The sequence below is a fragment of the Melitaea cinxia genome, chromosome 16, assembly GCF_905220565.1.
Source record: "Melitaea cinxia chromosome 16, ilMelCinx1.1, whole genome shotgun sequence".
NCBI classification, from domain to species: Eukaryota; Metazoa; Arthropoda; class Insecta; order Lepidoptera; family Nymphalidae; genus Melitaea; species Melitaea cinxia.
Genome location: NC_059409.1, coordinates 4389407 through 4461495, shown reverse-complemented (window position 1 = coordinate 4461495; position 72089 = coordinate 4389407). Strand labels below are relative to the sequence as shown.

The 72089-nt window shown below is 31.9% G+C and overlaps 1 protein-coding gene across 1 annotated transcript; it reads right to left on the bottom strand.

The window, feature by feature from the left end:
• Positions 1-47072: 47072 nt before the first annotated feature.
• Positions 47073-53446, bottom strand: LOC123661209 (connectin-like). The gene is made up of 2 exons (XM_045596196.1): positions 52399-53446; positions 47073-47500 (listed from the first exon to the last, which is right to left on the bottom strand). The coding sequence occupies exons 1-2, from the start codon at positions 53444-53446 to the stop codon at positions 47073-47075; spliced, it is 1476 nt and encodes a 491-aa protein (XP_045452152.1).
• Between the last annotated feature and the right edge of the window lie 18643 nt (positions 53447-72089).

Sequence of the window (72089 nt, the reverse complement as noted above, 5' to 3'; positions counted from 1 at the left end):
ATTTGCGGAACGCTTGATGGCTTCATTAGTATAATTATCGACCATTATAATCGTAGTAAATATTTTGGATAAAAAAATGTAATATTTATAACAAATTTCTATGTCTAATAAAAGATGTAAGCTCAATTAACGAATTTAAAACTCGACTTTCGCAATATATTCTTAATAATAGTTTATCGTTAGAAAAAAACCATTTGAAATATTCGTTAACTGAGCACTAGGGTTTATAAGACGACGATATGTATGTTTTACTTTTATTTTAGTAAGTTGTTCTCATGTAAGTGACATTGTCTTTTTGAGAATAAAGATCTTTAGCCTTAACCTTAATATTTGATGAGAATATAAATAAAAAAAGGAAACAAACTTATATTGACAACTCTCATTGGCTAGCTAACGTTGCTAAATTCTTCTTCGTTGACTAGCTAACTTCACGGTGTTGATTTTTGCGTGCGCAGCGTAAAAATTTACGCTCATAACTTGTCCCTAACGCGACAAAAAAAGGTAACATCAAAAACAAAAAATTGGCATATTAATAAATTTTATGAATGTCGTAATAGTACGTTTGTAAAATCTCATGAAAAATATTGTAGGACTGAAAAGTTCTTATATTTACGTAAAGCTAAGTTTGTACTTATCGACTACATACTTTACAAGTTTATGATAGAATGTATATCATATTTTTATTCTTCATTTTATTTATTTACTAGCTCACTACACGGGACTAAGGAAACGCATGTTGTGTGATTAAGACCTGTTAATGTCATTCGGGCATCGGGGTTTTTCCTGTCAAAGTGAAAATCGGAGTGTAACTGCCACGCTGCTCAATTGCTGACTGAGTATTTGTCGTGTGATATGCAGGTTTCCTAACGATTCCGTAAGTGAAGAGAATGATCTAAGCTATTGAGTTGTTTAATATCCTTTATTATCTACACAATATACACACGGTCATCTGTTCCTAAAGTAAGCAACTTAATGCTTGCGTTATAGGTAACAGCCGACTGGTTTTTTTTTTCGATAAACTTGTTTATAAATAATACATATATAAAAACACAAACAAATATTTATATTACACACAAACTCGGAGTGGGAATCGAACCCGCAACCTTCGGACCAGAAAGCAGGGTCAAAACAAAAATTGACCGCTCCATGATTGATTTGATATGATATTCAAAAATTAAGCTATGGAACGATGTAGCGGAGCGGTCAATTTTTGATATGATATTCAAAAAATGTTTAGAATCCCTAATGTGTGGGTAAACACAAAAATAAAATCGTAGATATTCAAAAATGTTTAGAATCCCTAATGTGTGGGTAACACAAAAATAAAATCGTACATATAGGTTTTATTTCCAATACTGTAAACATAAACTCATTTTTTTTCTATTGTGTGTTTATAGTAATGACATATAAAAAGGCTTTACTGTTTTCAATCTATTCTAAACGATAACAAAAGCGAATCGCAATTCAAACAAATATTGGAATTACAAACTTGATTCAATTTATTGTCCTTTTCTTTGTAACATAAATTAAATTTTAATCAAACTCCAAAAACTTTCTTACATTTTTATATTTTTCGACAATAAAAGTCTTTTCTAGCACTTTTCAGACAAATATCGTTTTCTTTTAGAGTTTATTGAAAAACGTAGTAAAGCTTTGTTGTAAGAATTTAACGCTCGACAAAAGACGCTTAAGCAGAAAATGACGTGAAAAAACACAAAGCTGCCTGTTGTAATAAACATTTATATTAATTAAAACGGATTTGTTGCTAAGAACAAAATATTTGAAGAAATTTTTATTTCTTCTGTAATTTCGTATTAAATTAAGCCTCTTTGTATATCTAGCGACATTTCGGTTTAGTGCTAGTAATAGCCTATTTCTATGCTCGCGGATTATGTCTATGTGTGTATGATTATGTGTGTATGTAGAAGTCTTGTTATGTTTCCAGGGCCAGGATTTAGAGGTCTAGAGGCCTAGGGCCAACAAAGGAGTGGAGGCTACTTGGCCCTAATTATTTTCATTTGAGATTTTGATATTTATTATTGAACTTTTAAATAAACATTTTTCCTCTTCTACTTTACTCGATAATATTGAAAAACAACGAATGCTAAATTTTCTTTCTTCGCTTCCAACTTTTAATTTTTCACCGTTTACCTTCTCTTCTTTTACCGAATGTGATGTTAGAAGGAGCGTATTGTCCGTGACTTCGAATGCTGTTGGTACCGACTATATAAGCCGTAATATGATCATTCCTGTCCTAGATATTATTATTCCCGTTCTAGTTCACATTCTAAATTATTCTATCACCAGTGGTAAATTCCCTGACGCGTGGAAGGAGGCTCAAATTATCCCGCTTCCTAAAAAAGCTAATGCTGCCAAGCTTTGTGACTTCCGACCAATTTCCATTCTCCCTTTCCTTTCAAAAATTCTCGAAAAGCTACTTTTGCGACGTCCAATCTGGGGTACCTCAAGGCGGCGTTTTATCTCCTTTGCTTTTTTAAATTTTTATTAATTCAATTACTCACTATATTTCTTCTCACCACCACATGTATGCAGACGATATTCAGATTTATCGCCATTCCACGCCTGAGGATGTTGTGAGTGCAATCAACTTAATTAATATGGACCTTAAAAAAATTTCTGATTGGAGCAAGCGATATGGGCTTAGTATCAACCCTGGCAAGTCGGAAGTCATTGTTATAGGCAGTCCTGGCATGATCGCAAAAATAAATAATTTACCACCTATTACCTATAATGATACTAGCTTGCCTTACTGCTCCACTGTCAGAGATCTCGGCATTCACTTAGACAAGACGCTGTCATGGTCGGATCATTTAAAGATCATTACTAAGAAAACTTTTGCGACACTGAGTTCGTTACGTCGCCTTAAATCCGTCCTGCCAATCCCTACAAAAACTATGTTAGCAAACTCTCTTCTCTTATCCATTCTAGATTATGCAGATGCGAGCTACACTAATTTGACCGAGGACCAACTTAATAGGCTTGAACGACTTCAAAATCTTGCCATTCGGTTCATATTTTGCCTACGCAAATTTGACCATGTTTCGGAGTTTCGTTCCAAGCTCAAGTGGCTTCCTATACGCCTTCGCCGGAACCTACATATTCTTTCTCTGTTGTACTGTGTGCTATTTAATCCAAATTCTCCTTCTTATTTAAAAGATAAATTTATATATCTCGGCGAAGCTTCAGAATTAAGAACATCTCGAAGACTTATGCTGAAGCTACCCGTACATAAGTCCAAGTACTTTAGTCAGTCTTTTACTGTTCAGGCTATTAAATTATGGAATAGTCTGCCCTTAGCCATAAGGGAGGCCAAATCACTGTTGACTTTTAAAAAAAACGTTAAGGATTATTATCTTAAGATGGAGACGATTTAGTGTATATGTGGTGCAATTTCTTTTCTTTTTTTTTCTCTTCTCATTTTGTTTATAATATATGTATATTTGTATTTATATCATTTCACTTAATTGTTATCTTCAATTTACGTTCATTGCTTACATACTTTATTAGTCTATAATAGAATATATATATATATATAATATTTTTATTCTTCTTTTTATTTATTTATGTATTTTTTATGATAGTGCTAATGATAATAATAAATTCTTTATTTTATTATAAGTATTTGAATGTAGACATTTGTATGTAAGTTTATTATACATCTACACCACCTACCCAATTTAGATAATAAGTTTCCTTTCTATGTATGGGTTGTCTGGAAGAAATGGCTAATTAGCCATAAGTCCGCCCATTGTACTTCACTGTCTGTAACTATCTTTATGCTTTGTTTGTAATGTATTCGTGGTGTAAAATAAAGTATAAAATAAATAAAATTTCACTGATTGATGAGTGAATATATATAGATCGATGGTTTCTGTTAATATTTAATGTTATCCTGATTGTACAAAGTACTGTAGGGAAAAATATATGTTTACTACTCTGAAATCGATTTTTTTTCCAAAGTCTCTATAATAGAGGCCCCGGGGCTATAGCCCCATTTTTCCTCCCCTAAAATCGGCCCCGTATGTTTGTATAGGTCATACCGATGTTTGTCATGTTCAAACGTTTTGGCTGTTCTTTATGTTTTAAGCTTTTCGAACCTATAAAACATTTTAAAAATGACTCCTTTTTGAGAGACATTTATACGTTCTATCTTTAAATCTATCTTTTCCGTAGATAATTTTCTCTAGAATGGTGTTTTATAGACTATTTTCAATGCATACAATTTTTGAAATCTGACGAAAGATGAATAAATTGTGATTACGTATAATTGCTCATATATATTTATCAAAATTAGACGCATGTCTATATTTCATAGTACCAGCATACTTTCATTAGTTTTTATAAAATATTATTATAAATTCCGAACAGTCTACAAATAAATATACTAAAAACAAGAAGCAATAAAGTAAATTTTCGGTTTAGTTACGCTTACTATCATAGGATTTGAATAATCCTACAACCGGCAGAGTAAGCAAGGTTCAATATCTCGGCGTATCTTTACCTTTACACGTTACGTCCACTCGACTCCTCTGGCCGAGGGCCAGAATCCAATCTGGAACGATGTGAGCCTTGCAGCGCCACATGAAAAAATTTAGGAAATACTTATCAAACCTATATCCTAACATCGTAATAATTTTACGTGTAACGTTTGATGGCTTACTACTAAATGTTACGTTTAATGTAACTTTATGAGTTTGAGAATTTATATTTTTTTTTAAATTTAGTAGCTACGTATGTGTGGAATCTTTTATGAATTTAATTTAACAGTTACTTTTATTATTAGAAGAGTGCGTTTGTTAATTTATTTTCATTTTCAGTGTTGCGAACTGCTCTTGAATTAAATTTTAATTCTCTTCGATGTAGAGAATAGGATCTGTTACAGTTATTAATAATGATAATTAGTAAAACTTACAAAAAGTATTAAGAAATTTCTAAAATCTACATTGTTCTAAATTAGTTAAGTTCATTAGTTTTAAACTTCATAATAAGATCTGTAAAGTAGTGAAAGATATTTTGAATTAAAATGAACAGCTACAAGATCTGTGTAAGGAATTTTAAAGCAACAATTGTTTAATTTTCTTTCTGTACTATATATATTTTACGTCTTGGACACTTAAAAATTTTAAATTTAGAAAATGCTGCTCGCAATTTTAGTTACTTGATGAATTTAATATTTCTAATATTACCAGGGTAGGATGTGGAAGAAAATACTTATTTAGTGTTATTGAAGCCTTGTATCATTCTATACTATACTGATGGAAATCATAAAGCTTTGACTTTGCTAATTTACGAGAATCTACCTTCTGTCTTTGATTGAGAGTTTGTTGCATTTCTTATTACTTTAAATAATATAATAATATATATTTTTAATACAGCTAGGTCGGCAAGAAGCTAACGGCTCATCTGATCGTAAGCCCTAGCTTATAGACACCAGAAGCATCGCGATTGCGTTGCCGGTCCTCCCCCAATCCACGCCAGGAGCTCCGGTTACATAACTCACCACAGGAAAACAATACTGCTTGAAAGTAGTATTATTTAGCTGTGATCTTCTGTAAGGTCGAGGTCCCAGCCCAGTCGGGTTGCTACAGATTTTGAGCATGATTTATCTCAGCTGAATTAATCCATGTTTTTAATCATATTTAACAATAATAACAAAGAAATAAACTTATTTGAAATAAAGGAGAACAATAAAAATACCAACATATAAAATAAAACATATTATGTAATTACGAGGGCATATAAATCAGTAGACTCTGCTGTAATAATTTAATACATAGCTTCACATTCAGAAACCATTCCTTTTATTAGCCAATAAATATTACAATAGATTTATGGATCGTTATAAGAATTATCACAAACTTTCAGAATATTGGTGTGAGATATAAAAAATACATACTTAAAAGCTTACTTTATTTAAGTTATCTTAATACCTATTTTTGACCTTTGAGAATAAATAAAATGAAAAATAAAAGCATTTTTCTAGAAAATCATAAGACTGACTATGAAATTTTTTCGTCGTTTTTTATCTGGCATACGTTAGGTAGGATGTTTTTATTCACGTGTCTGGAATTAGTTTTATTCCATCCTTTGGTATACGAATCTAAAGATATTTCTTAGAAGCAGTCTTTATGAACCTTAAATCTGAAAATATTTTTCTAAGAAATCTTAATGTATATCGACAGCCGCTTAGTGAAACGAACTCAATCGACTCCAAGCATCAAGGTGAGATTTTTCACAATAGACTAGGCGCGTTTAAGCGCCTACACCAGATAAGTCGTCAGGTGAGTTATAAAAATGGGAAATATTGACAGAAATAAGTAGTTAAAAAATGTCAACATTCCTTCAAAGTCGATATGAGAACCGCCTCCTTTTTTTGAAGTCGGTTAAAGATAAACACAATGTTTATTCTCATACTAACTGTGCTCCCCGGTTTAACCCACGTCAATTTGAGAATAAAATGCAATTACATATTTTAAAACCTTTACTGTGCAACTGCGGCGACTGACGAACGACATGCGGCGCGTCGCGTTGATTTGATTTTACATTATCTCCTAAATTATGCGTCCAAATGAAATGTTATAAAAGACTTCATAAAATTGCCTCGTTGCCGAAGTATTTTTCATTCGCCAGGATTCATATTCCTGGCTAGTATAAATGCAATAAAATCACTGTTAGGTTTTGTCAATGATATATGCTGCCATGGGCTTTTTTTAGAACTCCACTATGTATAATTTTTGAGTAGCTTTAACCGTATAAACAGCGCACGCAACGGAAGAACTTAATGTTAGCTCCTATTGGTCGTAGCTTAAAGTTATATAGTTTATATTATAGCCTTCGTTAGTAAATAGACTATCCAAGACAAAAATAATATTTCAATTAGAACAAGTAATTCTTGAAATTAGCGCCTTTAAACAAACAAAAAAAAAACTCTTCAGCTTTACACTATTTGTATAAATGATGTTTAAGTCCTTATTAAAACCTTTTTCAAGATTGAATACAAAAGCTGTATACAAAGGTTTAAAGAGAGGTTATTTAATTTCAGCCTGAAAGTTCATCTGGCAATTACCCAGAAACCTTGGCTTTTGATCTTATAAATTGAGTAAAAGATACCATTGTTTTTCGGACGGTTCGCTTTAATGCCTAGTTTAGAAAAACCTAACGGAGGCTGACTGTAATCCCCAGATATTGCCTGATAAAAAATCCGTATCCATTGCTAATTCTCTCCTCGTGCCAAATTGGAGAGTGTCCAGACAAGGTGGTCCTCATTAATTTGTTAGCGTTGTTTGGTTTGTAATATTCGTTTTGGCTTTGATGGTCGACAAATAGTTTTTGTTTTAGTTTTGTTTTTTTTTCAATTAATTGAAAACCTGGATTTTTTTTTCAGAAATAATGATAGTAAAACTGAGGATTGTACATAGTATATCTGTGTTTTAGTGGTGTTCACTTTATTTATCAATTGCTCGAAAACTCTTACAGATATAATTGAAATCGATCGTAACCTTAGGAGGAGGAGGGTACATTAATTTCTTTTAATTAGTTCTTTTAAAAAGAGATCATAAAACCAAATATTATTATAATCGATTTTTTAAAGGATTTTCAAATCGAGTTTATAATCGATTTTCTATCCGATTTTTAAAATCGAATTTTATAATCGATTTTTGATTCGATGATTGACAGAAAATAACAGAACAGAACAGAGCAGAGAAGAGAAGAGAATTATCACAAGGTATATTTACAAATTATTAGTTGCATTGTACTTAAATAAATTATTTGATGAAACATTGTTTCTCAGTTGCTCCGAAAATCCTTACAAAATCGAAATAGCTGTTATATTTTGACATTAAAACCAAAAATTTTAATTTTATATTTTTATTGACGAAAGGCAAGGGCAAATTATTGAAAAACTCTAGTGATGATGTTGTCAAAAAACGGCATAAGCCTCAATTTCTTTAGGTGCTGTGAAGTTCGTTCGCTAAAATATATTTGGCAAAAGGCCAGACTATCTAAGATTTTAAGCTCAATAACAGTTCACTATTGGTTAGGACATATACCTATATGATACTAAAGTAAAGAGTCAACCACAAACATAAGAGGAAATGTAAAAACATTAAAACAAAAATATCAAGATATATGAAAAAGGGTGCCCGAAATAAGACCTGGACTAAATAATTTATCCAAGCTTTTTTCTTAATTTCCTTACTAAAATTGCAAAGTTTTGTATTGCTGATAATTTTGACATATATTTCAATTTTATTTACAAATTTTAGTTAGACTATAAACGAACATAGTTTCCCCAGAAAAAAGTAATCACTTAACCAAAGGTCTCTCAATCTAATAGGTAGCCGTGAAAGTCGTATAAGTAAACCAACTTTTATACTATACCTACATTGTTATTTCATAGGACGGTAAGGACAATAGTGTTGTTTATTAAGCAGTCGAGCTTTTTACACATGATAGTTTGAATTTTTTTACAAGTGTAGAGATTACACTTTACACTTGCAAAACAAAAGTTGATAAAAAGATTGAACAACCGCTCTGGTGTAGTGTTGCAAGTTGTCGCCTAAAAAGCTGACGGTTTGTGGGTTCTATTACCACTCGGGATGAATATTAGTATTTGTACAAATATTTCTTTCCAGTTTGGATGTATGTCCTTGTGGATCTCCCTACCGTGCCTCGGAAAGCACGTTAAGCCGTCGGTTCCGGTTGGTATCATAAATACCTGATAGCGATCGTTACTCATAGTATGGAACATATCCACCAACCTGCAGTGGAGCAGCGTGGTGGACTCCAATCCTTCTCCTACATAGAGAAAGAGGCCTATTCCCAACAGTGGAATATTATAGGTTGAATGCAAAAAGTAAAAAACGGACTTCTACAAATTGTTGCCTCTATTACATTAAAATTATATCAGTCTATAAAAGTTAGAACTTAATTCATTATGTATGACTGGCGTAAAATTAGACACGGCCGAAACCACAGGCAAATATAGCTTAAAATGTAGACTTTCATTATTTCCTTTAGGTAAGATCTAAAGGAATAGTTAATCATTCAGCAAAGGCAACACTATTCAGAGGCGGGCTCTCTAAACTTAGTCTAAAGCGTTGTGTCCCCGTCGCGCTCACCAGGTTTACCTATCCAGGTAACCAGAATGTGAAAACACAACCTCACGCCTCGTATTGCGTGTAATTAACCGCAACCCGCGTACCCGGTAATTAATTCGCAACATCACACGCTACTGCGCTTGTCACATAAATTCCTCAAGTTCATATTATGCCTACCGAGTGTAAGGGTGACCATGATATTTCCTTTTCGGTCACGAACTGTTAGGAGAATCACAATTGTATACTTTTTTTAATTTCATTTTATTGATTTACTAGATTTCTCAAGCAATACGCCTACTTAATTTATAATATTTATTTATCTGGCGCTTCTTTTTTTATTAAAAGAATAATATGATTTTATAAGAATATCTCTAATTAAATATTTGTATTTGTATGAATGTGTGTTTCCGATTATTAGACAAACAATTGAGGAAAGTTGTGATTGGAGAAGGAAAAGTTATCCAACATATTGCAACGGAGCAGTATTAATGTAGAAAAGACTTTTCATCAAAGTGACATTTATAAGTCGTTTTAGTTCAACATGGTAAACAACATGAACTAGATTTTAAGTGAGAGGCTTCATATGTAAAAGTTAAAGAGTGTCTCTAATGTCTAGAGTAAACAACAGGTATAAATGATGCAATTTTGTATTTGACTTTTATACGCAATAGAAACAAAAACTAATTGTATGATATAAAAAAAATACAAGTCATTGAAAGTCGTGATTAATTATAAACTCAAACAATATTTCAATTACCTTTTATGTAAGAAATGTAAATGATCCAGTAGATACAAGGCTCGTCAGCAAAGATTTCGAGATAGAACACGTGGAAGAACTCTAAAATAAATTAACTTTTTTATTTTATTATAAAAGTCTATGATAAGCAATATTTTTTAATAATTTACAACTGATAAATCTACGATACGCATTTCTGTTCAAATTAAATCCATTCTAAAAGAATTCAACACAAAATGTTCTTTAGTTAATCTTTCAACAGAAATTCTAGTTACAGATGGAAATCGTGTCGACTTTGAGTCGAGCTGTGCCTAATTGAGAAATAACAGTTTAAGTTTCACTGCAAACTATTTTTAATTGTTCATTCAATCTTTTAAAGTTCAACGTTTTATCCTTTATCTCCTCGTCAGGGATTCAGTTACTTTGAAAAGATATGCTAATCGCTGTTGCATTTGAGTATTTGTAAGATTTATTTAATACGCTTTTATTATTATTATTATTATTTATAATATAGTCCTATCTCTTATCTCATTCTAATGAAGTTATTAATGCCTTGGTAAAATCATTTCCATCTAGAGGGACTGGATAATAATATTTTGTTCTTTAGTTCTTTCGTGTGCTGTCTGTCTGGTAAAAGCTATCGACTACGTTCTCTTCAGACTGATTGAAAACATTAAATGAATTCAGTAACAATAAATGCAAGTTAAAAACCTTCTGTTTCAGTGGGATTCAATTATATAATTAATCGCACTTCAATGTATATATGTTTTTTTTATTGTTAAAAGTATAAAAATTTCAGTTTCCTAACAATTTTATTAGGAAACATAATTTATAAAAAATTGTACTTATTTACGATAGATATAAAAAATACTAATAAGTTGTGAAAATAGTACAAAGGAGATTTCTCTTTACATCTATTACAGTATAATTTCGTTGAAAGTTATACAACGATATAGTTAAGTTATTAACTATAAAATTTGAAACATTTTTGTATTATACGTACTATGTTCGGTTGCTAAATTCGTATTGTAAAAACCAAAACCAATGTAGGATAATGCGGAGTTGTGCGATGCGGTACGTTGCCGTATTTTGATGGGTGCTACGCAGTGTTGTAAGTGAACGTTGTGATTCTTATTAGATAAAAATCTTTACAAACGAAATGTTTCTCACAACAAATATTACAAATTTGATTTCCTTTATAAGATCTTGTTTTAACGTAAGCCTTTTTTGACAATGTTAAACGTAAAGACAAACACGAAATGTAAACAGTTGTGTTTTTTCTTGTAGTCTTTTGTGAAACGTGCCTTTTGTTGAGCGTTGAAAAGCGTTGTAACAAAACTTCACGGTATTTTAAAATTAGTAATAAAAAAGAAAGGTGTTTTATAATGGTAAAAGAGAAAAGGTAACTGAAAAGTGTGCGTAAAACACTATTTGCTACAAAAACTAATAATAATTTATAGTTGAAACGCTGAATTTTTCAACTAAAAATAATTTTGCTTTTAAAATTATGGATCTTTATTTCTCGTTTATTTTACTTTATCTAGTTTTGTTTCATTGAATACATTTTTATACCTTCTGATTTTATAAATAATATACTGCATGTAGGGAATAGTAAAACGAATATTAAAAAAACACATGCTTTTATTTGTTTTGAGTTGTGTGTGTAGTGTTTTCATAGTTGGTTTAAAGCGTATCTATATAATTCATAATTCAACTGAGACAGGGTTACGACCGCTCTGGTGTAAAAGTGCGTGTGCCGTGTGGGCAGCGCCTAAGCATCGACGGTTGCCGATTCGATTTCAGCTCGAAGAGGAAATTTGTGTTTATACAAATATTTATTTCCGGTCTGGTTGTTAGTTCTTGTGGGTCTCCCTACCGTGCCTCGGAGAGCACGTTAAGCTATCGCTCCCGGTTGTTATTATGTACTCTTCCCTAATAGCAATTGTTACTCATTGTAGGGAATATATCCGCCAAATCACATTGTGGCAGCATGGTGGATTAAACTCTGATCCTTCTCCTATACGGGAAAAAAGGCCTATGCCAAGCAGCGGGATATAACAGGCTGAAGCGTAAGCGTAGGGGACAGAAGGAAATATACTGCTCAAAATCTGGATCAGCCCGACTGGTGAAATACCTCTACCTTACAGAAGATCACAGCTAAATAATACTGCTTTCTAGCAGTGTCGTGTTCCTGTGGTGAAAAAGGTGACCAGAGCTCCTGGCGGAGGATTGGGGGTAGGGTCAACAACGCGCTTGGCTATGGTAATCGCTTACCATCAGGTGAGCCGTAGGCTTGTTTTCCGACCCAGTTGTATGAACATTTACAATAAAAGTTGCAGCTTATTTCGATTGCATAAATATGTTCGATATCATCAAAGCCTCTAACAGACATTTTTACATTATAATCTTTAAAAATAACATTGTCATCTGGATTAATTTGTCTCTTTTTTTAATTAAAAAAAGAAGAAAAAAAAAAAAAACAACAAATATAAACCCTGTTGGCAAATATCTATAAAGCTTAAATATATTGGACACACTACACAACATTACGAAGTCCAAATTACTTACGCAGACTCTAAAACTCTTCCGCGTGCGGCGTGACTCTTCAAGCGACACTGATAAAGATCAGTTTTGCTTGTACATAATAATAATAACCGTAAACCGTAACTTGTCATACTTCATTTGACATTCGCAGACATTAATGACAGACGTGTCAACGGTTACGGGAAATTAGGTCGTTCTGTTTTGAAGAATTGAATTTAATCATTAAAATTATGTTTGAAAAGAAAACTCGTATAAGAAGTAACGTTCCTCGACTCCTATATCTTTATAGACTCATATGTTAAAGAAAATACTGGTCTAATTGAAGTAAAAACTCTTAAAGCATTACCGTTTACCGTACCTCAAGCGAAACGCTTAGGAAATGTAAACTGATATCCTTATATTATAAAGAGTACATAATTCCTTTTAGTAGTTCTAGCTCTGAAACTGCTCAAAGCAATTTAATAATTTATTTTTATTTGCAAGAAAATGGTAGCCGTAACCAGTATTTATTTTCTACTTTTTATTTATTGTTTTTTATTCTACTTAAATATACAGCAAAATATTTAATATTTTATGAATATTGTTAAAATAAAATATACTAACGACCAACAAGAATCGACCGTGACGGTTGGCTAGATTGACTTTGAGAATCAAAAGTCAACGTCGTGTGAAATATATGGCGCAACTTTCGTTTCTACAGATTTTATAATGTCCCTACAATTTATATCATCCTTTTTCCATTAGCTTAGCAAACAAGGGTCAGTCTGATGAGAAGCGATAACTGCCTATAATACCTGCAATACTAGGAGCCTCGTAAGCGTGTTGCCGATCAACCCTTCCCCCCCCCCCCAAGAGTTCTGGCTATTATACACAGATACATAATGTATGTGTAGGTCTATGTGTGATTCCGTTGTAAGTATAGCGTTTTATTTTTTTTGGCAGCATGAATGTTACTAAGTAGGTATATCAATGTATTCGAAATTGAAGTAGCCATTCTGATGTTAAAGATCGCGTTCTAAATTTTTTTAGTTCTAAATCAAAAATTTCTAAAGTAAATTGAAATGAAATATCAGCATTATTTTAAATTATTGAAATATTAGAAGAATTTTTTTTTAAATAAATACTATTGCACACAAAAACCTGTGTAATTTTCTTTTAATTCTAACTCTGTAATTGTTTTGTTCAGACAAACTAAATTAACTGTTCGTATTATGCCTGCAACAAGAGTATAGCTTTATGTTAATTACCGGCGCTTGCAGGCAGAAACAATCTCGAATTATTTATTATTTCATATTATACAATAAAGAAGCGTCTTTACTTAATTAACGGTTTTCATATTTTCCACTTACTGCTAAAAGTATGTTGATACGAATTTTATTGTTATTTATAAATTTCTAACAGAACTTACAAGAAAAAAAACTTATTCTAATGGAGTTTTGGTATAATAGAGAAAACTGAACATTTTACAATCAAGTTCTTAAAAATTGATTTTCGGGCGCTTACATGGCTTAAACTGGCTAAACCCTGAAAAACCTTTGATTTATATCGAAATACTAGGGATTCGAAAGGCAAAAAAAAATTCGCGATGGTATTTGTAAATTAATATTAACTAATTTTATCTCAAAATTTTTCTACTAAAATAGATTATTTGTGGAGCAATTTTCTACGTTAATTTTTGATATTTACCCAAGGAAAAATGTCAGTAATCTTTGACATTTGAAGACTGATATTGAATCTATAAATAACTGTATAATATAATAAATTAATGTGTAGTTAGAATGGATAATTTAAGACTTATATATATATAATTTGAGTCTTTTTTGAATACCATTTAAAAAAATCAAAAACCTTTTTACCTTAACCTTTAAGTATGGACGTGGAGTCTCACAGGCTACTCGATGTTTTCGTTTTCCTAGTTTCACCTATTTGCCCTAACTACCAGCGGTTGAGCGGCTCAGTAGCTTTTGTTTTAGTTGTAAAACTACCAACGAGAGAGGGGGTTGCGTCTTCCAATGAATATCACCTAAGTAATGACCATCAAAATATTGACCGGAGCCTGTCAGGCTACACGTCCATTTTTGCCCTATGATATATTTTACAATAGCGTTTACGTTTGTATCAGATTTTGAAGTACAAAATGTCAAAAAACAATAAAGCCGGTAGCTTTAAATCAAAACGACAATCCACGAGTTCTGTTCAGGACCCCGTGAGAAAAAATTTTGTGCAGGAGATCCACTTTTGTGGTGAAGTGAGTTAGTTGTTATTAGCTTAGGATCAGTCTGACAATGACGAGAGTACTGAAGATTTTTTTTTAATATCTAAGATTTTATTTTTGTGTTACCCACATTAGGAATTCTAAACATTTTGAATATCATATCAAAAATTGACCGCTCCAGCGGGGTTCGAACCCGCGTCTCCGACGTACCGTGTCGGCGCTCTAGCCAATTAAGCTATGGAACGATGCACCCGCTCGAGCGAAATTTTCGATATGATACTTTTTAATTTCGGTTTAAGCGAACCGTGGCGCCGTCTATAGTGAGCTCTTTACAGAAACCCGTAACTATTCAAAGTTTCATATTACAATGAAAATCTTTGACAGGAGACGACACCGTGCTATTTTTAATATCTAAGATTTTATTTTTGTGTTACCCACATTAGGAATTCTAAACATTTTGAATATCATATCAAAAATTGACCGCTCCAGCGGGGTTCGAACCCGCGTCTCCGACGTACCGTGTCGGCGCTCTAGCCAATTAAGCTATGGAACGATGCACCCGCTCGAGCGAAATTTTCAATATGATACTTTTTAATTTTTTTTTTATATTGGAGTCCAAACTAATACAAAATCATGAAAGTGACAGTGATGATGACCAGGACCAAGACCAAGACATAGGAGAAGAACAAGATTCTTCGATTCGAACAAGATTAGTTATAGAGATAGCCTATGGTGTTGCTATATCGTGTCCTAGACTTGAGTACCATGAATGCGTACATCTTTTATAAGATGCACCAAACAAAAGCTGCGGAAAGAGATTTAAAAAATTAGTACATGTGCTTGTGGTGCCTTATGTGCAAAGACGTTTTATAAATACACGACTGCCAGGAGAGCTGAAGTTGACCATGACTCTAGTTTTAGGTATTTATATGGTTACAGAAGATGCCTAGGATCAAGAAACCAGTCAAGGAACCAGAAGAGCATATAAAATCTGTTCCACGAAAAAACATAAGATGATTATCCATGTTTGTATTGGGTGCAACAAACCTGTGTGTCTCCAATGTTCTAGACCTTTGTGCACTGACTGCCAATAAATTTACGTTATTTGACTGTTGTCAAAATTTTTTATATTTGTTATATGAAGTAGTTCTTTTGTGTTTTTGGTTTGTTATACATTATATTTTGAGAAAAAAAGACTTATTTTGTTATAGAAATAAGTTTGGCTGCTTTTATTACATAAAAATGTAACCTTAGTAGATTTCGATTGAAAAGAGCCATAATTTTGGATTTTTAATATTTCTATAATTTTTTAAATAAAATTTGATTATATAAGCACGTTATTTAATTGCTGAACTACATAACTTTTATAAATAATTAGTTTTAAAGCGATCTTATATCAAATTCTCCAAAAAAAAATTGTGTGTATATAGGAGCCTGTGAGACTACACGTCCACAGTAGTGTAAAGAAAAAATGACGTCCATACTTAAAGGTTAAAATGCTTAAACCGTTTTTATAAAAGAGTAGAATATACTCAGTAGATACTTTTCAAAGGTAGACAAGAAAAAATTATATCACAAGAAAATTATAAACAAAGTAGATCCTTAGAAAAAACTCTGAGCTTAAGAACATTAAAGTCGTATGAATAAATTGCTGAATTATGTTTATTTCTTGTTCACTTAAATCGTTGACTTATTACTATAAGCATTGCCTTTATAGTAATTTAGTAAAATATATTTATAATTATTTATATTTGAAGAAGAAATTTAGTAAAATCGCATCAATTCAACGACCATGATATACCTACATTACACACAAGCGTAATATTTTTACAAAATACATATATGCATTTTAAGAAGTTTTATTTTTATTCATTACATTATTTTTTTTAGTTTAGCCGATTAAAATTTATTGTAATAAAAAGCTCTATATTAATAAGCATTTGTAGTTATTGCTTTTGCAATAACGAACAATTTTTTACCATTTATTCTACGACTAAACAAGAAAAATTTATATATTTTTTCTAAAACTGATTCTGAATTCTAAGAAAACATGTTCTTCAAGATTTTTATCTCAACGAAACGGATACAACCGTCGATGTAAAAAAAATATCCGAATATCCGAATCATTGAATATTTCACCTTACAAAAAATTAAAGGCAATCGTATGTCAAAACCGAATAAACATCGATAAAGACGGTTGGAATCGAAAAACTCAAGGATCGAAAGTTGTTTTAGGACGCGTATTTCACATAAAAAGTTTTGATTGATTTCTCGACAGGCCCGACGTGTGTGTTTGATTTGTAAAAGCATGGAATCTATCAGGCCTTAAATAATTTAATAAAAGAAATAAATCGATTTCACGCGTCTGAAATGCTTCGATCAGGAATAAAAATTGTTTTGCTGAATTTTTTTTACTTTTTTACTTTCTCAGAACTGAATATTTTAACTTAATTTGTACGTGCATAAACATAACTAACCGCAGTTATGTGTTTAAATATTGTTATTTGTTGGCCTCTATATTAATAGCGTAAAGCGTAGCATAGGAATAGAAATAAAAGCGATACGTAGTAATAGTAGTAGTTAATAATGTCGTATAAGTTAGGTTTTCAACATCAAGTGTACCTTTTGCAAACCATCTTTCAAGACAACTTCGTTTTTGTGTAAAAAAAGTTGGCAAAGATCAGATATGATGTTAATTGGTTACACTGCGACCAATGCAACCATCCACGGACCTCTAAGAATATTAGAGGAATGTGGGTGCGTTGTCAGTTTAAAGGGATATGACGTGAGTGAGAGACTGAAATGATATGACGTGACGTATACGTCAGACACTAAAAGAAAATGTTTCAAAGGTAACTGTTATTCCATTCACAATTGCGTGCTTATGATCAATTTTATGTTTTGCTAAAATTTTTAATGCTAGTTGACTTCTAATGTTTTTTTTTTACAGCTGCAGACGTTTTTAATCGATGTACCCCCAGTTCTCGCAAGTAATAGTGAAGTTGATCCGAATAAATAATAAATAATTGATATAAATTTCTATTTATTTCCTATACAGCATTCGACAACCACTTTCACTCGCTGATTTGTTATTACATTCCAACAGATAGTAATTTCATCAAAGTCCAAACCCTATCAGTATTAACGTCAGAAGTTTTGCTTCTAAAATTATGAATGAGCCAGCCATCTCAAAACAAACATGTTATCTTTAAAGTAACATTTTTAAGATAAAAAAAATATGAAATATTCCTTCCTATTGCATTTAATAAAAACCAGGAGACATTGAAAGTATTGATAAGCTTATCATTTCCCACAATTCCCGGGGCCTTTTTACCGTTTTTGAGTTGTATATTACGAAACGTCAGGCTATTCTCTAGTTGTTTTTGAAGACGATTTTCTTTGTAATATATTATTTTGTTACCCATAAAAATATTCGGTATGGTACCTTTTATAAGCACATTAAAACAATACTTCTTTTTAAATATGAGTATTATATTTAAAATTGAAATGTATTTTCAACAATATTTGATTTCACACTTCTTTTAAAGACTCCAAACTTAATAACAATTTTATTCAAAAATGTTTAATCTGAATTAGAGCTAAGAAGCTATAATTTTCGTTGAGAAGGTCAGCTGCAATCCTATTATGTCTTGCAACCTATTATGGAGTAGTATAGAAATCTAAAACATAAAAATTTTCACACGACTCTTTTCCCGAACGACATAATAATTACAAAACCTCAACTGCCAATGCCCAGGTTTAAACGCAATCGTCAGTTTCAAAAGTTCAATACATTGAAAATTAGCTTAATTGCTGTTTAAGGTATTTTTGTTAACTCTCCTTTTTGTGTAATGTTACATAATAGTTACGTTGATATAAGGTAAGATCCTCTACTTATGTGCCTTGTAACGATAAGTAGAGATTATGGAGAAAATAAAAATATGTTCATTCACTGTACTTTACTAACAATGTATTTACAAAAAGGGCCTGGATTTTTTTTATTTCGCATAAGAAGCTTTTAATTTAATAGTAATTTTCTACGTAATAGTACTCGTATTTTGTTCTCAAGGCGTACTTTATTTAGTCATTAAATATAAATCTAAAATAAAATTTAAAACGTTCTTCATTTAAGTTTTTGCGTAGAAATGTAGCTTTTAATGTTTTTGCACAAGTAAAAAATTAATATGAAAATTTGAGCAATTGTATATTGTTTGTATTTGTACAAACTTTATTTCTTGTTTGGGTAATGTACATACGAACATTATTTTGAATATTCGAATATTAACCTCTTTAGTGGTTTCAAGTGACTGTACTCACAGCGGCCACGCTGAAACTATGTGCTGGTAAACCACATAGTTTCCTAAACCTAAAGAAGGGGGCTAAAATATACGAACAACTGTTAATAGGTGATCGGATGACTTGATAGTTAATAAGACTGTATCAATACGATACTTTTCTTCCTATTGATGCAGCAGCGTAATGCGGGAAACCGCGTAAGGGCATTTGTCAAACTCCATATAGCGACGTACGACCTTTCTTATGCAATAACGATCTCAATCTCTGTCCAGAAAGAAAGACTTCCCTCATTGCAAGGGAATTGGTAAGATATGGGTGTAACACCGCAGCGATAAGTGGGACCCATCTTAGTGGTCGTGGAGAACTGTGCGAGGGGCTTGAGGGATATACATACTTTTGGATGGGACATAGTAAGGATGTGAGGACTAGCAGTAATTTGCTTTTGGTAATGCCCTAGCGAGATGTCTGACTGGGCTACCTAAGGGTATTAATGATCGCTTAATGATATTACGTCTACAAGTTGCAAACAATAAATTTGTCAACATATTATTTACATTTTTTTGGATTTTATCTACATATTATTAACATTTTTTTTTGGATTTTATCGCGGTTTATTAGGTTCTTTACATGCAAGACGTTTGGTTATGGTCACGGGAAGACTGAATACTTACTTATTTAGTCTCTCAGTAATTTTAAGCAAAAACAAATAAATGCCCTGAAACTAGATGAGAATCGGCCGGGAGAGGTATCGCGTTACAAATATATAGAAAGCAATATCAGGATTGATAATACTTGCTTGTTTTGAGCGACTCTATGGTCATGTCCGGAGGCCTCATGACTACAAATTGATGACGAAAACTGGTGTTCATCAAGCGCTAATCATTAACATCCACCTATATGCAGCAGATAAACGGTGCTCGTACAAATCAGATGTAAAAAAGCTTGACACTTTTCATCTAAAGTGTCTAAAATCTGTTATGAACCAAGAACATGTGCCAAATACCGAAGTTCTGCGTCGTTACGGAATGAGTTGTGTAAAGGCTTTATTTATCCAATGACAGCTCAGAGAGCGTGGGTATGTCCTTCGTATAGATGATCGCCGTCTGCCTAAAACGGCACCTCTACCTACGTATACAGTTTTACTGCCGCACTTGCTCTAGGGCAGGGTTGAGCAACCTTTTAATCAAGGGGCCAATTTAAATTTTTTTTTGGCGTGTCGCACATAGATTAATTCTCATTAAAAATTTACGATACTTTATTTATAGTACACACACACACACACACACACACACATATATATATATATATATATATATATGTGTGTGTGTGTGTGTGTATATTCTTATATATAAAAATGAATCATAAAATGTGTTCGTAAGCGTAAAAATCAACAACGCCTGGCTCTATTTTACCAATTCTTTTTTTTCAAATGTGCGTTGAAGTCCAAGGATGGTTTTTACGGTGAGAAAAATTCGAATAATTTCCTGAAAACCCTAAAAACAGCCCTTTTCTTTTCCCCTTACAAATGTTTTTTTACTAAAATGTAGAGTGAATTTGAACTTTATTGCTATTCAATAAAGTTCATGTTAAATAATATATTAGGGAGCATTTTACGTAAGTTATTAATTATTAAATTCATCTTATTCGTAGACTGCATTTTAATTTAATTTACATACAGTAAAAATGGTATTAACTAGCTATTTCACATTACCTATTATATTGTTCCGGTGGCGTTAACAATGGAAAATTCCCGTTTTTAAACTATTGACTCCAAATTTTGTACGAATCTCCTCTCCTAACTCATGCCCAATAAGGATTACGGGGGTGGGCGTTAACAATGAAAATTTTAAATGTACTCGTATGTAACTCCGAAACTACTGAACCAATTTTTATCAATTTTTTTAAGCATTTGTAATTTGGTCCAACTTGGGAGATAGGGTAGTTTTTATCTTAATTGGATCCGATAAGTGGCGCTGCTATCAGTATGTAAGCTATCAAATTTTGTAGTTGTTATCCGGGCAGGACAACGTCTGTCGAGTCCGCTAGTATATAAATAAAATTGAATATTGCTAAGCGCATAACTCGAGAATGGCTCGACCGATTCGGCAATTTTTTTTGGTATGTTTCTTAAGGCCCACGGAAGGTTTTAATAGTAAAAAAAAAAAATAAAAAAAATTGAAAATAAATAAATAATTTTTACTATTAACTTTTGAAAGAACGAAGTCTGTCCGGGCAGCTAGTATATATATAAAATAAAAAAAAGTAAAGATTTGGTGGGCCGCATGAACATAATTAACGGGCCGCTTACGACCCGCGAGCCGCGTGTTGTTCATTCTTGCTCTAGGGAATTTAAAACTAAGTGTGGCTTAGCGAGCCAGTTTTTGTATTGATTCATTTTTCGATTAAGATTTAAGCCTTTGCCGAATAAAATGATGGCATTTGTCTAGAATATGAAATAAAGTTCTATTCTATAGAATTTTACCTCTCAGGTTGTACAATTTACACTTTATAATACTCGTTGTACGTCGATTTTAAACATCATTGATTCGTAGAAATAAGACTATGACTAGGTTTTCTCCTCTAATGAGCCGCAGTTTGATGTTACGTTGTTTGTAAGCCATGTTTACATTATAAAGAGAAAATTTAATACAAAATCATTTGAACAAATTCATTAATTTTAATTAGATGTATGATTATGGCTTCGTTATCGGGTTTTTCTGTATTTATTGTGCCAAACTTTGATAATCGTGACTAGATAATATTTTGAGCAGTTTTTTAATCTAATAATTTATTATTAAGAACAAATTTTCTGCTATCAAAACGCATCAATTGTTTTCGCCATTTTCAAAAATATAATGAATTTAAAATTTTAGAGTTTAGACATCTATTATATCCACTGAAATCGTGACTAAGTATAAAGAGGTTTCCCAAATTTCGAAAACTCATTCCACTTTATCTATATCTGAGGCCGCTGTCTTTGACATTATAAAGGGCCGAGGGCTCCATCAGATAATCTCGGCAGTCAAAAGAAGTGTAATTTTCAAGGCAATTCCATTGTCGCGGATCGTAAGCCGAGCTTCTCACGCTCCCACGAGCATCGAAAGTCGAAAATCCGTGAAATATTCAGATTGTTATGATTCTATCTGGCCCTTTGATACGTATTTATAAATGCAGACACGTGGAAACCTAATCGGATACTTCTTTGTTCGAAAACGCAATCAAGCGTAGACTCAACTCAAATTAGATTTTCTTTAGAATGAGTATCATGTGTGTATTATTATTCATGATAAGTCTAAAACATGTGTATGAGTGAAATTTTATTGTTGGATAGGTAAATCTTCGAACATACATTGCTAATATCTTTGTAGATATAGCCGAAAATACACAGCTACCATAGTATACTGTATTATAGCACGTTATGGCGAAGTATATTTGACAAAATTAATTGACGAATTCAGTAATGATAATTAATGGAAAAAATGTAAATATTTTTAATAAACCTTATGAAGGTAGAGCACAGAAAGAAATATCCTGTCCAAAACTACATTACAGAAGATCACAGCTAATTAACAATGATCTTAAGTTAGTGGTATGTTTCTGCGATGGTAAGGTGGCTCTGGCCACGAGTTCTGGCATGTTGGGAAGGTCGGGGTAGGGTTGGCAACGCACTTGCGATGCTTCTGGCATTGCACGCATCCATAGGCTACGGTAATTGCTTATCATCAGGACCGTAAGCTTGTTCCCCACCCCAGTTATATTATATATAAAAGGTGAAAAGTGCCTTAAAATGTAAAATATATAGAAATCTTTAAGTGTACGGCTAAACCTAATTAGGATTATCAAACCTTAAAGGCTTAAAGAAAGAGTTGGCAGGTGTGAACTTTCAAAACCAAATAAATATATTTTACACTTCTATCTTCCAAAATAAAAACAATTAAAATTATTATAGCAAATAATCCAAATCACAAAGATTATACGTATTCGACTTTTGCTTCAAAACTTTTAATTTAAGTAAGAGAAAGATTCAACTTGGAACCGAAACGCGTTCGAGAACATTATGATTTTAATACATAAATCAAAAACGAAATTATTTGAAGTTTCGCTCAATTAAATCATATTAATGAAATACGGCTGCTATAATTTTGTTTCTAAGACGGGAAATATTTTACAAGCACAGAATTCGTCGGCAAGAATTTGTATGTATTATATTGCTAATAGTCTCGCATTGTCTCAATTTGTATGAAGATTAATTTCCTGAGCCTGGAGAATCTGTTATGTGAACCAACGCAAATAATTGAATTCTAGATATGACATGAAAAAATTAAAAATTTCGACTTTTCAGAAAAAAAATGTATTCTAATCTATTTTAAATTTCTTTTCATTTTTATCTACTTTTCTTAAAATGTTTTAAGTAACTTTCTAGTGGAAGAATCATCAACTAACAGTAAACAGCCTTATTTTTTTTTAGTATTACTGTAAAAAAAATAACGGTTAGCCATTCAATTTAATTAAATGCATAGAGAAGTTATCTAAAATATACGACTAATGAATTAAAATGAGTAAAATATAGCTGTGTATAGAAAAAAAAACTATTGTTCTTCATAATTTACTTAAAAAATTAAAAAAAAAAAAGGTTAAATATATTTAAATTTGAGTGATTAAGGCGATTGTTTTAAAATTATTTAAAATAACCAATAAAAAAATACACATATAACCGTTTGATATTTAGAACACTTTTTTAAATATTTTTTTGTTATTAAAAGTGGTCACTCGACTGATGTATATTTTTTTTGGTTTTTCTTTATTTAAAAAGTGTTATTCTGATATTTTGTTTTCATGATAAACTAAAATAAAATATTTTTTTTTAATTGAGCGTTCGTATCAAGATTTTTCAAATTCCGAACTTTCAGATAAATAATTCTACTTTTAATTTTAAAGTAATTTCTGAATAGATAACTGTTTTACTATATTGAATATTCTGTATGCTATATATCCGCGTTTCGGGTCTATCAATCTTTTACGTCAGTTGCACGTCCCAACGGTTTTCAAACGATTATGCTTACTTAAGTGCATGTCGGGACCTGCCTCATCAAAAACACCGTCTAACTTGAAAGTCTAGCACTCTTTATGACAAGCTTATTTAAACTTAATTATATGTTAATTACGCTACACCTAATGTAACGTGTATTTTTTTTTTTTTGTCTGAGGTATTATAGAACTGTTGACTCGATAATACAGAAAATTAAACGAAAGATTGCACATATCTGATAAGGTAACAAGTTAAATAATATAAGGTAAATAAGGTAATTTTTATTAAGTTCTATGTTAAAAAATGAGTTTTTGATGATAAAAGAAGAATCGTAAGGAAACTTGCGGCTTCGTTTATGATCCAGACTTGCGAGTAAAATCAACTATCAAAATTATTTTTACTTATTCTCGTTAGTTCTTTGTTTTAATTAACCTCCTGATCCTGTATGCCAATTATGGACCCCTGATATTCCGTTAGAGATCGATAAACAGAAACCTTCATTACCTCTTTTTCGATGTTCAATACGCAGGAAATCTTGATGATTAGTTCTGGGTCTGAACCCTTCTTTAGTTTATATTTTTCACTTGTTAGCCAAATATGTCCCTAAAGTATTCGAATCAAACTGCTTCGGTGTTAATTAATTTAATATATTATCTCGTAAATATACCCTTTAAAAAAAATAGTGAGTAGTAATTCCATAAAGCGTAGTTTTATTTCATTTATATATTTATTTTTGCGTTAGAAATAAATATAATTTTAGAGATTGCTTGATATATACAAGATATATCGTACGTAAATCCAAAAAATGCTGTATCACATTCTTTAGTATGAATAGTATTTTTAAACCCGAAATGTACATAAAAAACAATGATGTTTCGTGTTGTTTTCTAATATTTACGCGAATTTCACTTATTATAATGAAACAACTTTTTCGCATTTACTTACAAACTTGGTCCTCCCGTGACAGTGGTTGCTGTAAAGTATCCGAAACGTCGGACATTTATGGTAAAAAAACTTAATAAACGGCGATAAAATCCGAATAATTTATTATAGTGAATGAAGTTTCGATTTGTCTTAACCTAATGTTTATAGCTAATTTTATAGGTATAATTGAAATGATAGTAATACCAAATGAAGTCGAGTGTAGAGCAAGTTTGTACCTAATATTATTATTCTATAGTATTATTATTATTATGTGCTTCATTGTGTTTCAAGACCATATCATTCTACGATGTGTTGTGTTATGAACTTCGGGTGTTTCTGTGCTAGAACTTTGTATCTGTGATACTGAGTGACATGCAATTTCTAGATTCTGATAAGCAGGCGTTTGTGTGTGATGCAACGGAATTAGCATTTCTAGTACACTGGTGTGTGTGTATGTGTGTGTGTGTGTGTGATTTATTCTTGTTAAATAGCAGATATATTTTGTTGTGATTATACCTTATTACCCGACTGCCAAGGAAGGGTTATGTTTTTCGCGCGTAACTTGTATGTATGTATATTTGTATGTATTCTTTACTACCTCATATTTCCAGAACCACTGAACGGATTTACATAATTGAGGTATCGTTAGGTTTGTCTTAGCTGTCCAAGTGTTCTTAGATAGGTGACATTAAAAAAAATCAAACATGGCGGCTGCGCGAAGCCATTGTAGTTAATAAAAAAAAATTTTTTTTCTCGAATACTATAATATGGGTATCAAATTGAAGGGCACAATACGAGAATTTTAAAAAGGTATATCATGATTATTATTACCGTAATACTAATAAAGAAATACAATATTAAAGTTTAAAAAATGTGGACTTTGCTCTTTCTCACGCCTATGCCATGCCAAACTCGCCTCCTAGGCGACGATCAACTTCGGGGTGTAGCCTTTCTAATAAAATACAATGGTTAAAAAAAACATACAATTAAAATTACAAATAAAAATTAATAAATGTCACACCAATTTACAATTATATTAATAAAATCAATAACAAATACATAATACCAAATACAAACTTATAATTTTAATAATTTTATTATATTAAAACTAATAGTTGTTGACTTAAGCAGTCACCTATTTGCTAAAGGTCAGGCTTACGTTGATTTGAGCAGAGTGAGATCTTTCTCCGGGCTTGCTATCAGTTCTCTTGACCCTAAAAAATTACTTAATAAACCACATGATGTAAACTGTTTTAATAAATTGAACCGATTACGCAATTTGTCTGACTAAAAAGACATAAATGACAATGACATGCACAAAGAGAGAATGATTTGACTTATCCTTCAATTTCATGCCTCCGACTGCATATTATCTACGACGTTGCATAAAGTTCCGAAGGACTACCGTATTAATATATTTTAAATGTACAGCACAAAATGTTTGATATTGTTTCTATTTATTTCGCTGACTTTGTGTGCATATTGAATTTTTATCTTGTTCCAGCTTTTTCAGTTGATTTTCTATTAGTTGTTCTTCACGCAGGCGGGTTTTTTGTTTTTTTTTAATTATCATTTTATTGTAGAATAATGATCATTTTTGTCGATATCTTATGTACATATAAAAAATAATACAATTTACTATGTGTAATGAAGATGTAGGTACTTTATGTGTTTGATTTAATTTCATTAGAGAAATGAGCTTAAAGTAATTATTTACTGACGAGTAGAAACTTTAAAATGTTTTTTTTATAATGAGTAGAAATCTTCACTTTACTTTATTAACTTCTAAAAAACTTTTCGCTTAAAGCTTAAATTTCTTTTGGGTATCTTTTATCACCGCTTGCAGGCAAAAGTAAACATTATTTTTATATGAAATTACAAAAATTTATTCTGCAATTTTCACATACCAATGTGTTAAAATTAGAACAGGTGTCTTTCTGAAAATTCTCTTGAATTGTACAGTATTCCCGTGGATGTCATCGGTGGCTTCAGGAATCCTTACCACGGATAGTATGTGGAAAGAAACACTTGAAAATCCACTTTTGTCTCAAGACAAAGAAAAGGAATTTTTAAGAATTCTCACATGTGTAGGAAACGATATTCTGTTAGAGTATAAAAACAAGAAAACGTATCCATTCTTATTTCTGTTTCATAAATAAATAAAAAAGGAACATAATCTAGAAGTAAAGATGTCATATAATTTTTAAATTTTCCAACGTTACAAATCGACGAACCCAACTCCGTTAACTTAAAAAGACATTTTAAAACGAATTGTCACTTCAGGATTATCAATCAAATATTTCTTACTTTATACTCAACTAACGCAAAAGTAAGATAATGTAATTTATAAAGTTTAATAGGACCGCAGTGTAAGGACGTTTTTGTTATTGGATCTAATAAAACCGGTGTTCTGAGTGATTAAGTATTATGTAAGATTTAGTTTTTAACAGTATTAAATACTAAGTATAAAGCTTTAGCCATTTTTAAAGCTGCTGTGTGGTTACGGCATTAAGAATATAGCCACCTCCTCTCTTGCCGTGGGTGTTGTAAGAGGCGAGTAAGGGATAACACAGTTCCACTACCACCTTGGAATTTAAAAAGCCAACCAACAGCGGAATAACCATCTAACGGCTGGGTTTAAATTACACAGGCCGAAGACGGACAGCAACGTCTTCTGTGCGACAAAGCCCGCCCTTCGGTCACGAACCCGCCAGCCCAGCGTGATGACTGACTATGGGCAAAACAAATGAGTTCACTCCATTTTTGGCGCGAACTTGTGGAAGCCTATGTCCAGCAGTGGACTGTATTAGGCTGAACTGAAGTGAATTTTCAAGACAAGAAGTTAGTTTTGGTAAGTGTTATGAAGTTACTTGATATGTTCTTGTCCAATGGCATCGTGTAACATTGCGTCGTTTCGCACCACGTTGCTGGGTTTATTGCTAGTTTATTGCCGTCATTAATATAATAATAAATAATCGCATTACCTTCAACTACTCCCAGTAGGATGTGGATCCTGTTTCGGGTGTCCAAAAACATATAATTTTCACGCAAAATCATCTAGACCGCTAAAAGCCATGTATGGTCGATACAAATATTTGTTATGTACTTCAAACGAATCCACAATCGGTGCATGTAGGGCAGTTACTGTGACCACTGGGCTAACCTTGTTGTTGGACAACGAGGTAAGCCCAGTTGCTATATTTGTTCACAAACTGTTACATTTCAAGCAAGAAAAATTTTGAATTTAACGATTATAAGCAATTAATTGTTTTCTAAATATAGGAATCAGGCTTAAGTCGGAAAATTCTGACCAAATGTAATACAAAAAAACCGGCCAAGTGCGAGTCGGGCTCGCACACCGAGGGTTCCGTACAAACAAAATGATTATAAATATTTTTATTATTTGATGTAAATAAAAATTTATGCTTTTTGCAATTTTTCCTTTATCTGTGCTATAAGACGTTGCTTCGTACCAAATTTGAAGATTCTGAGTTCACGGGAAGCATCCTGTAGGTTTAATTCCCTTGTCAATTTGAGTGTCAAAATTTGCAGCATAAACGGCTGTATCTTTTGATTGCGTTAGTTTAGAAGTTTGATTCTTGCACAGCTCTAAGGAACAGTAGAGTTGAGTATTTCATATGAATTTTAGCTTGATACCTTAACGTGTTCCTGAGAAAAAGGGTCTTGACAGACAGACGACAAAGTGATTCTATAAGGATACCGTGTTTTTCTTTTGGGGTAAGGAACCCTAAAAATTGTAATGAATCTAAAGTAACCAATACATATTTACGTCAAAATAAGACTGTTAAAATTCGAATTTTCTAACACACATACGATGCTATAATTCCTGGTTTCGAACAAGCAAGTTAATTAAATAAGAAATTATGCGGTGAGGCGCGAGTGAAACTAGTTCCATATTACTTAACGCCGTTGAACCACTGAATGAACTTTATAATAAGGCCTGGGCAAAGTGATTTTGAAATAGATTTTCCGTGTAACGTAACGGCTGAATATCGTTACTTTCAAGTAGACATCTCTGTATATTTATCCGTAATTGTAACCATATCACAACCGATCCGATGTGTTGGTGCGAGTAGTCGCCTAAAACACCGATGTTTAACGAGTTGCATTCCCACTCGGGATAGATATTTGTCGGTATTTGTCCAAATATTTCTTTCCGGTCTGAATGTCTGTCCTTGTAGGTCTCCCCACCGTGCCTCGGAGAACACGTATATATATATATATATATATATATATATATATATATATATATATATATGTAAAAGAATCACTTGATTGAATGGCTGAATTTTTTTGAATTTTGCTATTATATATGCTAATTATATATAGCTTATATAGACCATAGCTTATATAATACGACTAAGTCGTCGACAAGCGTACGGCTCAATACGATGCGAAGCGAATACCGTAACTTATAGACGTCTGCAACAACAGAAACATCGCAAGCGCGTTGCCGACCCTATCTCCAATTTCCCCAGAAGGTCTGCTTACCTTACTCACCACAGGAACACAACACTGCTTGATAGTAGTATTATTTAACTGTGATCTTCTGTAAGATCGAGGTACTTCCCCAATCGGGCTGCTCCAGATTTTGAGCACGGTATTTCCCATTGTACCCTGCCTCAGTTAATTAATCATAAATATATTTTTAATTATCTTATGAACAAGTAATAAAATTTTATTTAAATATTATTTTGGTACTATCATTATACACAAAAACAGTATTATCAAATTATCAAATTCTATAGTACTTTCCTGGTATCCTTTTTGTAAAGAGTACGTAAGATAATAGCCGTTAACAGAGGGTTACGGCTCAAAAGCCTATCGAATGAAGGAATCATGCGTTCAATCAAGTTACGATTTCGTAGTATTAGTAGCATTAATCAAAAAGCGCATTTTTATATGGGCATACAGTTATTATAAATTATTTGTAAAGACATAAAAAATCGTGCTTAATCGCTGTTATAGCGATTATATTTTTGTTGTTTCTTTTCCTATGTTCCTTATGCTGTACAATAAAGAATATTTGTATTTTATAATTATTTAATCATTTTATTAATAGGAATTGTTTAGTACATATTATTTTATCATATTTTCCTTTATTTCTTGGGTGAATCTACAGCTATTTATACTTAGTTAGTATACACATACACATCATTACGAAACCAATTACAGATTAATACAGGTAGAATTATATTAAAGTAGGTCATAAATTAAACAATTCATACATATGTGGGTCGATATCATGAATCGAATTCAATTCCCATTTTTTTTCGCTTTTAAAAAATCCTCGTTTTATTAGTATTGGGGAGCAAATAATGTTTACAATTACAGTTTTATTTATAGAGTATGTAAAGTTATGCATGGTATTTGCTTTAAATTACCAGATATTGAAGATTGGGTAGCGCGAATTAGTGAGCAGATGAGTCGAATGAAAACCCTCCGAATGTTAATTATTTGATAACACGAAGAGAATAAATTATAATAATACTGCATACAGCATGTACGCAGCTTACATCCGAAGTTCCGTTTTCGTGGTGAGGAGGAGGCTCTGATGATTATTCATTGCCTTCACGCTTATTGTACAAGTTTAAAACAGAATAACAACTTACAATTACCTCGAAAAACCCTTTTTGTAAAACGTTTGTATATTCAATTTAATAAAGCTGTTTAAATGATATATTATTTTATTTTATATTATTTTGCACTTTTGTGTTTAAGTATGTCGAATATTAATTTATTTTATTATTTGTGAAATTAATTTCATGTTTATTTGTGACAAGTTACTTTAATTCTATTGAAAAACGTATTTAAAGTTAAAGACAAAAGTATTTTAGATCGTTCTAGTCTAAATAAAGTTACGCGTACGAGTAAACAGGTGCAGGACAGAAATAATATATATTTTATTGTACACTACATAGAAAAAATTGCAAACTTAGTAACTTACTAGTTAAATCTATAAAACTATAGACAAGTACTATAAGTTAGTGCTAAAGCGAATACATAGAGTGTATAATATTTATTCCTGCCAATTACAAAATAAACACGAAATAAATTTTACTTTTATCTTTAAATACCATATCGTATTTTTATTTGTGCGCTCATAAAGTACAATACACGTTCCTAATTACGTAAATACAACTCAAGACGAGACTACTCTCTGAAAACAATAAATATCATGCATGTCACGGAGCTTTATTTATTTCTACCCTCATAATAAGCGTGCGTCTGACAATGCTGATTTCATCTGTTATTCCATTAACAGACACAAAACAAATTTATAAATATGTTTAGAAAACATTTCGTTTATATAATTCGTAGCTAACTAAACATTATATAAATGAAAATTTCTGAAGATAAACTAGTAAATGAATGAATTTTGTTATATATAATATATACAGTAACCAGTCCATGGCCATGGTTGCTGTAAAGTATCTGAAATGAAAAAAAAAGCTGAAAAAGTTGTTTCAATATATTTTTTAAATCAATTTTGGTACTATATAATACATATTTCATATTATGATAAGGATTCATAGGTAGAAGAATTTAACGCAACATAGCTGTATATTTTTGTCCATAATAAAAACTCAATTTAAATGTTAAGCTCAAGTAGAGCTAACTTGTAGACTTTATAAACCGAGAATCTCACGACCTCTGATATTTTTTCAATCTCACGGATCGTTGCTATCTTTGTAAAACATTAATATCAATATCTTTAGCATAGATTGAAAAGACTTCGAATTCGGGATAAAAGCGAAAAGCCAGGAAAAAGTAGAATAATAATATTACAGACAAGATAATCTTCTAAATTTACAGTAACTCTCAATTTATTTTATCATTCTGTAATATATTTATAGCCTACAAATTTTTGCCCGCAGCTATATCCGCGTGGGTCTCGGTTTGATGAAAAGGAAATAAAACTAAACATTTTCCGATATTAGGAAGTATTGTTTTTTAGAATTGTTCTATTTTTTTTTGTAAATCCATTAGGGAAAATTTTAAATTTTAGTTATAGAAATACGTTTTTGTCAATTAAATCAAATAAAAATAAAAAATTTGTTATTATAGGCATCGCCTATATAATGTATCTAGGTACTACTACATCTTCGTAATTCAAACTACTACAAATATAACATAATATTGTACAAAATATTTTGATTTTTAGTTATAAAGCATTTGAAAAGGGTCTAAATAATTAAACACCAGGTAGGAACGAAGTTCCTTCGGATAGTATAGAAGTAACACAATTTGAAAAAAAAAAATGTTGAATTTTATATATATATTCAAGTTTTGATTTTGTTTCAATTTTTGTTGATTGGTTTTTAATTCAGTACATAAAAGTATTTAGCAAATTTAGTATTTAAAAAAAATACCGTAAAATAAATTAATCAAACAAAATAATAGCAATAATAATAATTCAAACTATTAAGTGAAATAAAAAAACATATGGCTTTATTTATTTTTGTCGACAGTATAAAATTACATAAATAATTTTAAAAAAGCTTACTAGTAATATTTTAGTTTTACAAACGTCATATTTTACAGTCGTGTGACTGATATTACGTTACTTCCGGTATATATTTTTCTTATGGTTTTAGTATCACATTTTTTTCAGTTCGCTCGCCCAGCCAAATGTCAAGCCTGCCGTAAGGAAATTCGTTCCAATAATAAATTTATAATAATAATATTATTATTGTATATATTATTATTAAAATAAAATAGTTTAACTACGCACATATGCTCTAGAATGTCCTGACGAGCGGCGACAATAGCAACAACGCAAGGACCACCGCCTATATTAATAGCGTCTGCGGCTAGCGGACAATCAGTTCGATTCCTTCGAAAGGCGCATCCGTGACACGGGACAATATTATAAAGATCGAGCTAGGATGCTATATGCCGACTTCCACGCGTACCACATGACCTGTCGGGCTTATAGATTTATCTTTGCGACCTCTTAGCTATAACGTCTACTTTAACTATATTGTCACCTATTAACATTAATATGTAGAATCTTAGCTATTTTACAAAGATTAGTCCCAGTGCAATACTGAGTCATCAGTAATATTTTTTGAATGAAGTTCCTTATCGCGCAGTACAGGCACTGAGCGGGGTGGGAGCGATATCAAACAAAACCGTAACAAGACTTACTTTCGAAACTTCTCGCTATCATATAAAATATTCTTCAATTTAATAAACATTTATATTCTTTATATATAAAAATTTTTAATTAAAAAATTTCTTTTAACTCGCGACAACTCTATAATTATATAGTATAGCATAGTACATATATTCCATCATATAGCGTAGTGATGCGTCGCCACTGCCTGTATCACCACGCCAACAATCAGATCTACCCTCACCTATAGATGTTTTATGCGTGGCGATGCCAATAGTCAGATCAGTCTAATTTCTATATTATATTATTTTCTCAATCACAAATTTTCTAAAAGACTTCACCAGACCCTTTCACTTGATATTACGATTGTTCTCGCGCCATTTACGATATTTCAGCGCGTTGATTGTATTATGACGTCGTAAATTCGATAAGGGACTACACTGGCCCTTTGGCGTTAAGTAACAAATCTGACCATGACCTTACACCGCGATAGATATTTAGCCAGTCGAATCCAATAGAAATCCCCTAGAGCTATGCCTAACTTTATCCGATCTTGGTAAATTCGAAACCTTTTATACGGTTAGGTTTATTTAAAAGTTTTGGTTTGTTTTTAAATTTATAGGTCTTCGTCGTTATTCTTCTTGTTGATTTGGAAGAGGATCGTTCTGTATATTATAACAATTTTTATTTTGTCAAATTAAAATGACTACTATAAGCGCTGGTAACGCGTGTAGTGTATTACATTTTGAATTAGCCTTACCCTAGATTTTGTCCGTCTGTATTCTCAGTTTTTAATTTTTTAAACAAATACACACATTTTGCATACGCCGCGTTGGTGCAGCGGTCACAGCCATGGTTTGTACCTGTTGCGCTGGCGGTTTCGGGTTCGATCCCCGCACATGACAAACATTTGTATTGGCCATACAGGTGTTAGCCGTAGTCTGGGTGTTTGTGCAGTCCTAGTGGGTCTCCGCACCGTGCCTCGGAGCGCACGTTAAGCCCTCGGTCCCGGTTGTTATCATGTACACCTAATAGCGATCGTTACTCATAGTAGGGAGTATATCCGCCAACCCGCATTTGAGCAGCGTGATGGATTAAGCTCTGATCCTTCTCCTACATGGGGAAAGAGGCCTATGCCCAGTAGTGGGATATTACAGGCTGAAGCGACACATTTTGCAAAAAAACATTTATTACCTATTAAATGCCTAAATACAAAGTCTCGTGGTTTATCTTAAATACAGCCGTGTTCATCTTCAGGCCATTTTTAAAAATCGATCCAATAAAAGATAGAGCCTATATCTATGCTCCAGATCTAGTCGTTCTCTATATTAGTAACTTTCGCATTAGGATTTAACGTTGAATTGAAGAGTGTACTAAAAGATTAAAGCAATTTCAACTTTCATTAACATTTGAAATTTTAAAACATTATAGAGTATCATTAAAACTTCGGAATGTAAATACTGACACACGCCAGTCATGATGAATTGAAGAAATAAAACACACAGAAGGACCAGCAGACATTCTGCTACGCCATTTACTAAGTTGTGTCTTACGCATCATTAATTTCCCCTTTTCCTAATATCCAAGACAAAGTGTTACTAAGTATCGGTGAGAGTCTGAGGCCTTTCAGAATTCATTAATATTAAGACGTGACGCAATAAAAATACAAAAGGTAATTAATTTTTTCTGTTGATATTTTAAGGATGAAAATAAGTTCATATAAAGCTCCATAACACAAAAATCGTTTATTAAATAATGAAGATTTAAATAAAAAAATGTTTTTACGGCACTCTAAAATAATTTATTTAATACTTATTTTAGTCACATATGATCAAATCCAATGTGTTCAAAGTTTTTATTTACTAATTTTTAGATACCTAATATATATTTTATCACATCTCTACATGTATACTTTATCGTTCAAAACTCTCTTATTGTGTGTTATTTATTCTGAAAAAGTAACTTGACCATATTTTAGTTATCTACTAAGTTTCCCATCTCCATTGTAGGTCACACACTCATCACAACAGGATATTAAAAAACCAAGTACGCTGAGACTCAAACCAGTTTCTAATAACAGCTGAATATTTTTAACGTTGACCTGAATGAGTGAATGATGTCCTCATTTCATAATCATAACACGTAGACATTATCATAATATTGAATTGTCGAGCGAACTCAGTGTGTGCAATGTTTACCGAAAACTTGGTTCAGTAAAAGTAAGTGGGGTTGAAAAAGTTATAACAAGATTTCAAGAAAAAAACATAATTATATTAATAGAACTATAAATTGCTTTTTAACAATAGACCAAATATTTTAACAAGTTTTGTATTTTTTCTATCTTTCAAATCTTTTTTTTTTTTTTTTTGTTAAAGTAAAATAGTAACTTAAGTAAAAACAAACTGAACTAGAAAGTCATTACATTTAAATTAATATTGTTAGATAATATTGTCCAACTAAATTGAAGTGAAACATTTCTGAAAAACGTAAACTTAATAAAAAATCTTGGTAATTAAATTTCCATTTATCTATATCTATAATTTATATTTAAAATAATCTTACATACATGTATACACAGATTAGTTATTGTACTCATTGTTAATAAGCTGTCCTCCATTGTATGAAGTATCCTTTGTGTGACACTGATTTCTCCACTATGATTATGTATGAAGTGCTCTCATCGTCAATTGGTCTTTTAACCGGTAGCTAATTAATGAATAACTACTTTGGACGGTGTAGTCGTTGAAGCGCCTTTTGCGGAAGAAAATGATTTTCGCAATTTTCATTCATTGGAATTTTTTAATAAAACTGCAAAAATAAATGAGAAAAGTAACAGTTGCCACACTGAAACTATCACAATATGTTTCATATCGAGATTTTTTCTAAAAAGATTGTATTAAAGATTAATCCACCGTTGTACTACACTGCATACGAGTAGATATTTTAAAGTTCCTGCCGAAACTTTTATGTTTTCTCACAATATTTATTTTCATAATTTCTCAAAATTCTGAAAATTAGAAACAACGCCCATTAATAAGGACGGGCTTTTTGTCCTTTATGAATAAAACTATATAAATATAGCGTGTCTTATGCAAAAATAATAATGTCGAACTTGCAACTTGCACTTCATTGTTGTTGAACAAATTGAAAAAAAAAACAAAAGTGAAAAAAGTAGTAAAAATAGATCAATAGATATTTTGATCAAATTTTTTTTAAATTCTTTAAAAATTTATTTAAAATCAATTTGTTCAAAGAAAGTTAAAAGTTAGATTAAAGTACGGAATAGTCAAACATTTATGAGAATCCAATATCAACTATAACGATTGAAAAGCAATTTATATTTCTTGTTGTATGAGACTACCATTTGTAGTGCTCATGTCGTGTTTTATTGCTATTAAATTGAGAGTGTTCTTAGGAACTTTTATCAAAAATATATTTTTATTTTCATATTTCCTTTTTAATCTTCATTATTTTTCACATAAATTCAAGAATCTCGTAGTAAGGTGCATAATTTAAAAATTATCATAGTTTAAACTTGTTATTTTCTGACTTTTATTGATTTGTAGATTATAAGCTGTTATAGTTTGTTTTTTTTTTTGTATTTTAAGTCATTGTCGATATAAAACAAACTGCATCGACATTACTACTTTATTATTATATTAATAGGTACTAATCAATAATTTGTAGGTTAATATGCAAACACTGACGGGAGATCGGAATTAGAAAAGTTGTGAAGTTTCCCGAACACTGCACTGTCAAGGAAGATTCGGCAGTTTGACTCAAAATTAGACTTACCTTCTCGAACTACGTAGCCTAGTATAATATATACTTTTTTTATTTCAGAATTTACATCCACGGGCTCAAAATGCCCATGCCTTTTGTTAATCATACATGCATTATAATAATACCACAGGCAGTTTTTATTATTACTACAGATCGACGTGATCGTGAGATGTTGATTGTCAGATAAGGTCTACAGTACCTCATTTCGAAAAGATTTTCTCTATCTATATGAGGCAACTGGTTGACATCTCCGATGAGAACAACTTCTTTTGCCCCTGAAAGTCGTGCCGCTATTACTATAGCTCCAAAATGGTTCATAAGAGCTTCGTCCATCGTTAAACGGATACATTTCGTGCCTTCTTTAAATCAATTTGTTAAAATGGAGGAGAACGTACGAGTAATAGTACGTTCCCAAGACCTGATTTTGTCGCCAAAGCGGCGGGCCAGTTTCTCTTTAAGATCTTTGGCAGCTTCGACCGTGCGTCGTGGTAACTACTATTTCTACATTATAATTGCCATCATTCCGCACCCAGGTACCTCATTTATCAACTCCAGCTTCGGCAATTTCTAGCCTACGAGGCCCGCGTCGAGTATAATATATACTATGGCAGTATAGTATATGTACTTATTAATGATTATGAGATATGTATTATGAGGTAGTAATTACAAGAGGATACAGAATATAAACATTATACCTACATAATTTTACTTTTAATTCTGTTAATTTGTTGAGAAACCCAAACCAAAGCTTTTGAATTTCTGTATCGTTCATTATCCATTTTGTAGAGGATACCAGAGTATTTACTTATTAAACTCGATGTTGGTAATGTAGCTTAACAGTATAATTTCAATCCAACTATACTTATAGTCTCACTTCACTTCAGCCTATCGCAGTCCACTGCTGGACATAGGCCTCCCCAAGTTCGCGCCACACATCCCGGTCTTCCGCAATCCTCATCCAGCCTACACCGGCAATTTTACGTAGATCGTCGGTCCAACGGGCCGGAGGACGTCCCACACTGCGTTTGCCAAGACGCGGTCTCCACTCTAGGACCCGTCTACTCCAACGGCCATCGGTCCTGCGACACAGATGACCAGCCCACTGCCACTTCAACTTGCTAATTCTGTGGGCTATGTCGGTTACTTTCGTTCTCTCGCGGATAGTCTCATTTCTAATCCTGTCTTTGAGAGAGACCCCAAGCATAGCCCGTTCCATTGCACGTTGTGCGACTTTAAACTTGTGGACCAGTCCCTTGGTCAGTGTCCACGTCTCGGCTCCGTATGTTAACACAGGCAGGACGCATTGCTCGAAAACTTTTGTCTTCAAGCATTGCGGAATCTTCGAAGTGAAGACTCGACGGAGTCTGCCAAACGCCGCCCAGCCCAACCGAATACTTATAGTCTGCCAATGCTTTATGTACACTAAGTGCACAAACGCTGGAAAATAGTTAAATAAAATAAATAAATATCTACAATACACGATCGTCTGTTCCTAAACTAAGCAACTTAATGCATGGGTTTATAGGTAACAGCCGAATGGTATAGATACTAATATTTTTTTTGATCAACATATAAGGATCGGTATCCTGTATTAGGTTATTAGAAAAGTAACAATATACGAGACAATACTTATTTAATGTTTTCATAGCCTCAACAACATGTTTTACTGGGTGACAAATACGCTGTTCAGATACATGCGACATTACCGACAAGTTATGGTCGCTTTGAGGTTATTACAAAATTTCGTCTTTTAAATAATGGCAAGTGGCCATATTTTTCGGCTGGCCATATTCGACCCAGGTACTATATAAATAAATATATTACACCCGGACTCGGGTTGGGAATCGAACCCGCAATCCCCGGAGCAGAAAGCAGGGTCACTACAAACTGCGCCAACGGGCTAGTCGAAGTTAGGTTTTGGTGATCTAGTTCAGCGAATAGGTATTAGAAATACATGAAGCAAACTTAGTAGGCATATTAGATGACGATCCGCTGTCGATAATATTATAAATTATAAATTTTGTCAAAAAACATTTCATTATAATATATTTTTTCTATTTTTTTAAATGACTTGAAGTAATTAAAGAAATTTTTGTTCATGTCGTTGTTTTTAATTAAAGAAAATAATACATTGTGCACCGTTTTTGTCTCTTAGATGTATACAAAAAAAGTAACTAAAACATTTAAAAGCGTGAAAATTTCACTGGAAAATCTCAACAAATGATTCCAGGGGTGTTTATTTACCTTTCAACCTGAACTCAGATGTAAGAGGTGTCCACGGAATTTGTAATAACATCCAGGGAAATTGCGTCAAATGAGTGGAATATGGAACGCAAAAGCAACTAAATTCATACGACGCTTAAACATGATATTGCTCATTTTGGAGATTTGACGTTGCATCGCTTCAATTATTAATTCCGTATATAAAATGTGAGATGAGGTCAATATAAGTAACCTACGTGTTTTATTTACATCATAGGTACGTAAGTTTGATAATTTTTGTTCATATTTTTATAAAACTACATTTTCTTTAGTGAAAATATTCTATGTACCAACTGCTTTATGCCTACTAGAAATATTTTTCTACTAATTGTTTTCTTTAAGAAATCACTTTTTATAATAACGCCGTCATTTTTTTTTATAAATTATGTATTTTTATAAAGTTTTAATGATTTAAGCAATCCTAAGTGTCTACTTTAGATGTGACGTTTTAATCTGTTCATTTAAGTACAAATGTCCAATTTAATTTACAGAATTTATAAACAAACTAGTATAAAAGAAATGAAAAAATAGTTTTTGTAGGCTACTAGTTACTTTGGACGTATTATACAATGTTTAAAGACAAGTTGACATGTATATATAACGACTTTAACATGTACATAATAATTTAATACCCCATTACCGAAGACCGTATCGAAAACACATATATAGTTCAAATTTTCATACTAAAAAAAGATTGTTCCGCTAAAACACCCACATATAATTATTTATCAGGTAAAATATTCACAATTAATGTTTTCCGGTGTAACAATTATGAAGTAGCATTAATGAATCAGGGTTTATAAAAAGGATTCATTGCATCGAATGATTAGCAATGGAAGCCTGTAGGATTACGTAACAAAGCCCTCTCGACTCCAGTTCTGAGAGAGGATTCCATTATGACGAGGGCTTCTTATAATCAGCCTTTCAATAATATTGATCCACACCGATATATTTTTGTGATATTTTATGTGTTTTGTATATAAAAATAAATTATAACCCGGGGCTACTAAAAAATTTGAAGGTAATTAAAAATTAACAAGCTTGTGTTTTGTACACTCGCGATAGTGTTGTAGTGATAGTCACGTCATAAAGCTTTAGTTAGTAGACAATAGTGCAAAGTTATCTAGTCTCAGTTTAAGGAATATTAACTGCTTATTCCTTTATTTCGATACTCAATTATAAATTTAATTCACATACATATATAAAACATATATTATGGGAGCGGATCATTTTAATCTATCGACTACATAATATTGATTACAAAGTACATTAATTTTAAAGCCTAAATATTCATAACAAGACAACATATTTATGAATAACAGCCCAGTAAATCATCGATTTTATTTACATGAAAAGCAGAATTTACGTGAGTTATTTAATTAAAATACGTGTCGTATTGCGTTTAGACTGAAAGTCAACTTTTTTCTTTCCCTTTTTTTTCTCTTCATTTCTTTTGTCAGCTATGCGTTTCAGTCTATACTGATCGTCTTGCACTGCTAACGTTCTGAGAGGTGGTAATCTGTTTATCCTTTATATTATTTTTAAATCATCATCATTCGGTAAAGCTCTAGATTAAGAACCATCGAATTATGGGATTTTGGGGGGAAGAGGGGAAAGGTGGGTAGGGCGCTACCCGGTACCACTGCCACCCTTCGGAACCCCACAGCTATGGAGATATTATGGAGATATCCATGGTTAAAGTTTTGAGATTAGAAGAAGAATTCTGCAGCCTTCACACGTTATTTTCACATTTCACACGTTATTTTTGAACAGGAGTACGTAAAAACGATCTTGACCGCAATATCAACAAACGATACAACTTACGTTACTCATGCTCCGTTCCGTAGCTTTCACGTTATTTTCACATTTCACGCGTTATTTTAACAAACGATACAACTGATGTTTAATGACTGAGAGATGATCGTGCTTTAGAAAAAATGGCGCCACTTAGCGTTTCGCTCCAAAGCAGTGTAAGCATAAATGCATTGTTTTTGTCTAAATAGCTGTAAAAGGTAAAGATATAAGACCATACAGCCTTATTTCATGTTATGTTTTTTACTTAAATATGTTTTATTGTACTTATTTTCTATTATATACGAAAAATAATCAATATTTCAGTTCATTTTCAATAATTGTTACTGAATATATGACAGTAAATAAGTAAAAATAAAAATATATTGAAGTGGAAAACATGACATGAATTAAATTAAAAATAATAATAATAATAATAACCTAACCTATTTAAGCTCAACCATTCGACCATTTATCGGCACAATTTTGATACAAATAATAATAATAATAAATAAACTTAACCTATCTATTTGTTTTATTTATTTAAGATCCGAAAGGTGCAGCAGTGTTACCTAGTAGTAGTGAAGCTCTCCCGCCACCCCCCAAAACCCCATGATTCGATGGTTCTTAATCTAAAGCCTAGCCCAACATTCTTTGAATTTTTTCAACTTGCCTACTCGCTTGTATTTATAAAATGTTGTATCTTTAATTATCAATTTTTTTTTATTTATTTTTTTCTTTGTTTTAGTCTTTGTAATGTAATGTTAGTAAATATTAAACTAGCCTTTATTTTACATCGGTTACTATGAAACTTTTGTCAAAATGTGCTACCGTAAAAAAAGAAGGATGGAGATTGTAATCTATGTTAAATTTATTTAAAATGCATTTTCTTCTATAAAACGTTACATATTAATTAATTTTTACCTTTTAATTTAAGCCTTGTTAGCAAGAAAAGCCTGCAAAAATTTCCAATTTCAAAAATAAGCCAAATCTTCTTGTAGAAACTTACGCATTGCGTGATTGATATTACAAATCTTTGCGTAAAATCTTGCTTGTCAAACGACCTTAATTTGTCTTTGTGTCATAACTTATGTTGATTTAAAATATTTTAGTATTAGAAATAAAAGATAAGAATTACAAAACACTATTTGTAATTAATTTTTTTTTTGTAATTTTATGTAAAGTATTTTTTTGTATACATACAAATCTAGAAAACAAACATTTCCGCACCGTAATATGTGAACGCCTGCAAAACTAGAAGCATCCTAAGCGCGCTGTCGATTCTACCTCCGATCATCCCCAGGAGCTCTAGCTATCTTCTGTAAGGCTGAGATACGCAGTTGAGCTGCTCCAGATTCTGACTAGGATATTTCGTGCTATAAATATTGAGTATTCTTATCTATGTAGTAAAGTGTTCACGTCACGTACTAGTAAGTATACTTGACTTTCCTTACTTTGTCCCTGCCTCTCATTCTCTCTCTCTCTTTCTATCTCATCTTAAACAAAAGGCAAATACGTTTTGTAAACATATACAGTAATAGTATAACAAAAGAAATAAATTTAATAAATATAAATGATGAATTTTGATCAGCAAATATGTATATCTCATACATCAATAGTTTGATACAACAAAACAATTCATCAAAAGCGCCGATAAAGATCTTCATTGCTAAGCAGCGGAATATTAAAACTTTCCTTTGAACGAATACGTGTTTGTACGAAATGTACGAGTGTGAATAATGCGATATCTCATTTCTTTATTTACAAAAGGTATTACAATGTATCGTGTACGCCATTCGTTCGCTCTGTGTTAAAGTTAGCAAGCCTTTTATGAAATTGGATGAATATTATGTTATATATTATGAGATACATTTTATTATTTTTAAGCGGAGACATTAATATGAATGTTATGTTTTGTGTGAATTTTGTATTACTTGTATTTTTACGATTATCGTTGAATTTTGTATACACAAATTTACGTTTAATTTAATGGGTTGTTTCTCCGTTAACCATTAGGATCTTTCACTTACTGTTTCATGTTTTTATTCTTGAGTAGTAAATCTGGTTGCATTGACCAGTTGGTTAAAATATTTTTATGTTAAATTGGAATTCTTTAGTACTAATAAAACATATTTTAATATGCTTATGACAAAAATTCTGATCCATATGAACTTAGCCATGCGGTAAAATTCTTATAGAGAGTACAATGAGGAAAATATTTCACTTTATTTTATGACTGGCTATTACTGTTAGATTTGAGGTTTTTAGGTTAACTATTATTGGATATATAGCCAGTGATCTAATATTTAATTAAAACCTTAATTTTTCAGCCCATCGATGCCTATAGTCAAATCTAAATTTATAGATTCTAATTAAATTTATAGATTTGGACTGTCACAAAATCCCAACTACTACCATTATCATGTTGTGACCTAATTTCTTTTATAATACCAATAGATATAAGCTAAGGGATACATTAATTATATTTACTTCGTTAATCTTTGTCAAGATATAGATTAAACTTTTACACCAACCCGCCTGCCCAGCGTGGTGACTACACACATGAGTTCATGCCTTTTTTAGCGCGAATTTGTGGAAGCCTATGTCCAGCAGTGGACTGAAAGAGGCTGAAATGATGATAATGATGATGATGATGATGATTCTACTATTTAAGTATCTGTTTAATGGAATGATTCTTTTAAAGGGCTTGAGTCTAAGAAATGATTTGTTACCATTACTCGAGAAGTTTTCAAGAAACTCCTAAACGATCAACCTATTTTATAACTCGCATTAAAAACAAAATTGTTTTTAGGGTTACTTAAACCTGGATAAGATGCTTGAAATACGGTAACGTAGCCACTTTTCTGTCTTGTAAATCGAGGTTATTATCTAATAAAAGTATTTCAAATTTTATCTCTACCTTTCAATTATTTAAGGGTCATTTAGTTTCATCTACATCATTTTTAAGTGTGGAATTTGTTGATTAATTTAAAATTACAAATAGACGAGTATCTCATAAATGAAATGCTTTTAGTCTATATATATAAAAAAAAATAATAATAATAATAATAATAAAAATTCATATACATGACGACGACGCGTTGCCACAGTAGTCTCAGGAACTGTATAATTCGAGTTATAAATCGTACTTGGGGCCATTACGGTGTATCTTTAATTAATAGATATTTATTTTGTACATGTGTATTAGAAGCCAGGGTATTAAAAAAACTTTTATCAGTAATATTTGGTAAAGACTAGAGAGTTTGGCCGATTTAAATTCAGGTAAGATACTCAATCTTCTGTAGGAATTTTTGGATCTTCTTTAGCAATTTTTGGTAAAAATTATAATTACAGTTCTTATTTGTATAAGTGCGTCAGTTCCAGTGTAATAATCATTTGAACATGAGTCTTACAAAACATTGTCAATTAAAATATTTAACTTCGCCTATTTTTTATAATTAGTTTGAGACAAGGTAACTTTGTACAAAATATATGTTTTTTCATTTATTAAAATATAGCGTTTTCGTATATAGGCGATTAAGCAACTTATTCCTAACGACGTAAGCCTCGATTCAGCTTTAAATAATCACCGTCTAATTTCTTAACACGGTAAGCCGTAGCATGTAAGCGTAATCTGGCTTAACGTAATACTAAATTGATACGAAAATCCGTTTCACTTTTCGTTTAATAACCCGAGGTTAAGCCAAAGATTACGGCTTTGTATTGGTAAATTTGTTACAACGATGTTAACATATTTCGTTGGCTTGGTAACATGTGTGTGGGGGTATTTGGAAATGTGACGTTGTTGCTTTAAATGTTCATTTATTAATTATTGAAAACACTTTTTTATCAAAGAAATAAATAATTTAATAACTGTACCCTTAAGCATTATTTTTAAATTACAATTATAGATTTGTATATAACTCAACAACGATTAACTTGTATAAAAAAACTGTTTTTAGCTGATTCAAGGACTATATATGTTACTAAAAGTATATTATTCTATTGATTTTAATTATAATATTTGTAAATGTTTCCTCAATTTTAAATTTTAGATATTCTCGTGTTAAAATGTACCTTTAAGTAAAGTTTACTTTAAATAAAATATTTTAGATTTAATACAAAAAAAAATGTATGCATTACGAGTATAGGAATCAAACTGTCGTTATAAATAAAATCATTTATAGTTACCATTATGTGACTGACAAAAATCTTTACATAAGAAGAACTCACGATAAAATAACACATAAGTCATAAAATATTTATTACAGGAAAACACTATGCGTTATGTGGGTATGGAAAGTACTAGGGTGAAATAAATAATACACGACATACGTGTAGAAATATTTATTACAACAGATTCTGAGCTATCCACAACAGCTGTAATTACATGAGATCTATGGGTAATGAATAAATATATTTTGTACAATTCGTTGCTTTCACAAATAATATACATTTATTCATTTTTATTCGTTTCAAAGATTATTACCTATTATATAAAATATTTCGAAATATAGTTCTTGAATTATAAGCAAAAATTCGAATAATAAACATTTTACTATTACTGACCTGGTTGTACCACACTACTGGGATATTCTTTATTATTGTAATATGTAAAGGACGAAATTCCCAATGCTGCAATAATTTATATTAAATTGGTGTATATACCAACACTCATATTTTTTAGAACCGTTTAGTTTCCCCAGAAACAACTGCTATGATTTTAATTAAAAAATAGCTCATTTCTAAAAATTGATATTTTTCGGTACTTACGCAAACTAATAATTATTGATTTCTCGTTTTGTTATTAGTGAATAATAAATTTTATTATAAGTATTATTAATACTCCAAAACTAAATCCAACAAGTTTCTTGACAGTAAAGTAAGTGTACATTAATTTACTCCAACATGTGTTGCTTTTACATTTTTTGTTACATAAATATTTTCCGATTCTCATTAAAATATATATTTTTTAAGTAAATCCGTATAATGGAATGAGTGTCGCATATATTAAATACGAGCTAAAATGTGACACGGAGGGATGAATTTATGTGATTTTTATATGGGCATACAATTTCGTTCGCCTTTAAAATATTTGCAGCGAACGAACATATTTTCACTTAAGCGAGAGTTCGTGACAAAAGTTTTCACATTTCATTTATTATTTAGCTCGAGTTCTCAAGTTATATGGTGTGTAAAAATTTGATCTACAAAAAAAAACTGCTTCTTCCCTTCACAGTGTTGAGAATATAAAATATTAAGAACTTAATCTTTTAGTTCGAGAAAATATTTCAAAGGCTAGAAGTTTTCGACGAATGTCTTAAAAGGAACATTTATACTAGCTGAGTATAAAAGTTACTAAAAAAACTAAGTGCTTTTAAGTCTGTTATTAGTGATTCCGATGATTAAAATGATCATTTAAAAATGAAAGACATGTATATTTTACCTATCATTATAACATTTATTAGTTATAAATTAATATTTTTCTTAATTCAACCAAGCGAATAACTACAACTGTAAATCATTTAAAATTACTCTTACTTTATACAACATGTAATTACATTGACGTACGATTAAAATATGCCTCAACGATTATATGTTATTTATAATATTAAACTGTAACAAGTGGTACATCTAAGAATCGGATGAAATAGGAAAATTACTTCAAACAAGTGCGTATTTTTAAATACGTAAATATTTAAGAATAATTTGATACAACATATAGTAAAGGTCTCTTGTTAGTAGTTCGGTTCGTTGCTAGAAAGTACTACTGTACATATATTTAGACTTTACGCAATTTATTATTTATTTTGAATTTAATATACAGATGCATAATGTGTACACATATTTACCATATCTAAACATTGCTTACGCATATATATTACCATTCTGTTTGCATTTCTATGACTTGCAAACCTTGTATGAAAACTTAGACTTGTCATAGATTACGTCTCTAACATATCGTACCTACTATAAGAAAACCACACTACTAACAATCGCCGTATAAACAATTACCACCGCATATACATTTATATCGAGATGTTAATTTTATTTACAATAAATTTTGAAATTTTTAAATAACCTATGGAGAACGAAAAGTCTTAGACTAGTTTAACACTTAAATTTCTACAATTTTTACAAGATTAAATAACGTAATTATTGACTATATAGATATGCGAAACGTTAATCTAATATCACAAACATCATTTTTATCTTGCAAACCTTAGAATTTAAAACAGTATCATCAAAATTACTAGGAAAAAAAAGCTAGGCAAATGTCTTCCGACATTAGAAATCGCTTTTAATCTAATCTCATTCTGCACGGGATGGCCATAAGTTTCCTCTATCGACTGCATTAATTCTTTTGGACAAGGAAGTGTCTCTAGGGGGATATCTGTTAGTTTAATTGCTTTGCTGACTTTTGGTTTTTCTTTGTCATTATTATAATCGTCGCCTTTGTCGTAATAATCATAATTGTCATCAGCTAAAACATTAATATTTTCAATTTCCTCGTCTTTAGTCTCACTGAGCCGTCTATCATTTGTTGGATCTGGTACGCACGATATTTTTTCGAGGGCATGTTTCATTGTATTATCCTGGGTTTCGTTGCGCAAAACATATATCCAGGACAGTCGGCAGTTACAGTTGAGTGGGTTACCTGAAACAAAGGAACATATTAGATTTAATGCCCAGAACAATTGCAAATTAGACCCATTTCGACCTCGGTAATTAACGAAGTCAAGCCTTCTGTGTCATTAAACTCGAAATCTTTAGATACTTAATATGCATCACAAGCATCGAGATTGCTTCTTTGAAATTCAAATTTTGATAGTTTTTTTTTCTAATCTAGCGGGAGTTTGAGTTCATTAATTCTAATGTGACTAATTAAAATCTTATGCGCATTTTTACCATTGCACTGAGAATGCACCTTTTTCACTGTGTATTCAAGAATTCATTACGCCTAAAGGACCTATTATTTTCAAGAGCACTAACTAAGAAATGCTATTAACTAACAAAGAGAAAAGTATTTATACCCTGTGGAATAATAAAGCGCGTTGAACCTTTTAATCATTTACTTAAAAAGGTCGTTAAATGTATTCATAGCGAAAGACTCTCGTTGCTAATAAAGAGTTCATGAATATACATTTTAAATGTACAATTATAAAAAGCAATATATCATTTCAAAGTTGAACGGTGATTAGAAGAAAAATTTGTCGTTTATTAAAATTTTAAGCTACAAAATAAATGATAATAATAGTAAAACTATTAAGTTAATATATTATGGTCGTTCACGCAAAATAGTCATTTAAAATTCAAGAAACGTTCCAGAATTATCCACCAAAGTTGGCAACATGGAAACCTGCGAACAGATAGTGGGACCTCGGACTTAGTTGAGAAAAATGGCTTCTATCTTTGAATAGCACGTGCGGCATCCATATTCGTTGTAAGAACATTCATTCCATGTTGAATCGAATTGACTTTGAAATATTGCATATTGGAACTATAAAGCTATTACCATTTCGTGTTCGACAAATATTTACACAAGACAATTTTGATGGCGGAAATGTATGAATCTTAAGTAAATAATGCATTTTAATACTATACATGTTAAATAGTTATCATATTTTAAGCGAGCCACGTAAAATATCAATTATTTATTCAACCCCGGGGACCTTTTAAATGTGTTCATTAATTATGTCTTATCAATTTTTATAATCATTTATACGAGAAATCAATAGCAATTTATATTTTCACGTTAATGTTACTATCATAAGATTTATTTTATAATAACGGTAAAATTTTTGTAATTATAATACTTATGAAAACGAAAAAATATTAATAGAAAGAAATGAGAAAAAGAGTAATAAGTTTTATCTTTCGTAACTTGCTAAATGAATCAATTTAAACAAAGTCTAGAAAAAAGATTTTTTAATTCATAAAAGTACCATCTACGCAAAGAAGTTTAATAATATAGTCCTAACGTTGTTTGTACGAACGAGTTCATTTGGGCATAGTTTCAACTAGATTCTAATGAAAATTCTTATCCCATTAATATATCTAACTTCACACTATAAATTGAACGTTTTACACGTTCAATCATGATAAAACTGTCGTCTACGACGTTTTTACCAAGTGATTTGTCAAGATTTTACCTCGAGTTGGAACTTATTGGTATATACTTTGTTATAGTACGTCGTAACGACCGAGTGGGAACAGATAAAGCCTACGACCGGGCAACGATAAAGTGTCACCACTGTGTGGAATTTAGTACACACACATATATCCCGACACTTGTGTGTCCGAATGTGTGTCTGTGTGTGTATTTGTAAATTGTACCCCACTTGCAAACAGTCGTACGCTATTGAGGTTTTTAAATTATTACATGTCAAAGTTAATACATATAATTAAAGGATTTGGAACTTTTATTACAGTTATTAGAGACATTTCACAGTTGAAAAGAACATTCAAATAATATTAAATCATGTTTAAATGTCTAACGGAATTGAATTTTATATTTTTTTATTTCACTTACAAAGTAGTTTCGCTTTGAAACCGGCAATAATTTAATAATTTAACAATCATTTAATTCTACGTCGCCAAAATAATTTTATTCTAATACAATGTGAAGTCTTTATTACAGGTCTAAAAAGGTTAACAGGTTTACGTTTAAGAGGAAGGGAAAGAAATTCATATTAGGTTTCATTTAAATGCGCGATATTCAAACAAGGAAAACATTAATATTTAAACTGTCATATAATCACAACTTTTATCGCTAAGACAAATTTGTTCAATTTCGATGACCGAATAACTTTGAACCCGAGCAAGTCCTTTTCATCCATTCGGCATCTTTTGTGTAGAATACGTAATACGTTTAACGTTCTTCCATCGTTTTATATAAAATTGTTAACTGGAGTTTCAACAATTTAAATTTATAAATTAAATCTTCGTTATAGATCTGGTATTGTAGACAATCGCTTAATATAATTAACCGTTGAATAATTCGTAAAACATTCACAAACAAGATTTTCCTCATTTAGTTTAGAAGCTTAAAAACTTCTTGGCTTTAGGGTAAACTTTAATTTTCGATCAAATTAAACATCACTCAAATTCTTAAAATAAGTACAAAACAATGTATATTTAATCATTGCATAGTACAAGTATAAAACAAAGTCGCTTCCCGCTGTCTGTATGCTTAGATCTTTAAAACTATGCAACTGATTTTGATGCGGTTTTCTTTAGTAAATAGAGTGATTCCAGAGGAAAATTTATATGTATAATACATGCATAATGTAGTAGAGGAACACTGATAATTTTTGCAACCGTGCGAAGCCGGGAAGGGTCGCTAGTTAACATTAAAGTAAAGGAGACACATAATAATGGAATGTTATACGCTCCTTTTGGCTTACGCTGTATGTTTATTGTGTATTAAAACTTAATTTACGACATTAAACCAGTAGGAAGATAAAGCCGGTAAAACCAGAGCCATTTTCTTTAGATTACATCACGAAATACGATTCTTATTTTCAATAGCTGCCTTTACAGCTACCGAAAATCCATTTATGAATAATATAAAGGATAAACTACCTACCCAAATATGTACTAAAATCGATTCCATTATCTAAGGATAAGATTTTTTTTTTGTTTTTTTTTCCTATTAGCTAGGGCTGTCATATCTTGGGAATCGAGGTGATTGAATTTCATGGCAAGCCTAAAAATACAGCACATTTGTGTTACCTGCCTAATATAATACTTGATTTATTCTGATACACCTAAAGAAAATTTCAGATATTTTATGATTTACGGGTTGAAAGATGTTGATAAAGAAAATAAAAGAATCATGCAAATGTTTAGAGATGCTTTTGTATTCCGTACGTGTGTACCTTATATCAAATGTTATATTGAGTATTGAACATCGCAAACATGGCTGAAAGGTCTTATATTATTGTGCCTAAATAAAGGTCACACAAGGCTAAAACAACAGAGGGAATTTCATCTTAGTAACACATACATTGTATCTAGATTACATTTATATAAAACTATAAACTTTTGTAAGCGCTCACAGTGTTCTACGAACAGTTATTTTTATAAATAGCTCAACGCTTGTCTCTCTCCACAAATCGTGATAGTTAATACTTCCTTGTATAGGCCTAAAAATTTAATAATAGATTGACTAAAGAAATTTTCGAGTGACTTTGAAATCCAGCATTCGGAAATAATAAAAGTTAACTTAATACATCTTTGACGCTAGCGGCTCTTGGCATTGTAAATCTCAAATTGTTTTTCAAGCAGTTACATTAAAAAAATATGGCAAAAAGTGGCTTTAATATCTATTCATTTCAACTTTTCAAGCTTTCACAATTTCCGTATTGTAAAAAGACAAAGCAATTTGAATTTCATAACCGAGCCCGGGTTACAGTGAACTTCTGTTTACGAGGAGAAAAAGTAACACGGAGCGACAGAACTAAATTTATAACAAACTCGACCGGCTAAAGTTTTAATCCTATTTAGAATAAGAGTAATGGAAATGGCTTACTTGATAAGAATTATTTTAATAAAGTCAAAGATAAGTATTTTATGTCGGACTTGCAAATTTTAACGTTTATTTAACATTCAAATAATTATGACGTTTGATAATAATAATTAAAAATGATTAGTACATTTCGTATTGCCACTAAATTGTACTACCAATATTTAGTACAAATCATCCTGGCGTACGGCTGATGTACAGGTACAGGTCCGTATGAGTGATTTTTTCTAATAGTACTGCCGCAGCCGTCGGCTAAACAGCACGTGCGCATACTCGTATTTCCGTTTTAATTGCGGAAGTACAGGTCAAATAAAAAATTTGAACTTCACATTTTGATGCGGATATATTGAATTATCATTTTAATTTTTTTGAAGCAAGGAATTGACATTTTTATTTCTATATAAAACATATTTGGCTACCTATTACTACGCACGTTTGTTGACATAAATAATAATAATAGTAACCACGCTCCGATAAACTCAATTATCTATACAAAACTTTAAAACGTTGTTTTAGATATTTACCTAACGTTCGTATCCTTCAGGTTTTCTTCACAATAAAAGTGACGTTGCTGTTTTATGAACAAAAGTATTTAGAAAAAACGACTGTGGTTTATTATAGGCCTGCACTGTGTCTTAAATATACGAAACGTAACTGGCTATGAGAGGAAGAGAGATAGAAAATATGTGCTTACACCTCTTTCTCTTACTCTAATCGCCTAGCCCGATGACACACTTCGTAACGCTCTCGTCACGCATTCACCAGCTTACTCCCCAAGTTAGAGTGCGTAAAGAGGTTGTACTTCAATATAAAAATTGATTTATTAAATAATCTAACTTATATATAACCAATACATACATTATGTAGCCCACTTCTATGGAGTGAAGGTCTTTTATGAAGTTGACAAGAATTTTATTGTGATACATTATTCGTAGTTCGTAGCGTAACTTCTAAGTAGGTCGCTACTGAAGTACAAAAGAATGACGTCAGACAAGTTTTAATCATGTGAAATATCACCGAGTACTTACCGTCTAAATAAACCACAGATGAAAGGGATTTGTCATTTTCAACAACTGGACGAATTGTTTCGTAGGATATCGTTGTCAAAAGATTGTCTCTGAGATCTAAGACGATGAGACTTCTTATATCGTCAAGTATGTCCTCGTAAAAAGTTACCAGCTTGTTTCCAGACAACGTCAACTTTCTCAATTGAGTGAGGCCCCCAAACGCTCTCTCCGATATATATTCTATAGCGTTATTATCTAACATCAATTCTTTCAGACCCCACAGCTCACTGAAAGCCAAGTTTCCGATCATATTTATCTTATTGTTTCTTAAGTTTAATCGGGAAAGATTCTCTAGACCCTCTAACATTTCTCTTATTATTACTGATATATAGTTGTAATCCAATTTCAGTTCAACCAGATTATTTAGGTGTTTGAAACAGCCTTCGTGTAGCAAACTTAAATTATTATTCGACAAATGTAAAACATGTAAGTTGGGTAAATTAAAAAACACATCAGTTTTCAGCTCGGATATTTGGTTATCGTCCAAACTTAGATTTGATAACATCATCATTTGAGAAAATGAATGTTTTTCTAAGCTTGTAATTTTATTTGATTTCAAAACGATTTGGCGTAGTGTGGAAGAATTTGTGAAAGCATATGGATGTATAATATTGATCGTTCCAAATTGGATGGACAAATGCTTTAGTCTGTCCAATCGAACTATAGCTTTAGCTGGAATGAAGTTCAATGCGTCGTCAGTACGAACGTTGAACATGAGGTGTTCTATTTCTGATTGCGATGAAAAACTCGGCCATATAGAATCGTCCTCAGTTAATCCACCGCCGAATATCCAGCAATCTGCTCTAGTTGCCATTTTAGGCTTATTACTGTCGCAGTAGCAATGTACTTTCGACCGTCTGTCGGAGATGTCACAGACATTGATGAAGATTGGCATTTGGTAGTGCCGTCTATCAATTTTGGGCTTCGTTTCGTTCTTGCTCTCAGTGACTGTCAATTTGACGGTCATTAATGATGCGATGATTATGAGGTACTTGCTGATTTGGTCCATTATGTTGTTTATCTGAAACAATAAAAAGTTTTTTCGTTAAAAATTGCCGGCGGAGGCTGTGTTACAATGTAAGTTATTTGGGTCCTTCGTAACTTTAATATTCTTTTTTTTCATATACTTTTTATAGTCCGAAGTTAAATCTAAAAGAGAATATAATGAGAATGTTTTTCTTTTATAATGTAATAAAAAAGGTAGTTATTAAAGCTTTCATTTTGGTTATTTATGTTTTGTTGATTTAGTAAAAATGTCAAACATTGAATAACTAAATATTATATATCAAAGCCTAGTTTACTTTAATATTTTTTACACGAAAAAGTTTGCATATGTCGCAGAACCAAAATGAAAATTCTGACACATAAATGACTATTTTCTTGTAAAACCAGCGATTACAATGAAATAAATAAAGGTATTTCTGACTTAAACCTAAAAATTATAGTAATTAAATGGAATTAAAACAAACATAATTCATATTTTGAATTTATGACGTGTTATTAACTTCATCCATCACGCAATATAAATTTATGCTGTAGCTAAAATTTCATTTAGGGCATAATGCTAAAAACTGACTTTGACTAGCCCTTTGGCGCAGTTTGATCCTCGCCTAAATATGGGTGTAGTATTTATAATTTATTTGTATATTATTCCTATCTTTATGTTTATAAAAAAAAACACAGCTAAAACAGTCGGCAGTTACCTTTGACACAAGCATCAAGTTGCTTACTTTAGGAACAGACGACCGTGTAAAAATAGTAATAAATAATAATAAATAAATAAGTATCTACACAATACACACACGGTCGTCTGCTAACATCCGAATGGTATAGCTACATTTTTTTTCCGATAAACATACTTATAAATAATACATATATAACTATATAAATAAATATTTATATTATACCTAGACTCGGGGTGGGAATCGAACCCACAACCCTCGGCTTAATGTGCTTTCCAAGGTACGAAGAGAAAATCCACAAGGAAAGACATCCAAACCGGAAAGAAATATCCCTACTAATATTATAAATGTGAATGTAAGTTTGTTTGTTACGCTTTCACGCAAAAACTAGTTAACTGATCATCATGAAACTTTGTACACATATTCTTGGAGGTATTAGAAGTAACATAGGGCACTTTTTATTTAAAAAAAAAAAAAACAATGCGTGCGAAGCCGCGGGTAAAAGCTAGTTTGTTATAAATATACATATACATTCCTAGCGGGAATCGAACTAGCAAACCGTCGGGTACTGTGAGTATGCAAAATATATTATTTATTGAATTTTAAATTGATGCGCGGCCGAAATTAGACAGACAGAGTATGAAAATAAAATGTAGAATATACCTATGTATGTTTATATATGTTTGACTTGCATAAATTTACTAAAGAGCGCTTTCGAATGATGTTTTTAAAAGAAACCTACTTTTTGAACACTGTATTGAATTCGACCTTATAAAATTTCTGTCTAATTAGCGCAACTATTGTTATATATATATATATATATATATATATATATATATATATATATATATATATATATATATATAACAGCAGTGACAATCAAAATAAAGTAAAACAAACAATTAGCAAGAATTCATATTTCCAAAAAAACTTATTTGACAGCAACGCGTGTCATGTATGTAGTGTATACACGTTTACTAATCATTATTATCTATCATCGAGGTATATCAACCTAATCAATTTATGTCGCTAATTTGTACGAGGCTACGTGACAAACTTAAATATTTGATTGTCAGCTTAAGGGATTTCAAACTGAAGTCGCTACTAGAAATTCACAAGCGGATTAAAAGTTCAACGGGGATTTGCATTGTTAAAAGTAAATTTTGACGCGGAAAAATGTTCTACGATATTTATGAAAGTACTGAATTTCGCTAGTTCTCAGTAGTTTTAACGACTGCGATATAGCAACTTAAAGTCTGAAGTTATAATTAGTATACTGAAGCTACGTGTATTGCGGAAATTAGCACGAAGGTGTATGTAGTTATATTGTGTATAAAGTTACCGTTAAAGCAACCCTAGTTTACTAATGCGGTATAACAAAAACAACGATGAGAATATTTATTATTAACACTATTGGATTATAACTTTTAATATTATATAACTCAAAGTTACAAATCTAAATATAGTTTATTTTCGTTTACGAATAAATAGCTTTATTTTTGTTTTTATTAGATACAAACAATTTTTTTTTAATTTAGTGACTTAAACTAGGGCTAATCAAACACAATAGTTAATGTGTATGTACAATACGTGAAGCTAATATTTTGTACCCTTTTTTACGAAAATGCGAAGGAGTATGAAATTTAGCACACTTATAGTTTCTATAGAGAAGGAGTGCAGAATACAAATATATATTTTTTAAATTATGAATAAAAACATATTACAAAAAAAAAACATTGCAACCACTACTATATATTTGACACAGCACGCATATATACTCTTTTGTTTAATCTTTAAACTTATACGCTTCAGCCTGTAATATCCCACTACTGGGCATAGGCCTCTTTCCCCATGTAGGAGAAAGATTGTAGTTTAATCCACCACACCGCTCCAGTGTTGGTTGGCGGATATAATATTCCCTACTATGAGTAACGATCGCTTTAAACTTATAATTTAGATTAATTATGGTCGAAATATTATTTAAATACAATTATATTTACATTAATAGAAATGATTAAAAAAAATATTGAAAATAATTCTGAATACAGCTGTAAAAAAACTTTTACTAATATAAATACATATGTAAAAAGTTAGAGATTAATGTGTCGTATTGGCTTGATAATATTTGTCTTCGAGTTCCAAAAATTATGTATCGAAAATGTACGACTATGTTTATACAATAATATTTATACAGATAAAATTCTTGATATTTTTGTCATTTTTATGGATATCGAATTTTAGTGCTTGAGGAAATTGTATGTATATGTATACATGTTATATATATATAAATAAATAAAATTGGAGTGTCTGTTTGTAATATTGAAATAATCGCTTCTTACTAAATGCATATAGATGTGTATACACGGTACATATTATACCAAAATAACATTTTTTACAATTTTCGTCCGTCTGTTTATCTGTCTGTCTGTTTATTCCGGCCAATCTCTGAAACGGCTAGACAGATTTTGACGAAACTGGTATTGGCGGATAGCTGATGTAATAAGGAATATCTTAGGCTAGTTTTATTTTAGAAATTTATTTATTTTATAACTCTGAGAACTGAACAATAACTTTTTTTATTAAATTCCACGCGAATAAAGTCGCGGGCACAGCTAGTAATTTATGTATCATAATAGTCTTAATGTTTGACGAAATTATTACTTTATTACTGAGATTTGTGATACATTTTTATTTTTATTTTATAAAGTTTTTTTTTATATAAAATGATTTTAAAACAACTACATGAATAATATTTTATTCAGAAAACAGGCTGGTTACCTCGTCATAACTATTCACTGACACCCCTAAACACATACAGCACCAGAGTAGCAGTAATAATGGCTAGAGACATAAAGGAAAATCCGTTTTATGAGCTAAGGTCTGGAAAAGGTGTTGACGTTACATTACATATAATTTCAGTTAGGTACATATTGACATATCCATGTTCATGTAATAAGCAAAAAAAAAAAAAATTATCCCACTTATAAAAAAAATCTAAGTGAAAACGTATTGCCGTACCTAGTAGTCAAAATTCATAGCACTGGCTTTTACGCTAGCCGTCACAGAATCGATCTCCGCACATGACAAACATTTGTATTTGTCATACAGATTTTTGCCTTAGTTTGGGCATTTAGGCTTATGTTTTGTGTATTTCCGGACCCTCGAAATAGGAGAAATTCCTATTTTTTTAGTATTTATTTTACATGACTAACCCGTCGACACAGATTGTAGTGGCCCTGCTTTCTGCTTCAGAACCCATACCGGATTCGATTCTCAACTAAGTCTGGGTGTAATATTTGTATGTATTAGTGTTATATGTATCATTTCTATGTATACTTATCAAAAAACATTTAGCTATAACAGTCGGCTGTTATCTATAACACAAGTATTAAGTTGCTCACCATAGGTAGAGATGACCGTGTGTATATGTTATGAGGTGTTTATTTACTTTAGTAGGTTTGTAAACAGTCACAAGGTGTAGTAGGCCACCCATAAGGTGTTAATTAGGTGTTTTGTTTTTTTTTTTTATGCAGCGATGTAATTTATTTGATAGTGAAACGTTTCCAATTGTTATAACACGTTGGCTTTGTATTTTTATGTTTCATGTAATTAAGATAACATTTACGTACATATAAAATGTTGACTCTTTTTAAATTCCAAGCTTTATTGAATTTCGCTTTGTTAGTATCCATAATTAAAAAAAAATTGAATTTTTTTTCGAAATATCAACAATTTTTTTTAGTCAAAGAGACCAATAATTTCTTACGGTTACTTTTACAAGAACCTAGAGTCCAAGTGATAAACTTACAACTTCAACCAAAACGTGATCACAATCAATCGAGACATTTGCGAGCTCAAACTTGGTGAGTGTTCATTTATAAGACTTACACTATGTTATCTCTGCAATAAGTTCTAAGTATACTTGCAAAACTAATGCGCTTTCAAACTGTAAACCTGTCTATAACGCCCATTAACATGACTTTAGAGAGCAATGAATATAAATAACCTCATAATCATTTTTGGTTTTTATACACAAAATATTTTAATAACAAATGAATAAATCGAAAGAACTCATTTACCTTTAAATGAAAACAAAATTAAGGTTTCGAGTTTATTAACGATATTTCCTTTTTTGTGGTTTATTTTAACGAGTTCATAATGCAGGCGAGGTTCTTTTTTTTATTTCGAGTGGCAATTAGCTGGAAAACGGGAAGTTAATAATTTATTCGACAAATGGTGGGTGCGGACAATACGGTCAGTGGAAAACTAAAAACTCCGTACGCAAAAAGCTGCTGATTCGAAGTTTATAAAAATATCAATTGTCTATAGATATACTATATTTTTCATGTGTAAGCAAAATGACAAGGAAATTTGATAACTGACAATAAGTGATCCTTATTGAAACTGACAGTTAAGACATTACTTCCTCTTGCAGAAATATTGTAAAAACTATTTTTTAGAACAGGAATAGATCATCATCATCATCATCATCACTTCAGCCTATCGCGGTCTACTGCTGGACATAGGCCTCCATAAGTTCGCACCAAAAATGGCGTGAACACATGTGTGTTGCCCATGGTCACCACGCTGCACAGGTGGGTTGGTGACCGCAGGGCTGGCTTTGTCGCATTGAAGACACTGCGGCCCGTCTTCGGCCTGTGTATTTCAAAGCCAACAGTTGGATGGTTATCCCGGTATCGGTCGGCTTTTTGAGTTCCAAGGTGGTAGTGGAACTGTGTTATGTCTTAGTCACCTCCTCCGATACCCACGGGAAGAGAGGGGGTGGCTATATTCTTCGTTTCCGTAACCATTCGACAAATAGAAACAATAGAATAAGTGGATTTCGTCTGAAAAGTAGTGGATTTTAAATGCCGTCGAGCATTGATGAATTTTTAAGCACGATTTTGCTTAAAAATTCAACTCGTAGTTGACGGTGAAGGGTTTTCTAAGGTTTACTCGCCAGGCTTTTACGTATATACAACAAAATTGACAAAATTATGGTGGAAAATTTTAAGTCAAACAAAGGTATTTATTCAACAGTGGGAAATTTACAGACTAGAAACAGCCTTCTACATACTAATTCTTTATACATCAAAAAATCACAAATAATCTTAGTCACAACTAATAATTGCTTGTAACAAGTTTCTTTTTTTCTATTTAAGTTTTGTGAAAAAATACCAAACCCTATTATACTCCACACATCAAATGGAAATTTTATTAAAAAGCATTACTGAAATTTAACACTAATATTAATCACAAAACTGTTTGTTCCAAATAGTTTCATACAAATTATTTTAATTATTAGTACGTTGAAATGAAATTAAATGTCTAGCTAAAATATTTAATTTGTACCTTTGTTGTTTGTTCAATTTATATCCGCTTGGTTACCGACTATTGCGCAACGAAACTTGTTTGTTGAAATATTAGTCTAAATCACGCCTACATTGTAGTTTTAATTTTTTTTTATTTAATGAAATTTCGGAAATGTTATTTTATGTATTTTGTTATTTTATCGTGATATTCTTGTTTCAATTTCGGGGGTAAATGAAAAAGTATTTTTCTTATAATATTTTAAGCCTTTCTAATTTTGAATTGTGTATTGTATACGAGAAACATTAACGTTTATTATTCAATTTACTTATCGACAACAAAAAAATGCGCTACTTAAATAAATAACCTACTAGTAACATATGCGTAGGACAAACTTAATTAGAAACCGATAAAACAGTACATAGAGGGGTTAAGGATAGTTATACAACTACGTAAAATCAAAAGTTACATACGAACAATAGATGAAAACAAAAAAAAATATTTTAATATATAACATAGATGTTATACAAAATTAAACAGCCTCAATTAAATTGTTTTCTAATATTTACTCGAATTTCACTCATTTTAATGAAACAACTTTATTAGGTTTTTATCATGCCCTACGTTTCGCAAACTTTACTAAAACCATGGTCCTCCCCTGACGTGGAAGTATCCGAAACGTCGGGTATTTAAAAAGCCTAATAAACCGTGATAAAATCCGAAAAAGTTGTTTCATTATAATAAGCCTCAATTCATTTGAATAAATGAATCCTACGTCGACTTTGATTGATTCACAGCGGTAGATAATTTGTCCATTTTTTATTAACAGTCAAACCAAACAAAAGGTTTATTGAACTCTTAAACTTATATTTTACGTACACGTTACTATATCGATAGATTTAGTTCACTACTATTATATCCAAGTTTTCGATAACTTATCTCGTGGGAAGCACGCTTGCTTTTAGAGGAAACTCGGTTAGGCACAAGCTTTGTGACATCAAAGGTAAACAGGTCTAACTTAGTTTAATGACATAATGTTGACATTATTAAATTATGTGACACATTGTTTTCGTATGGTATTCATAATATAAATACACATATGGATGAAACGTATGGATGAGACATATGGATGAAATGTAATTTTAGGCTGCTAACTAGAACTTGGTTTTATGTTATGTGAAGATAAGGTTAGTTCTCGTGTAAATAATTCGCACTAAATAAGTATAATAATTATTGCTTTACAAAATTACAAAAATAAGTATTTATACGTAAGTTGATTTGAAACGGAATTGAGTTTTACCTGTACTGACTTTTATGGCATGTGGTACACATTAATAAAACGTAATAAGATTTTCGTGCTGCAAATGAGTGTACTGTTTACTGCAAGAAAAGCGTTTACCGACCAACAGGAGTACCACAAGTATAGGCCGACTCTACATTCACTGTTAACACAGTGCAGGAGCTCTGGCTACCTTACTCACTACATAAATACAACACTACTTGTGATTCGTGTTGATTCAGCTTTGATAGTCTGAAAGATTGAGGTACTTGTCATGTTGGGCTTCTCCAGACTTTGAGAAAAATATTTTTTTTAAACCCTTTTTCATTGAAATCTGTTATATCTTTAATTTTTTTGATAAACAGGCCCGTTACAAAACCTTTCAAATTATACCACCATACACCACCCACTCGTTTCACGTTGCTACTAAAGAAATAGTATACTAGTATATAAACAATATCATATGTTGTAATGTTTTATACTCCAAGAATAACTATTGAATTTCGTGCCAAAATATCCATCAAGGGCTTCAAAGAACCATATACGTAAGTATATGTGATATCAAGAGTACTCTACGCGACAGGAAATCAGATACTTTGCGTAATTGGCAGCGAACATCGAGTGGGATGAATACGAGTATGCAAGATGAAGATAAAAGGTGATGAGACTGTGTTTAATAAATTTCATTGATTTATTTATACGGTATTATATTCTTTATTGTATTTAATTATTTAGCAAAATATCGTTACATAGGAAGTTGTCAAAGACGAGCTTATTTATAAAGAGATACCAACCCATACTAATTTATATTTTCAGTCTTTTAATTGATTGCATTACTATAAAAAAAAACAAGAGAACAAAACAATTGTGCAAAATTCTAGCAAAAATTTTTATTAAGGCGCTCACCCGGAATGCGTAAAATTTTTTAAGGAAAATACCGTATATTTTTTTGTCGTCTTTTTCTAAATTAACTTTAAGTGCTTGGTTGAATTGATTTAAAATTTGGGATACTTTACGAATCAGCGTGTTACATGCCACTATTGATCATAGGTTTCTATCTTCATGTAGGAGAAGGAGAGTTGAGGAGAAGCTTAATCCACCACGCTGCTCCACTGCGGGTTGGCGGATAAATTTACTACTATGACTAACGATCGTTATCAGATCTATTTGATAAAAATCAGAACCGACAGCTTAACGTACTCTCCTAGAAACGGTGGAGAGATCCACAAGCACACACATTCAAATCGGTAAGAAATATTTACAAATACAAATATCCAACAGTGTTACTTATTTAAGTAATATATTAGTAATTACTTCCGTGGCAGATTCAAATTAAATAATAATAATAATAATTTCATTCATTCATTACAGCCTATACAGTCCACTGCTGGACATAGGCCTCCACAAGTTTACGCCAAAAATAACGTGAACTCGTGTGTTTTGCCCATAGTCACCACGCTGGTGTGTCACGGTGCTGTGTGGCTACGGCACTAAAGAATTTAGCCACCCCCTCTCTTCCCGTGGGTGTCGTAAGAGGCGACTAAGGGATAACAAGGTTCCACAACCACCTTGGAACTTAAGAAGCCGACCGATGGCGGGATAACCATCCAACTGCTGGCTTTGAAATACACAGGCCGAAGACGGGCAGCAGCGTCTTCGGTGCGACAAAGCCAGTACTGCGGTCACCAATAATAATAATAAAAGTAATTAAAAAAACATAATAGACATAATATAATATAGAGTGATGGTACTCTCTGAAATTAAATTAAGGTTGTCTTCAGGTTCTATTATTAAAATTTAGCACACCGCTTGCATAGAATTTTTTTTTTTTTTATATTAAATACCTTTGCCACGTTCTGTCGTGACGCGACAGTAATTTTTATAACGTTGTATAAATAACTTTTACACTATGTAATTTGGCTTTTATTTGTAATCTTATTCATATAAAATATTTTTTTAATACGTGATCAATTAATTTGTCTGCATTTTGGTTATATTACTGGTACGGCAAAAAGATTATGATCCACGTTATGGAAAATATTTACTTGGTCTATTATGCTTGCAAAATCAAGAGCATTACAAACGACCAACTTTAAATAACTTTTTCGGTTCATCATTTCACGGTTCCGTTAACAAATTTAATACAATACTACTAGTTTCTGCGTAGTTTGCATCTGAAACTACGACATTACATTTTAATACCTCATTGTAGTTAGGGGCAGCAGATTTTTTTTATCTGCCTTTTATAGATTAACGTTTAATAACTTGCGCTTACGGAAATACTGGCGATCTCTGACAGCAATCATTAAAAATTTGATAGAATTTTGATTATTGTTTTCTAATGTTTACGCGAATTTTACTCATTTAATGAAACAACTTTTTTCGGATTTTATCGCGGTTTATTATTATCTTTTGATTCCCGACGTTTCGGATACTTTACAGCAACCATGGTCACGGGGGGACTTTTGATTCTTTATTTAAATAAATTGTATCATTATGATAAAAAAAAATCGCTTTACTATTAATTATATATTAAGCAAAATAGTTCACCGAGAGCAATGATTAAGGTGTTAAATCATCGCGAATTTTTCTGAAGTGTGTTCTTTGTGTAGTGTAATACGTAAACCAGACGTATGTACAAATCTAAAAAAAATAGTAATTTTGTATTTCAATTTTGACAAAGTTAAGATTATCGGATTATGGAATGTTTGAAACTTGAAACATTTCTATTTAATTAAAGAGAGGCTGACTATCATCAATAATTAAATTCCAAAAATAATTATGACGTAGATACTTGTAAATTACTATAAAACCCTTGTTTTATACATAATCCGGTCTATAATACACAAACAGTTGAGAATCGAGTTTCATTGTTTTATTTTATCTCCCGACGCCGCACATTTCCGTTTTATGTCGTCTTCAAAACATGTATTTTGTACAATTCGAACAAAAATCTGTAAAATCACAAATATATAATTCAAGCAGGCATCAAAACCGAGACCATCGACGTTTTATAACTGTCGCGTTATTATACAACGATGATTGTCATCGCAGTACTAAACCAAAACAATTGCAAATAAAATGTTTTCTTCATTCTAATAATTTCGTATTTTACACAAATTAATTGAGAAGTGTTAATCTAATATTTTGATTGCATACTTTCTAAGAAATCCATCCTTACATTTTTTCTCTTTACTTATAAGGCTAAAAGTGAGATAGGCAATGTTTGTTACTAAAGTAACAATAAAACCATAATAAAATGTATAAAGTATTGGCTTCCTATACAATAAAGTAACAAAATTAAAACCACTTTAGGAATACCAGTTTTACTACTACTGCGTTTGATTAATTTAATAAATATTTATTTTATCCAGTACTCTATTGAATATTTAGATTCGTATTTATATCTAAAATATTCGACAACCTCACGAGGCTAATATTAGATTTGACAGATGGCAGTAATTTGAAACATAAAAACGTACTGTAAGTCCAGAATTAACTTCTATTTTCATCAAAACCACATTTTGATCAATTAATGCAATTAAAAAGCTGAAAATGAATGGTAATATGAATTAAATTAAATTATTAATCGCAGATTCATTAATAATATTTTTTATCATACTTTAAAAATAATGAAAGTTCTAAGGAAATTAAATATAGATTTTACTAATTATTTTGCGGAAACTCTAAAGATAGTAAGCTGGTTTTAATTACTTTTTCTTTAAAGTAGAATGTAATTAGTTCTTGTTAAACCACCTTTCGGTGACGTTTATTAATATTATATCGCTTTAAAGAATTATTAATACCGCCATGTTCTAGACGTTGCGCGTGGTTTTACTTATATATTTGTAAAACGGCTCGCGCTTCAGCCTGTATTATCCCACTGCTGGGCATAGGCCTCTTTCCCCATGTAGGAGAAGGATTGTAGCTTAATCCACCACGCTGCTCCAGTGCTGGTTGGCGGATATATTCCCTACTAAGTAAAGAGTAAAGATCGCTACCAGGTGTACATGATAACAACTGTGACCTACGGCTTAACGTGCTCTCCGACGCACGTTGGGGAGACCCACAAGGACTGCACAAACACCCAGACTATGGCAAAAATCTGTATAGCCAGTACAAATGTCATGTGTAGGGATCGAGCCCGCAACCGCCAGCGCAAACCAGTGCTGTGAATGCTGCGCCAACGCAGTGTCTATAACAGCTCAAATAAAATATAAATCCTATTATGAACATCTTTCTGAACTCCTACAATAATACTAACAGAAGCGAATAAAGAACGGCTACTTTTTTTTATAAATGGGAACTGCCGGTTTGAGGTGCAATGCCGGACTATTCACTAAAACCCACATCTTTTTTCCCCCGGTACCTTAGTGAGGACGCCATGGGATCGTTTTCGCACACTACCACGTCGTCCCCTCCCCTCCAGGAACGGCTACCTACCATAACCTGTACGAATATTTATAAAGTGCGGGAACCAAAGTCAGCATCAGCTACTTTATATTATAACGTCTATTACTTGATTATAGTTATGGACTGTGGTATTCTTACGTCTAGTTGCTGGACCAAAGCCTCTTATATTAAAGCCCGCTCAACAGCGGATGTATTCAATAAAATTTCGTCCGCAGCATATAGGTATAGTCTGCTTTGTGATCAAATTTAAAGACGAGATGAATTGTTCAGAAAAATATAGCTCTAGCTATTTCAACTAGTGACTGTCTACCTTTAATATATTATATACACATTTCTATTTTAATAAAATAAGACACATATTATTTATTTATTTATTCATTTATTAATTCATACTTTATTGCATAATACATTAAAGAATTGTAAAAATGGCGGGCTTAATGTTCAAAGCATTCTCTATCAGTCAACCTTAATACGTACAAGAGCGGACGTTTGTAGATGTGCAAAATTGAGTATTATAAAAAATTCACATTAAGAGAAAAAAAAAAGAAATTTTCACATTTGAATAAGTATTACATTATTTCATTCGGATTTTTTTACTGAAGCTATAAAATAGAATAATAAACTTTATATCAATCTTGTAATTTATTGCTTTTTTGCCGATTGCTTCTAAAATTCAAATACGTGCAGGAATTCTCCCTAAAAATCAGTATTTTTTCTGTTTGCTGTAAAATTCTTTTAGAATCTCTCGGTTCTATAAATAAAGCCTAAAAAAACATTGATTCGCTCCAACAGAAATTTACTCCTGCTTAATATTATGGTAGAAAAGAATAAATGACAATAGAGACATATGGTTTGTTTTTTTTGCACTTTTGAGTTGTTTATACAATTATCTTTTTTATAGCCCATAAAATCATGCATATTTTACTCCATTTTTTGTATTATTTTTTTTTTTGGTGAATAATTTTTTCTTTGTAGAGGAGACTTCCTGTTTCCGGTATTGAAATATTTTTAGGCCATCAAAATGATATACAAATTGAAAATTTTTTGAATCTGAACTAAATCGACTTATAAACGTCCTACTAATTGGCAAAGACCCAAAAATAAGTAGCAGGAAAAGTAAAAGGAAAAGAGATAGATGGAAAGGATTCTATATAGGAGAAGGTATAAGAGCTTAATCTTTTTTTTTGCTTATATAACTCTAGGTCGGCAAACAAGTGATTGCCGTAGCTCATAGACATCTGCAGCACCAGGCATGCGTTGTCGACTCTATCCCCAATTTCCCTCAGGTGCTTTGGTCACCTTACTCACCAACAGGAACCTAACACTGCTGCTGTGATCTTCTATAAGGTCGAGGAATAACCCAATCACTGCAAGGTCCAGGTAATGACAACCGGTACCACAATGACACGGAGAAGAAATCGAACTTATAAAAACTGCTATGACGCTGAAGACGCTGCTGCCCATCTTCGTCCTGTATATTTAGGAGCCAGTTAGATGGTTATCCCGCCATCGGTCGGCTTTATAAGTTCCAAGGTGATAGTGGAGCTGTGTTATCCCTTAGTCGTCTCATACGCCACCCACGGGAAGTGAGGGGTGGCTATATTCTTTATTGCCGTAGCCACACAGCTTAAAACTGGTTATAACGTCTTCTTACTCAAAAAACGTTTCCCTTCTTAAAAACGGCCGTGTAAAACTAAAGCCACCTGAAGAGACAATTAAATCTTAATCTTAGTTTTTACATAAAATCGCTTTTTAAATTCATTATGAAAAATCGCGGAAAAAACAAAGTATTTTGATACTTAATTTTGGCGTTAATTTCATATTAAATAAAATTATTGAATGTAGAAAAACTTCATGGTAATCGATTAAAGGTTAAAGCTCTACAAACATACAAGGTTATTTTCGATTTCGTGTTATCGTTTTTAATGTACTTTTAAATATTATTTATCAGTGTCACACGTGTCAAAATATTTCGACAACTCTTCACGTGACATTATATTTGGCTATTTTCGTACCTTAATGGCCGACGCATTTATTTGAAATTTTGGTGCCGAATTATAGAAATATATTTTTAATCAATCAGTTCATTGATATTATCAAAAGCTATATGTGATACTATTTTCATAAAATAGAAGTAAAAATAGACTTGTTGAATGGAATCAATTCAAAAAGATATTTTCATTTTGTGAATAGTCAGTCGTCATTATAAATGCCCGTAAACATTTTGGTGGTGATGTGGAGTTGTATCAACCTAAGGTTTTTGCTCTCTTATTATCGTCTGAAAGTCGTAACTTGGCAATGTCAGTCTACATTTCTTTAATAAACAGACTTTTCGAAGCTAAATAACTTTCCAAATTTTATCGGCAACTTAAAATTAGAGCATTCAAATAAAATAAATTAGAGGTAACATTACTTCTCACAGGCTTAATTGTTTAGAAATAAGTTCTTAGTCCTCTCGTGACTATGATTGCCTTGAAGTATTCGAAACGTCGAGCATTTAAAAAAAGTAATAAACCGCGATAAAATCCGAAAAAGTTATTTCATTATACTGGTTACGAATAAGTTCGTCCCTGTCAAGTTTTTTGTGATTATTATAGAAACTGTAAATATATTTTAAGTGCAATAAAGATTACGATACAAACACTTACACTTATGTATGTCGTTGAAGAAGTTGAACACATAACTAAAACTCTCCCATTATTCATTCACACCCAAATATAAATTAGTTGGATAATGCTCGATTGGCAGAAATAATTACAATACGTGGTGAGACCGGGGTAGAGTCGGTCGTTACTAGTAAGGACGTCATCAATTAACCCAACGAAGTCAATAGCCATTCACTAGACGTACTTTACAGGAAGTCAATTTACATTCAACCCTATAAATGTAGTGTATGATGTTAAGCCGGTCATGATTAGTTTTGGTTTGTTAGCTACAAAAGAGATTTTTGATTTGAGATGAATTTCCAAACTATTTTAATTCTAAGACTAAGTTTTGACCATCAAAAAGGTTTTGATGAAAAGTATTTTTATTTTTGACGATTTCGCTTCAATTACAAGACTTATGAAGTTATCAGATTATCAGCTAAATAAATGTTTAATGTTTTAAAAATGCCTTTCAATTAATGTTTCACAAAGCTTATTACCATTAGCAAGACACTATCCTCGAAACTTTTTAGTGCTGCTGAAAATACCAATTAAGAACCTCAAACTGAGAATGAATTGATTTATTTAAACAGTTAAAATAAATCCGTCACTACGCAAACAAAACTCTATTGATTTTGGGGCGTTATTAAATACTAGTGGTCGCCCAGAGGTTGAAATTCGACCATAATTAAAAAATTTAATTAAATAAAACCAAAAAGTTATGAAAATAAAGAACCCTTTTTTAAATTTTTTAATTTGACTACAGACTTTGACAATCAACAAAAGAATATAACATGCGTGTGTGTGTCAAATACATGGTCGTGTGTGTAATTTTTTTTATTGATTTAATGTATTTTTATGCATAATTAAAAAAAATAGTATTCTGCACTCTTTCTTTCAGACGCTGCGTTGGCGCAACGGTCACAGCTATGGATTGTGTCGGTTGCGCTGGCGGTTGCGGGTTCGATCCCCGCACATGACATACATTTGTATTGGCCATACAGGTGTTTGCCGTGGTCTGGGTGTTTGTGCAGTCCTTGTGGGTCGCCCCACCGTGCCTCGGAGAGCACGTTAAGCCGTCGGTCCCGGTTGTTATCATGTACACCTGATAGCGATCGTTACTCATAGTAGGGAATATATCCGCCAACCCGCATTGGAGCAGCATGGTGGATTAAGCTCTAATCCTTCTCCTACATGGGGAAAGAGGCCTATGCCCAACAGTGGGATATTACAGGCTGAAGCGAAACTCTTTCTCTATATAAACTATTAGTGTGCGAAATTTCGTACTCGTCCGTCCGCGAAATTTTCGTAAAAAGGGGTACAAAGTTTTTGCTTTACGTATTAATATATAAATAGTGGTAATTATACCTTACGTATTTATTTTAACTTTTTACCCGATACGCTCTCTCTAGAGTTACATGTCTAAGTGTACGAGAGATACCAATTACTTAAGATCATATACTCGCTTCTTCGCCGCTTACTTTCATAAAATATATATATACATACCTATAACATTTAACAAATATTAATTTTCCTCCTATTTCTAACTTTTACATAAATTCAATTTAACATTTCTAATTGAATTGATTGACTAAATTTTGTTTTTATACTAAGTAGTCTACGTCTTGAAAGTAACTTTCGACGTCGTTTTAATATTGAGTCGTAATCGCTAATCTATATAACATATAAAAGCGAAAGGTCACTCATCACGAAATCTCCGGAACTATAATACCTACAAACTTGAAATTTGGCAGCTAGGTTTCTTATAAGGCGTAAATATCCACTAAGAACGAATTTTATGAAACTCGACCCTTAAAGGGATAAAACGGGAGTTGGAAGTTTGTATGAAAGTCCTATGTTTTTGGAGTAAGAAACTTGAAATATAAAATATATGCTTTATAGATGGTGAGAAGGTGTTCAAATAATGTATCTTTAGAAATCAACTCCCTTTTGAGGTTAAATCCGGGGATGGTAGGTTGACTCGCTCATCACGAAATCTCCGAAACCATAACAGCTACAAACTTGAAATTTGGCAGGTAGGTTCCTTATAGAACTTAAAGCTTCGCTAAGAACGGATTATACGTAACTCGACCCTTAAGGGGGTAAAATGGGGGTTAGGAGTTTGTATGATAGTCCTATCTTTTTGAAGTAAGAGACTTGAAATTTTAAATGTATGTTCTATAGATGCTGAAGAAGTGTCCAAATAATGCATCGTAATTTATGTATATATATGAAAGAGAAAGGTCACTGACTCACGCATCAGGAGAACTCAAAAAACACTGGATGGTCCATCCATCCAGGATGGACAAAGATGAAATTTGGCAGAGAGGTAGATAATAGTTAGTACACGTCCTCTAAGAACGGATTTTGCTATATTACACCGCTAAGGGGGTTTAATTGAGGTTGACAGTTTGTATGAAACATATACAGCAGGGTCGGTTTAAAGGAAAATAACCGCGTTTGCAACCCTATGTGTTCAAGAAATATTTATATTGATCACTTATAAGTAGTAGAAAAAAAATATTTTTTACAATATCTAACCTTTATGTTACTAGAATAATTTTTTATTTACCCCTGTCGGCACGAAGTCACGGAAGAGCGTGTGTTACGCTATTCCGTGGCATATATTTACTTAGAACCATATTAAAAACTAAATTGCAGTATATTTTAAACATATTTACTCTACAATACTATATTATTACTACATTATTTTATACCACAATTCTGAGGATTTCAACGAACCATTATGTACGACGCGACGCGCGCTTCACGCGGACTTAGTCACGGGCAACAGTTAGTGTATTATAAAACAAAGTCCCCAAAAGTGTATGTGATCGATTCCCTCAAAATCTACTGAACGGATTTTTATGCGGTTTCACCAATGGAGAGAGGGCTTCAAGAGGAAGGTTTACGGAATGGCTAAGTCGATTTTGACGAGAGTTTCACTGGAAGTTTACCGGTAAAACGTTGTGACACACTGATTTCAACGCGGGCAAAGCCGCGGGCACAGCTAGTCTAATATATAAAATTCTCGTGTCGCGGTGTTTGTAGTTAAAGTCCTCTAAAACGGCTTGACCGATTCTCATGGAATTTTGTATGCATATTGGGTAGGCCTGAGAATCGAACAACATCTATTTTTCATCCCCCTAAATGTTAAGGGTAGTCCACCCCAATTTTTTTTTTAATTTTTAGATAAATTATTTATTATTTATTTTTTTATGATACAACATAAAAAAATATATACAATGCTAAATTTTTAACCCTCTACGATCAACCTCTTTTTTTAAATAGCGTTTAGTGACAAAACAACGTTTGACGAGTCAGCTAGTACACATATAAATGAAAATATTTCAAGCTGTTTACGTTTAATATATTTGTTAAAATACTAGCTGTATCTTCTGCGCATTGCTATGCTTTTTTTTACTTTTTTTTCGTTGTACCAACTCAGAAATCTTTGTGAGCTCATGTACAACACTTTGCTGAAGATCATGACATAATCAAATGAATATTTTACGATTCCATAAAGCACATACAGACAAATATTCATATTCACGCAAACGTTGTTTTGCCTTTTAATTGTGTTATTAACCCCCTTTATTCCCCCCACCTTATAACTTAGGGGTGTACTGTGTGGCTACGGTACTAAAGAATTTAGCCACCCCCTCTCTTCCCGTGGGTGTCGTAAGAGGCGACTAAGGGATAACACAGTTTCACAACCACCTTGGAACTTAAAAAGCCGACCGGTGGCGGGATAACCATCCAACTGCTGGCTTTGAAATACACAGGCCGAAAACGGGCAGCAGCGTCTTCGGTGCGACAAAGCCAGTACTGCGGTCACCAACCCGCCTGCCCAGCGTGGTGACTATGGGCAAAACACATAAGTTCACGTTATTTTTAGCGTAAACTTGTGGAGGCCTATGTCCAGCAGTGGACTGTATAGGCTGTAATGATGATAACTTAGGGGTATGAAAAATAGATGTTGGCCGATTCTCAGACCTACCCGATATGCACACGAAATTTCATAAAAATCGGTCCAGCCGCTTTGGAGGAGTATTTTAACTAATATTGTGACACGAGAATTTTATATATAGACTAAATAAACAAAATAACATAATTCATTTTATATGACAAAAGTCCTTTTTTAAGAATATTTTTACATTACTTTTTCCTGACGTTTCTTCGACTATTTATATTGTTATTGAGTCTTATTAACGTAACAGTAGTAACATCTTATGGCATTATAATGAAATAGCTGTTTAATTACATGGCTAATACAATCAATTAGCTAGTGCATACATTATAGTGTACTCAACCTATAATTGA

What these genes read in the sequence shown, in the direction of transcription:
- LOC123661209 (XM_045596196.1), bottom strand. Translation starts at nt 53,446, where the DNA reads ATGGACCAAATCAGCAAGTACCTCATAATCATCGCATCATTAATGACC. An exon ending in ATCTGTGGTTTATTTAGACG is followed by an intron (nt 47,501 to 52,398) that starts GTAAGTACTCGG and finishes CCTTTGTTTCAG; the next exon opens with GTAACCCACTCAACTGTAAC.